Source organism: Dendrobates tinctorius, unplaced genomic scaffold, assembly GCF_039654945.1.
Source record: "Dendrobates tinctorius isolate UK_male_01 unplaced genomic scaffold, ASM3965494v1 ptg000274l, whole genome shotgun sequence".
NCBI classification, from domain to species: domain Eukaryota; kingdom Metazoa; phylum Chordata; class Amphibia; order Anura; family Dendrobatidae; genus Dendrobates; species Dendrobates tinctorius.
The window spans coordinates 1,789,500-1,861,588 of NW_027361941.1; the positions used below are offsets into that span (position 1 = coordinate 1,789,500).

Genomic DNA, 72,089 nt, shown 5'->3' on the forward strand with positions numbered 1-72,089 from the left:
CCCTCACTCCTGTCCCTTCACTATAAAGCCTGGACCTCATTATACAGCTGTACAGGGGTCTAGTGAAGGCTTTTTAGCCCTTTCCTCAGACTGTAGCTCCTGGGCACAGGCCCTCACTCCTGTCCCTTCACTATAAAGCCTGGACCTCATTATACAGCTGTACAGGGGTCTAGTGAAGGCTTTTTAGCCCTTTCCTCAGACTGTAGCTCCTGGGAACAGGCCCTCACTCCTGTCCCTTCACTATAAAGCCTGGGCCTCATTATACAGCTGTACAGGGGTCTAGTGAAGGCTTTTTAGCCCTTTCCTCAAACTGTAGCTCCTGGGCACAGGCCCTCACTCCTGTCCCTTCACTATAAAGCATGGGCCTCATTATACAGCTGTATAGGGGTCTAGTGAAGGCTTTTTAGCCCTTTCCTCAGACTGTAGCTCCTGGGAACAGGCCCTCACTCCTGTCCCTTCACTATAAAGCCTGGGCCTCATTATACAGCTGTACAGGGGTCTAGTGAAGGCTTTTTAGCCCTTTCCTCAAACTGTAGCTCCTGGGCACAGGCCCTCACTCCTGTCCCTTCACTATAAAGCCTGGGCCTCATTATACAGCTGTACAGGGGTCTAGTGAAGGCTTTTTAGCCCTTTCCTCAGACTGTAGCTCCTGGGAACAGGTCCTCACTCCTGTCCCTTCACTATAAAGCCTGGGCCTCATTATACAGCTGTACAGGGGTCTAGTGAAGGCTTTTTAGCCCTTTCCTCAGTCTGTAGCTCCTGGGAACAGGCCCTCACTCCTGTCCCTTCACTATAAAGCCTGGGCCTCATTATACAGCTGTACAGGGGTCTAGTGAAGGCTTTTTAGCCCTTTCCTCAGACTGTAGCTCCTGGGAACAGGCCCTCACTTCTGTCCCTTCACTATAAAGCCTGGGCCTCATTATACAGCTGTACAGGGGTCTAGTGAAGGCTTTTAGCTCTTTCCTCAGACTGTAGCTCCTGAGCACAGGCCCTCACTCCTGTCCCTTCACTATAAAGCCTGGTCCTCATTATACAGTTGTTCAGGGGTCTAGTGAAGGCTTTTTAGCCCTTTTCTCAGATTGTAGCTTCTGGGAGCAGGCCCTCACTCCTGTCCCTTCACTATAAAGCCTGGGCCTCATTATACAGCTGTACAGGGGTCTAGTGAAGGCTTTTTAGCCCTTTCCTCAGTCTGTAGCTCCTGGGAACAGGCCCTCACTCTTGTCCCTTCACTATAAAGCCTGGGCCTCATTATACAGCTGTACAGGGGTCTAGTGAAGGCTTTTTAGCCCTTTCCTCAGACTGTAGCTCCTGAGCACAGGCCCTCACTCCTGTCCCTTCACTATAAAGCCTGGGCCTCATTATACAGCTGTACAGGGGTCTAGTGAAGGCTTTTTAGCCCTTTTCTCAGACTGTAGCTCCTGAGCATAGGCCCTCACTCCTGTCCCTTCACTATAAAGCCTGGGCCTCATTATACAGCTGTACAGGGGTCTAGTGAAGGCTTTTAGCTCTTTCCTCAGACTGTAGCTCCTGAGCACAGGCCCTCACTCCTGTCCCTTCACTATAAAGCCTGGGCCTCATTATACAGCTGTACAGGGGTCTAGTGAAGGCTTTTTAGCCCTTTTCTCAGACTGTAGCTTCTGGGAGCAGGCCCTCACTCCTGTCCCTTCACTATAAAGCCTGGGCCTCATTATACAGCTGTACAGGGGTCTAGTGAAGGCTTTTTAGCCCTTTCCTCAGACTGTAGCTCCTGGGCACAGGCCCTCACTCCTGTCCCTTCACTATAAAGCCTGGGCCTCATTATACAGCTGTACAGGGGTCTAGTGAAGGCTTTTTAGCCCTTTCATCTGACTCTAGCTCCTGGGAACAGGCCCGCACTCCTGTCCCTTCACTATAAAGCCTGGGCCTCATTATACAGCTGTACAGGGGTCTAGTGAAGGCTTTTTAGCCCTTTCCTCAGACTGTAGCTCCTGGGATCAGGCCCTCACTCCTGTCCCTTCACTATAAAGCCTGGGCCTCATTATACAGCTGTACAGGGGTCTAGTGAAGGCTTTTTAGCCCTTTCCTCAGACTGTAGCTCCTGGGCACAGGCCCTCACTCCTGTCCCTTCACTATAAAGCCTGGGCCTCATTATACAGCTGTACAGGGGTCTAGTGAAGGCTTTTTAGCCCTTTCCTCAGACTGTAGCTCCTGGGCACAGGCCCTCACTCCTGTCCCTTCACTATAAAGCCTGGACCTCATTATACAGCTGTACAGGGGTCAAGTGAAGGCTTTTTAGCCCTTTCCTCAGACTGTAGCTCCTGGGAACAGGCCCTCACTCCTGTCCCTTCACTATAAAGCCTGGGCCTCATTATACAGCTGTACAGGGGTCTAGTGAAGGCTTTTTAGCCCTTTTCTCAGACTGTAGCTCCTGGGCACAGGCCCTCACTCCTGTCCCTTCACTATAAAGCCTGGACCTCATTATACAGCTGTACAGGGGTCTAGTGAAGGCTTTTTAGCCCTTTCCTCAGACTGTAGCTCCTGGGCACAGGCCCTCACTCCTGTCCCTTCACTATAAAGCCTGGACCTCATTATACAGCTGTACAGGGGTCTAGTGAAGGCTTTTTAGCCCTTTCCTCAGACTGTAGCTCCTGGGAACAGGCCCTCACTCCTGTCCCTTCACTATAAAGCCTGGGCCTCATTATACAGCTGTACAGGGGTCTAGTGAAGGCTTTTTAGCCCTTTCCTCAAACTGTAGCTCCTGGGCACAGGCCCTCACTCCTGTCCCTTCACTATAAAGCATGGGCCTCATTATACAGCTGTATAGGGGTCTAGTGAAGGCTTTTTAGCCCTTTCCTCAGACTGTAGCTCCTGGGAACAGGCCCTCACTCCTGTCCCTTCACTATAAAGCCTGGGCCTCATTATACAGCTGTACAGGGGTCTAGTGAAGGCTTTTTAGCCCTTTCCTCAAACTGTAGCTCCTGGGCACAGGCCCTCACTCCTGTCCCTTCACTATAAAGCCTGGGCCTCATTATACAGCTGTACAGGGGTCTAGTGAAGGCTTTTTAGCCCTTTCCTCAGACTGTAGCTCCTGGGAACAGGTCCTCACTCCTGTCCCTTCACTATAAAGCCTGGGCCTCATTATACAGCTGTACAGGGGTCTAGTGAAGGCTTTTTAGCCCTATCCTCAGTCTGTAGCTCCTGGGAACAGGCCCTCACTCCTGTCCCTTCACTATAAAGCCTGGGCCTCATTATACAGCTGTACAGGGGTCTAGTGAAGGCTTTTTAGCCCTTTCCTCAGACTGTAGCTCCTGGGAACAGGCCCTCACTTCTGTCCCTTCACTATAAAGCCTGGGCCTCATTATACAGCTGTACAGGGGTCTAGTGAAGGCTTTTAGCTCTTTCCTCAGACTGTAGCTCCTGAGCACAGGCCCTCACTCCTGTCCCTTCACTATAAAGCCTGGTCCTCATTATACAGTTGTTCAGGGGTCTAGTGAAGGCTTTTTAGCCCTTTTCTCAGATTGTAGCTTCTGGGAGCAGGCCCTCACTCCTGTCCCTTCACTATAAAGCCTGGGCCTCATTATACAGCTGTACAGGGGTCTAGTGAAGGCTTTTTAGCCCTTTCCTCAGACTGTAGCTCCTGGGCACAGGCCCTCACTCCTGTCCCTTCACTATAAAGCCTGGGCCTCATTATACAGCTGTACAGGGGTCTAGTGAAGGCTTTTTAGCCCTTTTCTCAGACTGTAGCTCCTGGGAACAGGCCCTCACTCCTGTCCCTTCACTATAAAGCCTGGGCCTCATTATACAGCTGTACAGGGGTCTAGTGAAGGCTTTTTAGCCCTTTCCTCAGACTGTAGCTCCTGGGAACAGGCCTTCACTCCTGTCCCTTCACTATAAAGCCTGGACCTCATTATACAGCTGTACAGGGGTCTAGTGAAGGCTTTTTAGGCGTTTCCTCAGACTGTAGCTCCTGGGAACAGGCCCTCTCTCCTGTCCCTTCACTATAAAGCCTGGGCCTCATTATACAGCTGTATAGGGGACTAGTGAAGGTTTTTTAGCCCTTTCCTCAGACTGTAGCTCCTGGGAACAGGCCCTCACTCCTGTCCCTTCACTATAAAGCCTGGGTCTCATTGTACAGCTGTACAGGGGTCTAGTGAAGGCTTTTTAGCCCTTTTCTCAGACTGTAGCTCCTGGGCACAGGCCCTCACTCCTGTCCCTTCACTATAAAGCCTGGGCCTCATTATACAACTGTACGGGGGTCTAGTGAAGGCTTTTTAGCCCTTTCCTCAGACTGTAGCTCCTGGGAACAGGCCCTCACTCCTGTCCCTTCACTATAACGCCTGGGCCTCATTATACAGCTGTACAGTGGTCTAGTGAAGGTTTTTAGCCCTTTCCTCAGACTGTAGCTCCTGGGAACAGGCCCTCACTCCTGTCCCTTCACTATAAAGCCTGGGCCTCATTATACAGCTGTACAGGGGTCTAGTGAAGGCTTTTTAGCTCTTTCCTCAGACTATAGCTCCTGGGTACAGGCCCTCACTCCTGTCCCTTCACTATAAAGCCTGGGCCTCATTATACAGCTGTACAGGGGTCTAGTGAAGGCTTTTTAGCCGTTTCCTCAGACTGTAGCTCCTGGGCACAGGCCCTCACTCCTGTCCCTTCACTATAAAGCCTGGTCCTCATTATACAGCTGTACAGGGGTCTAGTGAAGGCTTTTTAGCCCTTTCCTCAGTCTGTAATTCCTGGGAACAGGCCCTCACTCCTGTCCCTTCACTATAAAGCCTGTGCCTCATTATACAGCTGTACAGGGGTCTAGTGAAGGCTTTTTAGCCCTTTCCTCAGTCTGTAGCTCCTGGGAACAGGCCGTCACTCCTGACCATTCACTATAAAGCCTGGGCCTCATTATACAGCTGTACAGGGGTCTAGTGAAGACTTTTTAGCCCTTTACTCAGACTGTAGCTCCTGGGCACAGGCCCTCACTCCTGTCCCTTCACTATAAAGCCTGGGCCTCATTATACAGCTGTACAGGGGTCTAGTGAAGGCTTTTTAGCCCTTTCCTCAGACTGTAGCTCCTGGGCACAGGCCCTCACTCCTGTCCCTTCACTATAAAGCCTGGGCCTCATTATACATCTGTACAGGGGTCTAGTGAAGGCTTTTTAGAAATTTCCTCAGACTGTAGCTCCTGGGCACAGGCCCTCACTCCTGTCCCTTCACTAGAAAGCCTGGGCCTCATTATACAGCTGTGCTGTACAGGGGTCTAGTGAAGGCTTTTTAGCCCTTTCCTCAGACTGTAGCTCCTGGGCACAGGCCCTCACTCCTGTCCCTTCACTATAAAGCCTGGGCCTCATTATACAGCTGTACAGGTGTCTAGTAAAGGCTTTTTAGCTCTTTCCTCAGACTGTAGCTCCTGGGAACAGGCCCTCACTCCTGTCCCTTCACTATAAAGCCTGGGCCTCATTATACAGCTGTACAGGGGTCTAGTGAAGGCTTTTTAGTCCTTTCCTCAGTCTGTAGCTCCTGGGAACAGGCCCTCACTCCTGACCATTCACTATAAAGCCTGGGCCTCATTATACAGCTGTACAGGGGTCTAGTGAAGGCTTTTTAGCCCTTTCCTCAGACTGTAGCTCCTGGGCACAGGCCCTCACTCCTGTCCCTTCACTATAAAGCCTGGGCCTCATTATACAGCTGTACAGGGGTCTAGTGAAGGCTTTTTAGCCCTTTCCTCAGACTGTAGCTCCTGGGAACAGGCCCTCACTCCTGTCCCTTCACTATAAAGCCTGGGCCTCATTATACAGCTGTACAGGGGTCTAGTGAAGGCTTTTTAGCCCTTTCCTCAGTCTGTAGCTAATGGGAACAGGCCCTCACTCCTGTCCCTTCACTATAAAGCCTGGGCCTCATTATACAGCTGTACAGGGGTCTAGTGAAGGCTTTTTAGCCCTTTCCTCAGACTGTAGCTCCTGGGAACAGGCCCTCACTACTGTCCCTTCACTATAAAGCCTGGGCCTCATTATACAGCTGTACAGGGGTCTAGTGAAGGCTTTTTAGCCCTTTCCTCAGACTGTAGCTCCTGGGATCAGGCCCTCACTCCGGTCTGTATTGTGACTTGTCTTTTCCTCTAATATCTGACATTTGTCCATGTGGTTTGTACATTAGTCAGTGCGGTGACATCGGCCAGCGCTGGAGAAGATTCTTATCAGTAAATCCTTGGAGACGTGTTCTCGGCTCTTACATAGTAACTCTGATCTCTGCACCGCACACATGCAGATTACAGGATGGAACAAAGCAGATGAAATAGAAAAATTAGTTTTTTTCAACTTGACACAAAGATGTCTAGATGCTCCCTACGTTTCCTGCTGTTTGTGCACAGCACTACAATTCCCAGCAAGTCACACAAAATCTGGCTGCATCACTGGTTACATACTATAGTGACAGTGACGTTATAGTAATGATCATTGACAGTCTTCAGCCCCCGTTACTCATAGCGATATCGCTGTAAAGTCACCGATTTTGTGACGTAGCAGCGATATTGCTAGCGATATCGCTGCATGTGATTCTTACCTCTGACCGGCTCCCCCTCTGCTCATCACTGGTCGCGCGAGAAGGTCCTGGACCATTTCTCGTCGTGCGCTTCCTGTGGCGCCGACGAGCAACGCGTGGACGCGGGCGGGAGGACGTCAGGATCGCCACGTCTGACAGGTAAGTAGCGACCACTGACCCCTGCGATGTCGCTGGTGAGATCTGCCTGTGTGGCAGCTCACTAGCGACCACTTAGCGATGCACCAGCGATCCATATCGTTGTCGGGATCGCTGGTGCATCGCTAAGTGTAACGGTACCCTTAGGGCTTATACACATATGCGAGAAATACAGACGAGTGCAATCCGATAAAACAGAGGATTGCACTCAGGCCAATGTTATTCAATAGATGACATGTCATATGGGAGTTTTTTCTCAGCTGAAGTCGAACTGAGAAAAAAATCGCAGCATGCTGCGTATCTCGGACAAGACTCGCCAATACAAGTCAATGGGTGCAAGAAAAAAATCGAACAGCACTCGTACCATGCGTATGCCGTCCGATTATTACGCACCGGTTGTTAGGGATGCGGATCACACTAAATGTAAAATATAATAAAATGCGATTGCAACCCGTGCAGAGATGGTAAATTGCTGCTCGGTAATGGCGGACACCCGGTGTGCGCAGGAGCGAACTCTGTTACAGCACAGAGCCACAGAAAGAGATGCCAATGCCTGTTACCTCACAGACTACAGCTTAGGGAACTGCTACTGTGGCGCCAGGGATTAACCCTAGAGAAACGCTGTGCCCTGTTAGCAGTCACAGGGTGCAGCCGACAGTTGTGGTACTGCACTGCGCGCGTACAGTGCCGCCCTGGCGGATGCCACTAGCCAGCCTAAGTTTAGCGCTGGCAAGCGCAGTAACAGCGCACGACACCGCTGAGATGGACACTGCGGAGTATGCGGTACAGAGGTGTCTTGTGCAGATGACACTCTCCGGCATAACGTGTGAGAGGAGCTGGAAGCACTGCGGCGCTATGCAGTGCCACCGCTTGGCGCTGACTCCACCAACTACCTACCCTAAGCCTGGGTGCTGGACAGGCTAGCTACACAACACATGCGTACCAAGGGTAGGGGTTTCATAATAAGTCATTCACTAGTCTCATGCATCCATCATCACACATCATACCACAACTTAATACTATAAGAGTCTATACTAGCGCATGGCCATGAGGCCATGTGACTCTTTTATAGCAGCGTCCTTCCGGGACCTTCCTAGTGGTCCAATGGGATCAGCAATAGAACCTGCGCATGTGACCTCAGACCTCCAATGAGAGGACTTCTCACGGGCATGCTCAGTGGGCCGAAAGAAGGACTTGGTCCCAAGAACTGCTCGCTGATGGCTATTGCAGGTTACCATAGCTGAACCCTGATTGGCAGCAGTAACCAAGCCAACAGTAGTAGACTAAGAAAGATGCTGGGAATGATGTCTTTGCTCCTCTGCGGCCAGAGATGAATGGAAGACCGCAGAAGGCAAGTGTCATGATCTCAGTGCGTGTTTGACTCGCACACGTGGGGTTAATGTCTGGAACCAGTGCTGATGACTGGCATTTCTGGGGTTAAAGGTTGTGATCCCAGTGCAGGCTTGCCTGCACACCTGGGGCTTATGATTGTGGCCTCTCCCAGGTTCTGGGAAAGCTTCTTATAGCCTCAGGACGCTCCCATCCCCGTCAGTTATACTTTCGCCCTTGGCATAGTGTGGTGACCCCTGAGTGTGTTTGTGCTGTGTTCTTGTTTATCTGATACTCTGTGTATGACTCGGTCTGTTCTCTGGATACTGCTTGTTGGATTCTGCTTGGTACCTTCTATGTCTGTTTGGTTTTGATCTCTGCTTGGCTCCGACTCTCCATTCTGTCTCATCCCTGGTACTTTACTGTTATCTCTGTGTATGACCCGGTTTGTCTGACTTTGAGAATTCCTGTATTAGTGTTCTGCTTATCTCTGATAGCAGGACGCTAAGCCCCGCCCCCTTGTGGTCACATGCCCGTAGGTCCTTCACTGCTCACTGACTTTAGCTTCTCCAGGTCCTGTTTGCTTGAACTATCCGGCCGTGTCTGACCCCGGGCCTCTCTGCAGTGTGGGTGAGTCCTTGCTCAGCAGTGGCTGCATGCCGACCTTAACAGGACCGTGACAGCAAGGTTTCGAGATTCCTTCTGTGCAGAGGCAGTAACCTGACGCCTAACATTGCCTCCCCTCCTAGGTTCCCCTCCCCCCTGTGCCTCGCTCTGCTCAAAGGCCGCAATGAGCAAGGGAGCACAAATATTCTCCACAGGTTCCCAGGTCCTATCCTCTGGGCCATGACCCTTCCAGTCCACTAGATTAATATTTTTTTCCCTGTACCACCTTACACCCCACGATGGCGTTCACCTCGTCCGAGGACAAGCTTGATGTCCCGGTAGGTGACTCCGAAAACCGGGACATGTGAACGAGCTTAAGGAGGGACACGTGGAAGGTGTCAGTGATACCCAGGTGTGGAGGAAGGGCCCGACGGTAGACCACAGGGTTAAGTTGCTCAAGGATCTTGAAGGGACCTATAAAGCGAAGCGCTAACTTAGTGGACTCAACCCGCTGCCGGATGTTACGAGCGGAGAGCCGGGAACAAAGGTGGTAGCGGGGCGTCGGTGTGCTTCAGCGGAAGACCTCATTCTCTCCTTGGAGGCCCATATTGCATCCTGAGTGCGGTCCCAAATGTCACGTGCCTCCACCGCCCAGTCTGCCACCCTAGAGTCGGTGGGCGACACAGGCATGGGCACAGGAACGCGCGGATGCTGGCCGTAATTAAGGTGGAATGGTGTTATGATTTGGTCACCGAGGAGGAAGGAGGAAAGCAAGCCCAAGCTAAGCCACAGAAAACCAGAGAGGTTGGAAACTAAGCGGAATGAATATTCACTGCTCTCCACACCCATGTATACGGTATATTTCAGTGAGCGAGTGAGTACATGGTGGCCATAATACTGCAGGACTGCATTATATTCTAAGGGGGACTGCATTATATTCTATGGGGGTTTTTGTTATACTATATAAGGTCATAATTGTATTCTATATAGGGACTGTAGGACTGCATTATACTCTATGGGGAGTGTTATGATTGGGTCACCGAGGAGGAGAGCAAGCCCAAGCTAAGCTACAGAAAACCAAAGAGGTTGGAAACTAAGCGGATTGCAGACCCCTGATCCTATCCATACAACTAGCAGTAGCCGTGGAGCGTGCTTACGATGATCCTAGACGCCTTGGCACAGCCGGAGAGCTAACTAAGCCTAAAGCAAGAAAGGGGAAATCTAAACTGCCCCAGAGCAGACCCCAAAGGAATAGATAGCCCCCAAACATATATTGTCAGTGAGACAAGATGAAAACACAAACGCAGGTAGGAAAATAGATTGAGGGCCCACACTGACTAGACAGGACAGGAAAGGAAAGAAACTGCAATCACGCAAAAAACCCTGCAAAAAAACCCAACACGTCTGATGCAAAAAATACTGACGTTGCACGACTTCGCCCACTATATCAGCACTCTGGTATATTCTGAAAGCAGAGCAAAAAGAGGCCAATCTAATAAGGGACAAAAACCAACTGGCACAAGCAGTAACATATGGATGGTGATCCAGCACAGCCCCAGCCGGAGCCGGCTGACCCACACAAAACTGAAATAGACAAAACCGGATCAAATGTGAACAGAATAGCAAAAGAACACTTAGCTGAGCATGCAGGGACTGAGCTGGAAACTAAGACCTCAGGAGGCAGGAAAAAATCACCAGCAGGGATAGAGGGAGTCGGCTGTCTTAAATCCAGTCTGAAACTCCAGATCTCCAATCGTCATCCTCATTATCAGGTGGCAAGCCTCTGTCAATCAGATCAGCTCCTTTACTTCCAGTAACCACCAGAGGGAGCCCAGAAAGAGAACTCGCAACCCCTCTGTCAATTTGACCAACTCCACTACCTTCATTAGTAACCAGAGGTAGGCCAGAAAGCGATTTCAGAACAGAATGGGGTCTGACCAGTGGAATCGGCCACAGCGTAGTTCAAAGCATACTCCGCCCATGGCATCAAGGAAGTCCAGTCATCCTGCCTGGCTGAGACAAAATGTTGTAGATATGTGACCAGGGTCTGTTTGGCTCTCTCCACCAACTCATTTGTTTTATGTTTATAAAATGGAAAGAGGGAGGCATATCTAAAGAAGAATATAATGCTGTCTGCAGAACCTGCAGGGCATAAATCAGATTACTAAAGCTGACAATGAATTGAGGCTTGCAAGATATGTCAAAAGCAATAATAAAGGATTTTGGGGATATGTCAAAAGTAAAAGAAAAGTCAAAGATGCTATAAGATTTTTACAGGATGAAAATGATGAAATGGTAAGACAGGATGTTGAGAAGGCCGAACTTTTAAATTCCTATTTTGCGTCTGTTTTCTCTCAAAGGAAATGTAACATCAACTGTTCTTCACTGTCCTATTAAGGGAATAGAAGAATCCAGGATATCTATAAACAGAAAGATAGTGAGGAAACACTTAGCTAACCTAAATGAATTCAAGTCTCCAGGTCCAGATGAATTACACCCCAGAGTACTGAAAGAGATAGCAGAAGAAATTTTTGAACCCCTCTCCATAATCTTTGAAAATTCTTGGAGAACAGGAGAAGTCCCAGAAGACTTGAGAAGAGCAAATGTTGTTCCTATCTTCAAAAAGGGGAAGAAGGTGGACCCAGGCAACTATAGGCCAGTGAGTCTGACTTCTATACCAGGAAAGATCTTTGAGCAAATTATTAAACAACATGTATGTCAGTACCTGGATAAGAATGAAGTGATTAAACATAGTCAGCATGGGTTTGTAACTAATAAGTCATGTCAGACTAACTTAATTTCCTTCTATGACGGAATCACTGATTGGGTGGATCAAGGAAATGCTGTAGATATAGTATATCTTGACTTCAGCAAAGCATTTGACAAAGTATCTCATACAATCCTTATTGAAAAAAATGACTAAGTATGGAATGGACAAGGCAACTGTTAGGTGGATTCATAATTGGCTTAGTGATCGGACCCAAAGAGTGGTCGTAAATGGCTGCACATCCAGTTGGAAGAATGTCTCAAGTGTGGTACCACAGGGCTCTGTCCTGGGCCCTGTATTGTTCAACATCTTTATCAACGATTTAGATGAAGGAATTGAGGGTAAACTGATTAAATTTGCTGATGACACAAAGCTAGGAGGGATAGCTAATACTAGAGAAGAGAGAGAGAGGATTCAAAAAGATATAAATAAACTGGAGAAGTGGGCAGCAACTAACAAAATGGTTTTTAACAGGGAAAAATGGAAAGTACCACATCTCGGCAATAAAAATGAAAAAAGCATATACAGAATGGGAGGAATAGGGCTAAGTGACAGCACATGTGAAAAAGACTTGGGTATACTAATAGATCACAGACTGAATATGAGTCAACAGTGTGATGCAGCAGCAAAAAAGGCAAATGCAATTCTAGGATGTATTAACAGAAGCATACAGTCTAGATCACGTGAAGTCATTATATCCCTCTACTCCTCTTTGGTCAGACCTCATCTGGAATATTGTGTCCAGTTTTGGGCACCACATTTTAAAAAAGACATCAACAAACTCGACCAAGTTCAGAAAAGAGCGACCAGAATGGCGACCGGTCTGCAAACCCTGTCTTATGAGGAAAGGTTGCAGGATTTGGGAATGTTTAGTTTGCAAAAGAGAAGACTGAGAGGAGACTTAATAGCTGTCTACAAATATCTCAAGGGCTGTCACATTGTAGAAGGATCAACTTTATTCTCATTTGCACAAGGAAAGACTAGAAGCAATGGGATGAAACTGAATGGGAGGAGACACAGATTAGATATTAGAAAAAACTTTTTGACAGTTAGAGTGATCAATGAGTGGAACAAGCTGCCACGAGAAGTGGTGAGTTCTCCTTCAATGGAAGTCTGGACAGACATCTGACTGGGATGATTTAGCGAATCCTGCTTTGAGCAGGGGGTTGGACCAGATGGCCCAGGAGGTCCCTTCCAACTCTACGATTCTATGATTCTATGTCTCAGGATGATAGACCGAGGAGAGATTTAGCTCAATGCTGAGCAGGCTACAGAGCGCTCTCCAGAACCGAGACGCAAACTGGGGACCCTGGTCACTGACAATCTTGTCCGGCATACTGTGCAGGAGGAAAACGTGCTTAATGAACAATGCTGCCAGGCCCCATGCAGAAGGTAACCGGGAGAGTGGTACCAGGTACACCATCTTAGAGAAATGGTCGGTGACAACCCCAATGACCGTGCTGCCACTGGACTTGGGCAGTCCCACCATGAAGACCATACCAACCATCTCCCAGGGCCTCTCCACTACCGGCAGGGGGTAAAGTAGGCCAGCAGGCCGCTGCCGAGGAGACTTATTCTGGGTGCAAAAGACGCATGCCTGAATATAGTCCCTGACATCACAGGCCATATGCGACCACCTGTACGTCCTCACCAGAAGCTGTGGGCACCACATTTTAAAAAAGACATCAACAAACTGGAGCAAGTTCAGAAAAGAGCGACCAGAATGGTGACCGGTCTGCAAACCCTGTCTTATGAGGAAAGGTTGCAGGATTTGGGAATGTTTAGTTTGCAAAAGAGAAGACTGAGAGGAGACTTAATAGCTGTCTACAAATATCTCAAGGGCTGTCACATTGTAGAAGGATCAACTTTATTCTCATTTGCACAAGGAAAGACTAGAAGCAATGGGATGAAACTGAAAGGGAGGAGACACAGATTAGATATTAGAAAAAACTTTTTGACAGAGTGATCAATGAGTGGAACAGGCTGCCACGAGAAATGGTGAGTTCTCCTTCAATGGAAGTCTTCAAACAGAGGCTGGACAGACATCTGACTGGGATGATTTAGCGAATCCTGCTTTGAGCAGGGGGTTGGACCAGATGGCCCAGGAGGTCTCTTCCAACTCTACGATTCTATGATTCTATGATTCAGAGGTCCTTTTTGTCCCAAAATGTCCACCCACCCTGGATGACCCAAGAGATGACCTCCGGTCGCAGACGGGCAGGGACAAATGTTTTGCCCGGAGGGACTGACGAAATGGCGACTGGAGCCACGGTCCTCAGGGTCTCGGATGGGACAATCAGCCAAGGCTCCTCCTCCGATGACACCACGGAGCGAGAAAGAGCATCGGCACGGACATTCTTCTCCCTGGAGAGAAAATGTAGGGTAAAATGGAACCGGGAGAAGAACAGGGACCATCTGGCCTGGCGAGAGTTGAGCGGCTGGGCCATTTGCAAATGCACCAAGTTCTTGTGGTCGTCGAACACCTGGAAAGGGTGGCGAGCCCCCTCCAGGAGGTGTCTCCACTCCGAAAAGGCAAACTTCAACGCTAGAAACTCCCTGTCCCTGATGAAATCATTCCTTTCCGCCGGTGTGAAGGTCTTGGAGAAAAAGAAGCATAGCGGCTTCCGACCTTGCGTGTCCTGGAAAAAGACCGCTCCAGCACCGACGGAAGAAGCATCTACCTCCAGTATGAAGGGCTTATCTACATTGGGGTGATGTAGAATGGAAGCGCTAGCGAAATGGGACTTAATGGCGAAGAAGGCCTTGGAGACAGATACCGACCACAACTTGGGGTTTGCGCCCTTCTTGGTGTGGGCCACCAAGGGGACTACCAGAGTCGAGAAGTGGGGGATGAATTGGCGATAGTAGTTTATGAACCCCATAAAGCTCTGCACCGCTTTGAGAGAATGGGGCTCCTGCCAATCCATCACCGCCTGTAGCTTGGCAGGATCCATGTCCAATCCCTGGGCGGAGATGATATAGCCCAGGAAAGGCAAGGACTCCTGCTCAAACACACACTTCTCCAACTTGGCATAGAGGGATCTTGCCCGCAGGAGGTCGAAAACTTTGCGAACATCTCAGATGGGAGTCGATATCTGGAGAGTAGATGAGAATATCATCCAGATAGACTACTACCAAGGTGGTAAGGATATCCTGGAAGATATCGTTCACAAAGTCTTGGAAGACGGCCAGAGCATTACAGAGCCCAAAGGGCATTACCAGGTATTCATAGTGCCCCATCCCTGGTGTTAAATGCTGTCTTCCATTCGTCCCCCTCACGGATACGAATCAGGTTGTAAGCCCCCCGCAGATCGAGTTTGGTAAACACTCTTGCTCTCCGTAGCCTATCAAACAGCTCTGATATCAGGGGCACTTATTCTTAACGGTAATAGCGTTAAGACCCCTGTAATCGATTCAGGGACGCAGTTCTCCGTTCTTCTTCTGGATGAAGAAGAATCCCGCCCCTGCATGTGACACTGACTTCTTAATGAAACCCCTTGCCAGATTCTCCCTGATATATTGAGACATGGTCTCTGTCTCCGGGAGAGAAAGGCGATAGACTCAGCACCAGGGAAGAGCGGAAGAGTGTCCTCCGCCCTTTTGGAGAACACGTCTGCATACTGTTGATAGTGTTTGGGAAGAGAGGAAAGATCTACGGGGACTTCAGTGGAAGCAACCTGAATGAACTCCCTCTGACATCTACCCTCACATGCTTTACGCCAACTGAGAATCCACCCCGAGGATCACTCTATATGGGGAGAGTGGAACCGTAACCAGGGAACCCCTAAGAGGACCTGATCGATACCCTTGGGCATGACGATGAGGGATATCATCTCCTGATGAGACGGAGACACCAAGAGTATCAACGGGACGGTCTGGTGGGTAATTTGATAGGGTAGAGTCGCGCCATTCACCACCCTGACGGTGACTGGCTTGGCCATCATAACCAGGGGTATTGCGTGCTGTTGAGCGAAGGCTGAAGACATGAAATTGCCTTCCGCTCCAGAGTCCATACAAACATCCACCGCCAGAGTGGAAGAATCAGCCTCAAGCGTTCCTTTAAAGGTCAGCTTGGAGGAAAGGAAAACGCCGCTGATTCTAGTGAGCCCCCTCCTATAACCACTAGAGGCAAGCATTTTCCCGACCGCTGTGGGCACTGGTTGGCAAGGTGACCAGACTGCCGGAAATCAGGACAGACCACAGGTACTCGAGCGGACCGGGGCCTGGATCCCGAGCCAGAAGACCCCATGGCCCCCTGAGACTCGGACCCCCGATCGGAAGATCCCAGAGGTTTAGCAAAACTAGGTGCCAACCTAAACCTTTGCCTACACTGGGACCGCCCCAACCTTTGCTCGGTAATGCGAAGGTCAATATGGGTGAAGACGGTGGTGAGCTCCTCCAGTGTGGCGGGAACCTCCCTGGTGGCTAGGGCGTCCTTCACATGGTCAGCCAAACCTCTCCAGAATGCCGGTATGAGGACCTTATCTGGCCACTCTAACTCAGAGGCCAGTGTCCTAAACTGGATTGCGAAGTGGCTGACCAAGGACGAGCCCTGTGATAATGCCAACAGCCGGAGTGCGGTGTCATGGGTGATTTGCGGTCCCAAGAAGACCTGCTTCAGAGTGGCCAAGAACTGAGTCTCACTCTGCACCACATGATCACCAAGCTCTCACAGTGGTGTGGCCCACTCCAAAGCCCTGCCCGACAAGAGGGAAATGATGAATCCCACCTTAGCCCGCTCAGAGGGGAATTGTGCAGCCAGCAACTCTAGCTGTATAGAGCACTGGCTCACGAAACCCCTACATGATGCACTATCGCCTGCGCCTCAGAACTTCTCGGGCAGCGGGAGGTGGGACAAAGTCGGGACAGGGATGGCAGTGGACACACGGGAGACAGCCTCAGTGGCTGCCTGGAGCGCAACTGTGGTAACATCCGCAGCTGAGGCTGGATGCTCAAGAGCCGCCAACCTGCCCTCCAGCTGCTGGATGCACGCATAAAGTCACTTCTCGTCCGCCATTAGAGCCAGATTCTGGCGCTAGAATACTGTTAGGGTTGTGGATCGCACTAAAGATAAAATATAATAAAGTGCAATTGCAACCTGGAGTCCACCGTGCAGAGATGGTAAACTGCTGCTCGGTAACGGCGGACACTAACTGAACACCGGCGGGGTAACCGCCCACCCGGTGTACGCAGGAGCGAACTCTGTTACAGCACAGAGCTGCAGAAAGAGACGCCGAAGCCTGTTACCTCACAGACTACAGCTTAGGGAACCGCTTGTGAGGCTGGGTGGACTCCAGGGGTGAACCCTCAGGACCGCGATGACGAACCTCCCTTGGGCGAGCTGGCTAGGTGTACCACCCCCCTATACAGGGAGCGTATGGGGCAGGCCCAGGGGAGACTATCGCCGCGGAAGCTGATACCTGGGGACTGCCGGAGAGGGACACAGACGGTTGGCGGACTGGAAGGTGGGAAGGAAAAGTCGGCGACCCCAGGAGAGACTGCTGCAGGTCGGGGAGGAGGTTGGTGACACGGGTGAAAGCAGACACGGATCGGGATGGACGGACACTGGAAAGATACTGGTGCAGGCAGGCACAGGCAGGGGAGTATGGACTCTGGAAAGGAATACAATAGGGTCACAAGGAGAGGTACGAGAGCGCGATCGGTATGGAACATAGCGCTGGGCAAGTGGATCGCAGGAGAGCATGGACCCGAAATCAGTCGTGAGACACAAATGATAATCAGGCACCGAGCAGGGGGTGAGGCTACCTGATATAGATCGTGCTGCAGGACTTCCGGATTAGGGTCCTCCAGGATCACGGAGACCAAGGGATAGGGCGGCTCAGTCTGGAGGAGGTGTGCCGCAGTCTATGGTACGAGGCGCGCATGCGCACCCGACGGGTGACAGAGGCCTGCCGCGGGACCGGAAGTGGATGAGCTGGGTAACGCGCGCCTACTGCGGGAGCGCGCTGGGAGAGGCGAGCATGCCAGGGAGCAGAGGACGGTGCAGGCACGACAGGGGAGGCAGAGGCAGCAGCGGCTACATTGGCAACCGCCGCGGAGAGGGTAGGCGTGACACCTCTACTGCGGCGCCAGGGATTAACCCTAGAGAATTGCTGTGCCGATAGCAGTTACAAGGTGCAGCCAACAGTTGTGTTACCGCACTGCGTGCGTACAGTGCCGCCCTGGCGGATGCCACGAGACAGCCTAAGCTTAGCGCTGGAAAGCGCAGTAACTGCGCACGACACCGCTGAGATGGACACTGCGGCGTATGCGGTACAGAGGTGTCTTGTGCAGATGACACTCTCTGGCGTAATGTGTGAGAGGAGCTGGAAGCACTGCGGCGCTATGCAGTGCCACCGCTCGGCGCTGACTCCACCAACTACCTACCCTAAGCCTGGGTGCTGGACAGGCTATGCTATACAACACATGCGTACCAAGGGTAGGGATTTCATAATAAAATATTCACCAGTTTCACGCATCCATCATCACACATACCACAACTTAATACTATAAGAGTCTATACTAACCGTGCGGCCATGCGACTCTTTAATAGCAGCGTCCTTTTGGGACCTTCCTAGTGGTCCAATGGAAGCAGCAATAGGTCCTGGGCATGTGACCTCAGACCTCCAATGAGAGGACTTCCCACGGGCATGCTCAGTGGGCCGAAAGAAGGACTTAGTCCCAAGAGCTGCTCGCTGATGGCTATTGCTATTAGCTGAACCCTGATCAGCAGCAGTAACCAAGCCAACAGTAGTAGACTGAGCAAGATGCCAGGAATCAACGTCTTTGCTGAGCAGGCTCCTCTGTGGCCGGAGAGGAATGGGAGACCGCAGAAAGCAATGCTTGAGATTCCTCGTGGGCAGAGGCAGGAGCCTAACACTGGTGTCCTTTGAAAAGCTGGCAATTCATGTACAGAAACATCACACTGATGGGTTATAATAGAAAAGATGGAATAGATATATACACATAGAATACATGTCAGTGACACATACATATGTATTAATCTTACATACTGTAGATAAAAAGGATAGCATCGATGGTTTACATACAGAATAGATAGATTTATAGATGTGTGTGAGGAATAGTATAGTGTGTGTGTAAATGTCTTTAATAAAACATTATTTTTGTGAAAAAAATGGCGTGGGCTCCCGTGCAATTTTTCTAACCAGACAGGGAAAGTCAGTGACTGGGGGCCTATGTTTATAGATTGGGAAGGGGTTAATACCCATGTAGCTTCCTAGGCTATGAATATCAACCCGCAGCTGTATATTTAGCGTTTACTGGCTATTAAAATAGGGGGAAACCCCCCCCAAAAAAATAACGTGGGGGTCCCCCTATAATTAATAGCCAGAAAAGGCTATGCAGACAGCTGCGGGCTGATACTCTTAGCCTAGGAAGGGGCCATGGATATGGGCCCCTGCAGCTACAAGCACCAGCTCTCAGCCGCCCCAGAAATGGCGCATCTCCAAAAATGCGCCAATTTCGGCACTTAGCCTCTCTCTTCCCACTGCCCTGTAGTGGTGGCATATGGGGTAATAGTTTGGGGGTTGATGTCACCTTTGTATTATAAGGTGATATCAAGCCCAGCTTAGTAATGGAGAGGTGACAATAAGACACCTATCCATTACTAATCCTATACTTGTTAAGGAGTTAAATAAACACAGCCAGAATAAAGTCTTTTAATGAAACACAACACAGATTGCCATCTTTATTGTACAGCTAATCCATGCGACACCCTCGTTCTCCTGTAATTAAAAGTAAATTAACAAACCAACAATATACCATACCTGTCCACCATTGTGTCCCACACCGTAATCCATATCTGGGGAAAATACAGTTTGCAAACGGGACGGTGCTAAGATGGACCGTCCTGACTGTAAACCACTGCCGGGATGAATGTCTCAACCCAGGTGTCTATAAAGGTAGGGACACCTATACCCTAGGGTTAAGACATCATGGTCCGTGAGGGTCATGTGCCTTCTCGAAGTGCTGTTTGGTGACTGGAGGTAACCTGTACTGGGTGCCGTCCAGTGAATCAGGGTGGGTTGTAATACCTTTTAAAACCCTTTGAGCGTTCACATATCTATTCAGTTCACTTCTACAAAATAAATATGGTCACAAATATATAATCATTATGAGATAAAAAAAATTCTTTGAGTTGTTGACCGAAGAAGTGACATTATAGAAGCTTAATATAGGAATGGTAAAATTCACCTTCAATAATGGTGTTAAGGCTGCTTGAAATGCACTGTATAGTAGAAAGCGCCGCCCCTGAAAATTTAGATGGTGTGCTTTGTAATGAAGATCCGGATTGTACATGTTGCCACATCCAAGATGGCGCCGAGATGTCCGCAATGCGAGAGTGCGCATGCGCGGACTGAATGTGCCACACATTGCATAGGATTGGGCGGCAGCTTATGACAGGGTAATGATGCGCTGGTACATGTGCAATAGGTATCAGAGAACGCTGAAAACGGCATTCATGGCATCCTCCATGTGGAAGTGAATGATCCTGAAGGGGTGAGACACATTAATAACCTATACACAGCTGCACTGAGTGCCACATTAGGATTCATTATCAGAGGTTAGTACATTTTACAGAGAAGTCTTTGGCACTTTAGCACTACAGCACTTTCTTTGAAGATATGAGATATTATGTGATATGGATATGAATGGTATTATATGTTTTATGGAAAATTATTTTATCGCACTTTGTTATAAAATTATGAAAAATTGATGATTGTTAAATATACCTATAAAAGCACCCTTGTATGTTATACCCACTGCTGGAGAAAGGCTCAGTGTGAGCCAAAACATCGCCCTGACATGTGGCTCTGAATAAAGTCCATCTTTTTTCCACAGTGCAAAATATGGAGTGCTGCCTTCATTTCTAATTTTTGTCAGTAATTGTATTATATAGAATTTTTTATGATGTTACATCGGCTCATCTTCTCACTCAGGTCTCTACAATATCGGATCCTCTCAGTGAAGATCTTCTACAGAAGAGAATTTTCCTGATTTACCCATCAAGGATGGATATGGACAGAGACAAGATGGCGGAGAGGATGTTACACCTCACCCTAGAGATCCTCTTCCATCTCACTGGAGAGGTGAGAGATTCTGATGACGTCACATTACATCATTCTTATCTATGGGAATAACAGATGGACAGAACTGGAGAGGTGAGGACTCTGGAAATGTCTGGAGTGAGATTTATTAATGTGTCCCTCCATAACCAGGATTACACAGTGGTGAAGAAGACCTCTAGTGATCGCTGTCAGGACCCTGTGTCTGAGGGATGGGGAAGACCCCTGAGCCCAATCACGGGGCCTCCACCTCACCCCCTGATCCATGAGGACATCAATGACCAGAAGATCCTAGAACTCATCTACAAGATGATTGAGCTGCTGACTGGAGAGGTGACACTGCTGGGAATGCTGGGACATTATACAGTAACACTATGAAGGGATCGGGGGGATGACGGTATCATTGTATGTGTCAGGTTCCTATAAGGTGCCAGGATATCGCCGTCTATTTCTCCATGGAGGAGTGGGAGTATTTAGAAGGACACAAAGATCTGTACAAGAACGTCATAATGGAGGTTCCCCAGCCCCTCACATCTCCAGGTAATAGACAGGACTAAATACACACGGCCTATAATTATCTGTATGTAGAGAATGAATTCAGTCCCTGTATGTGTTTCCTCCAGATCTATCCAGTAAGAGGACAACACCAGAGAGATGGCCCCGTCCTCTTCTTCCACAGGACTGGAAACAAGAAGATCCCAGTGTTCCTCAGGATCATCAGGTAGATGGAGAGAAGGTGTCAGGAGATCTCCCCTATGATGTGTAGACGGCTGTGAAGGTCTTGTGCTCAGTCTTGTTTTATCCACCAGTATTATATGTTTTATACTTGTGTAATGAGAACGGTGGAGATGGCAGGATTAGAGCTGATCATAGATGGGACTTCTCCATCTGTCAGTGACTTTTACAATATTTGTTTCAGGGTGAAGATCTGACCCATATTAACACTACAGAGACATATGTGAGGGGTGATGAGTGGTGTAAAGAGGAGATTCCCACATATGACTACCCAGGTGAGTAGTAACCACTGAATGCAGAGAAGTCACAGATTCCCCTCAGTCACCGGCTGTGGCTGCTTTATCGGTGGTGTAGTCCGGCCGTATTACCATGATCACCATTTTAGGCCTGTTTCACACATCAGTTTTTTCCCATCAGTCAAGATCCGCCAATTTTTGTAAAAAACGGATCCGCCAAAAATGGGGCGGATCCGTTTTTTACACTCATAGACTTACATTATTGGCGGATCCTGACTGACGGTTATCCGTCACACCCGTTATTGTACGCCAAGATTTTAGCGACTCCTGTGCGGATGAGACGGACCCTGCAACTTTTTTTGCAGTGACGGTCTGCTATTTTCACTCCGGGAGGCAATTTAACCCTTGACTTCCATCCCGGGAGCCGCTAAAATCTCTCTCTCTCTCCTATGCTGCGAGACCATGCGAGATCGCGCCGATATCTTCTCGCGGCCATCTCTGTAATGCTGCGAGATCACGCCAATATCTTCTCGCGGCTCTGTGCAATTCGGGAGCGGGTTCCTTTAAATTCTAACCTTTCCCGGATCTGTCCATCCACCACTCCGGTGACACCCGTTGCTGTCAGTAAGCCTGCAGATCCGTTTTCCGCTATTTTGGCGGATTTAGACTGACCTTAAAAACTGATGTGCGAAACAGGCCTTACCTCTAAACCACAACATTCTCCTCCACCCAAAACTGTTCAAATGACTTTGGGCATTGAAAGCCCTTTTCTATAGAACTTACGACCTGGAGGATCCACCTACCCCCTGGGATTAGAAGACGCTGACCGTTACCTGCCCAGATCTGTAAACTATAAAGCCAAATAACAGCGTACGTAGAATGTGCTGACAAGATAGAAAATCACTTGAAGAAAAATATTATGATGGCCTGTAAGAGAAAGCGGAGGGTGATGATGCTGTTGGCTTCCTACATCCCTGAGATCTTATCGGATGAATCTTCTCTCCCTTCTGAGCTGCTGAATGTCTCACGGTCCCTACAAGACCAGGTCCAGTCTTTCTGGCCAAACTTCCCTTTTATGATGGACAACAGTAAATGTGCAGTGAGGCCAAGTGTGAATTTCTGTACAATAACAGAGTTTCCCTTTATCCTGACTTTTCAGTTTGTATTAAAACCAACTAACTTCAAACAGGATCGCGTTAAACTACATAAAAAATATTCCACCTGTGCCAAGATATATCTCAAAGCTGTATGTGGTTGATGGCTGTATTCATTTATTCGTGCCTGCCGGAGATACTGTATTTTTCTGATTAAGAGACCCACTTTTTTCTCCCAAATTTGGGATGAAAATGGGGGTGTGTCTTATAATTCAATTTTATCTTACCGGCTGCGGTGGAGCAGGGTCACTGCTGAAGGCGGCAAGAGTGGCGTGTTGCTTCAAGCCGCAAGCTGGGATGAGGGGTGCAACACTGCTGGTTTTCGGTGGTGCGGGGACTCAGCCGACTTTGTGAAAGCCCGGGACCCCCTCACTTCTATGGTTTACATTGTGGTGGATTCCGGGAAAATGGCAGCCGGGGGCAGCACGGGCACAGATGGAGATTGTGATGAAGGAGCGGCCGCCATCTTAGATGTGGGGCCACATATCTGAGCTTGGCATCCATTTTGGTCTAAATTCAGAAATTACAGGCAGCTAAAGGCTTCTATACCCCCAGGCGCTGTGTACTTAGTGAATACAAGCAGGATTTAGTGTTCCAATGCTAAATAGCCAGGGCATTGGTGTGATAATGAGGATAGGCCCAAAACAGAGCTTCAAAGCCCAGGTACGGAGCCATGCCAGCAGGGGGCCAGATAAAGCCTGAGGGCTTCAATTAGAATGTGCGTGCTAGCAGACACAGGAATATGCATCCTTTGTGTGTCACAGACACTGTGGCTCCATCCTATGAACACAAATTATGAACTCATCTTTCGAGTTATGGACACATGAAAATATCCGAGTGACCCTGAGGGAATCGTGCATCTGGCAGTGTGACTCCCGAGTCGATGAGAGCACTGATTCCTGAGATATAGAGATTGGCCCTTTACAGTGACCCAATAGGGCCATGTTTGCACTCCACACGACCGGCAAAGCAAACCGCATTCACTGGTACCTCTCATGTTCTGATTCGATCATGCTGTAGAAAGTTATCCCCTTTCTTAGATATTGGAAATAAGTTCTGCAAAGAGCTAAAGGGTGGAGATTATTAGCCCACCCTCTGACACAGGGGGAGGAACCCAGCGTGTTTAAGGGCTGGCAGCCCCTGGCATTCAGTCTTTCACAAAGAAGATCCAGACGATGATCTAAGAAGGACCTGGGGACAGACCTGCCGAGGGGAGCAGCGGCCCATGCTTTGGGGGTCTGTCCAGCAACTAAGATTCTTGTACCTGTGGACTGCAGAGCTCCCCGGCAACCGCATGCACCCTACAATACAATCTGGTAAATTGACCTCCAGCTTAATATCTCTAAGCCTTGTACCCTATTGTTATATCTTTTCTCTGACTGCAAATTTACTGTATATTTCTGTAATTATCTAGTGCGCCCTAAAGGCAATTAAACTATAAACTTAATCTTGGGTTGATGCTTTTACTCTGATCCCGAATCTTAGAACCCCCAGTGGGTAACAGGACCTCCTCCCCGGCGACCATTTGCTCTAAGTGCAGTTCCCTTACTGACCTGAGAGACAAAGGGGGGCGCCAGAGAGCTGTGCCTGTGTAGTTACGTCACGGTGGTGACGTGGGAGGAACGGGTCCGTGTGTGTGTTCCTCCACAATTGGTGGCAGCGGTGGGATCAGAGTAATAGTGTGCGTTGGACCCCTACTCTCAGACACTAGAGACTACCAGCGGTAACTTTCACTGCTGGGGTCTTAAGGTCAGCCCAGCACTAAACGGTCAGAGTGCCAATATAATAAGTTGTGTGCGAGGCCAGGGTTGCAGCTGTGTCAGTAACCAGTGGTGCCCAAGATGGCGTAAGGCACCAGGAGTAAGGCAAAGGGGGAGGCCAATGCTATGGTCTATGAGGAGGTGGTGGTGGACAATACCAATGAAGGCGAGGGGGAGCTCAGCCAGGGCTCCCCAAGGAGCCAGACCCCCGTGCTCAGTCCCACAGTGGACTGCCCACCACCTGCCCGCCCCAGCCTGTCCAGATCAGAGGCCCTGTTCCAAGCGGCTATGGCACAGCTCGAGGCTGGTAACGCCGCCGCCCATGACAGACTCGTGGTGGCGGCGGAGAAAGCAGCAGAGCGTGAGCATGCCGAACGTGTGCTGCAGGCGGCAGAACGCCGTGAAGCTGCGGAGCGCCGGCACCAACTGGAGATGGCTCAGCACGGGCTCCCGCTGGACGCACCAGCCCCACCGGGGACCAAGGCTTCCAAGGTCCGGGCGGAGGACTTCCCCCTGCTTGAAAAGGATGGAGACCTGGATTCCTTTCTGCTGGCCTTTGAGAGAACCTGCCTCCAACACCATCTGGCCCTGGATCAGTGGGCAAGGTACCTGACCCCCCGTTTGAGGGGTAAGTCCCTGGAAGTTTTGGGGGACTTACCTGCCGGGGAGGAGCAGGACTACAACAGCATCAAGCGGGCCCTGATCCAGCACTACAACCTCACCCCGGAGTCGTACCGCAGGAAGTTCCGGAGCCTGCAGCGGGGCTCCAAGGACACCTGGACCGACCACATGCGGGCCCTGCTGAGAGCTGCGGAGCACTGGACCTCGGGTCTAGAGCTCACCACCCGCCAGGAGGTCCAGGAACTGTTTGTCACGGAGCAGTTCTTGTGGAACTGCCCAGAGGACCTCCAGCAGTTCCTCCGTGACCGGAAACCAAAGGGGGCTTCTGCTACAGCTGCCCTGGCAGACGAGTATGCCAACAACAGGGCCCTTGAGCCGAAGAAGCCTGCCAGCAGCACCTGGAGAGGGGGTAAGCCCAGTCCTGCCCCTGTCCCCCCAGCCCCCAGAGTGCAAGGGATGTACCCCCCTGCTGCCCTCTCCAGGCCAGGAGCAGAACCCAGACGTTGTCATCATTGCAACCAGCCGGGACACTTTAAGGCTGCGTGTCCCCAGCGCCATAAGGCCCCATCCCTGTCTCAGAAACCGTCCACTGTTTTGTGTGTGGGAGGGGGTGGTGGGAGGTCCCTGGACAATTACCAACCCGTCACCATCGGCCGCTCAGCGGTCATGGGACTGCGGGACACAGGCGCTGAATGAACCCTGGTACGTCCTGAGGTGGTGTCCCCTCAAGACTTGGTGCCTGGGAAAACCCTTTCCATCTCCGGAATTGGAGGTGTTGAACCGGCGCTGCCCGTCGCCAAGGTGTTTTTGAACTGGGGCGCCGGGAGGGGAATGCGAGAGGTGGGAGTAACGCCAAATATTCCTGCCAATGTGTTGCTTGGGACCGATTTGGGGTAGCTAGTGTCTCAGTATGTGGCCACTGAACCCCCAAGTCCGGCTCCCCAAGAATGTCATGTCTCTACTGTGAATGCTAATGTTAATGAGTTGAATGTGCCTCCAACAGTGGAGGAGGGGGTGAAACCTGATGGTAAGCCATGCACTGACACTACACACACAGGGCTCACAGTGAGGACAGGTGAGAAGACTGCAGGGTGGAGCTCAGAGGTGGAGGGAGGGGCTGCTATGGGCAGTATAGGGCCCCTAAGTGAATCCAGCCTGCTGAGTCTAGGTCCTCTGCAGAAGGAGGAACAGGCCATGGGGGGAGGGGGCGTCCCGGGAGAGGAGCCACCAGGTAAGACCCCAGGGCAGGAGTTCCCCACATCCGGGATGTCAGGAGGCCAGGGAAGTCTGCCTGACCCGGCGACTTGGTCGGGGGTCGAGGGGAAGCAGGAGCTACCTGTGGTCTCAGCGGTCGTGGCCGCTGTTACCAGGAGTAGGAGCGCCGGAGCCCAAGGAGCCTCGAGGAGGTCCGATGGTTCCCCTCTCTCTGACCAAGTGGCTGCCGAGTCAGACAGCGGCCAAGAGACAGATCCCGGGGAGCTGACAGAGGAGGTGGCAGTTTCGTCAATTCTTGCCACATCGAGTCAGGGATTTCAGGCAGCGTTGGAAGCTGACGCTAGCCTGAAAGCTCTCAAGGAGCAGGTGGCACAGCCTCCCCTGGAGTCCGACCGCGAGCAAGTGGTCTGGGACCAGGGACGGCTGTACCGGGTAACGGTCCAGCAGGGTTCACCAGAGACGTGGCCCAGGGACCGACAGTTAGTGGTACCCTATCCGTTTAGGGCAGAATTGTTGCGGATCGCACACGAGATTCCCATGGCCGGACACCTAGGGATCGCTAAAACCAGGGCCAGGCTAGCTCAGCATTTCTACTGGCCAGGAATGAGGACCGAGGTGATTGCCTACTGCCGTTCGTGTGACACCTGTCAGAGGGTGGGGAAGGCGGGGCGGTGCCCCAAAGCCCCACTGGTAACTCTGCCCATCATCGAAGAGCCTTTCTGGAGGGTGGCTGTGGTAACTCTGCCCATCATCGAAGAGCCTTTCTCGAGGGTGGCTGTGGATCTCATTGGACCTCTGTCCACTCCCAGCCGCTACGGGAAATGCTTCATACTAATGGTAGTGGACTATGCCACCTGGTACCCGGAGGCGGTAGCTTTGTCATCCATTCGGGCCGACAAAGTGGCCACTGCCTTACTGGAGATTTTCTCCAGAGTGGGGTTTCCCCAGGAAATGCTCACCGACCGAGGGACCCAGTTCATGTCGCAGCTGATGGAATCTCTCTGTAAGCAGGTACAAGTGCAACATCTGGTAGCCAGCCCGTACCACCCACAGACCAATGGCCTGTGTGAGCGGTTCAATGGCACCTTAAAGCAGATGCTGAAGATGTTGGTCGACTCCCACGGGAGAGACTGGGAGCGGTATCTCCCACACCTGCTGTTTGCCTACCGAGAGGTCCCACAGGCCTCAACAGGGTTCTCCCCCTTTGAGCTCCTGTACGGGTGACGTGTACGGGGGCCCCTTGCTCTGGTGAAGGAAGCATGGGAAGGGGATTTGGCTACCCCTGGAGTGTCGGTCATTGGGTATGTCGTGCGCTTCCGGGACAGAATGATGGCCTTGACACGACTGGTGCATGACAATATGGCCCAAGCCCAGGCTGACCAGAAGCGGTGGTACGACCAGAATGCTTGTGAGCGGACCTACGAGGTGGGTCAAAAGGTGTGGGTACTGGTCCCCGTACCCCAAAACAAGCTTCAGGCGGCCTGGGAGGGTCCATACCTCGTGCACCAGCGGCTCAACGCTGTCACCTATCTGGTCACCCTGGACCACGCCCGTGGAAGGAGGAAGGCCTTCCACGTGAACATGATGAAGGCCCATCATGAGCGGGAGGCTTGTGCCCACCCAGTGTGCAACCTTCCCGATGAAGGAGAGGTAGAAACCCTCCTGGATCTGTTCACCCAAGCCAAGGCGGGTGGATCCATAGAGGATGTGGGCGTTGGCCACCAGCTCTCGGAGGACCAACGTTCCCAGCTGAGGGTCACCCTACACCCCTTTCGGGAGCTGTTCAGCAGCCTGCCCGGAAGGACTGAGACAGCCGTCCATGACGTGGACACCGGCAACCACCCCCCGATCCGGCGTTCAGCATAACGGGTCTCTCTTGAGGTGCAGCAGCACATGCGCCAAGAGATAGACGAGATGCTGAGGCTGGGGGTGATCCAAGTGTCCAACAGTGCGTGGGCTTCGCCTGTAGTCCTCGTCCCTAAAAAGGACCGAACTACGCGGTTCTGCGTGGACTACCGGGGGCTCAACACTGTGACGGTCACCGATGCGTACCCAATGCCACGCATCGATGACCTGCTCGATCGGCTGGCCGGGGCCAAGTACCTGACCATCATGGATCTGAGCAGGGAATATTGGCAGATTCCCCTGACCCCGGGGGCACGGGAACACTCTGCCTTTATCACCCCATTCGGACTGTACGAGTCCACGGTGATGCCATTCGGCATGAATGCCCCCTGCCACTTTTCAGATGGTCAACACACTGCTCGAGGGACTGGAAGGATATGCGACCGCGTACCTAGACGACATCTCTATCTTCAGTCCCACCTGGGAAGATCACCTAGAGCACCTGGCGCAGGTGCTCGGGCGGATCCAGCGAGCAGGCTTGACCGTTAAGCCCGAAAAGTGCCAGCTAGGTATGAGTGAGGTCCACTACCTGGGGCACCGGGTAGGTGGGGGAGCTCTGAAGCCAGAGCCCGGGAAGGTGGATGCCATCGCATCCTGGCCCACCCCCAGGACCAAGAAGCAGGTGATGTCCTTCTTGGGGACTGCCGGGTACTATAGGAGGTTTGTTCCACACTATAGTGCCCTGGCCAAGCCCCTGACGGACCTCACCAAGAAGAGGCTGCCCATCGCAATCGACTGGACAGTCGCCTGCGAGACCGCTTTACAGGCGCTCAAGACCGCCCTTTCTAGTTCTCCTGTACTACAGGCAGCCGACTTCACGCGGCCGTTCGTAGTGCAGACCGACGCCAGTGAAATCGGCCTCGGTGCTGTGCTCAGCCAGGTCGACACTACGGGCCATGAACACCCCGTTCTGTACCTGAGCCGGAAGCTCCTGCTGAGGGAAGTGGCCTATTCCACGATGGAGAAGGAATGTCTGGCAATTGTGTGGGCCCTGCAGCGTCTGCAGCCATACTTGTACGGACGCCAATTCACCGTGGAAACAGACCACAACCCCCTCAGCTGGTTACACACGGTCTCTGGGATGAATGGGAGTTGTGATTAAGGAGCGGCCGCCATCTTAGATGTGGGGCCACATATCTGGGCTTGGCATCCATTTTGGTCTAAGTTCAGAAATTACAGGCAGCTAAAGGCTTCTATACCCCCAGGCGCTGTGTACTTAGTGAATACAAGCAGGATTTAGTGTTCCAATGCTAAATAGCCAGGGCATTGGTGTGATAATGAGGATAGGCCCAAAACAGAGCTTCAAAGCCCAGGTACGGAGCCATGCCAGCAGGGGGCCAGATAAAGCCTGAGGGCTTCAATTAGAATGTGCCTGCTAGCAGACACAAGAATATGCATCCTTTGTGTGTCCCAAACACTGTGGCTCCATCCTATGAACACAAATTATGAACTCATCTTTCGAGTTATGGACACATGAAAATATCCGAGTGACCCTGAGGGAATCGTGCATCTGGCAGTGTGACTCCCGAGTCGATGAGAGCACTGATTCCTGAGATATAGAGATTGGCCCTATACAGTGACCCAATAGGGCCATGTTTGCACTCCACACGACCGGCAAAGCAAACCGCATTCACTGGTACCTCTCATGTTCTGATTCAATCATGCTGTAGAAAGTTATCCCCTTTCTTAGATATTGGAAATAAGTTCTGCAAAGAGCTAAAGGGTGGAGATTATTAGCCCACCCTCTGACACAGGGGGAGGAACCCAGCGTGTTTAAGGGCTGGCAGCCCCTGGCATTCAGTCTTTCACAAAGAAGATCCAGACGATGATGATCTAAGAAGGACCTGGGGACAGACCTGCCGAGGGGAGCAGCGGCCCATGCTTTGGGGGTCTGTCCAGCAACTAAGATTCTTGTACCTGTGGACTGCAGAGCTCCCCGGCAACCGCATGCACCCTACAATACAATCTGGTAAATTGACCTCCAGCTTAATATCTCTAAGCCTTGTACCCTATTGTTATATCTTTTCTCTGACTGCAAATTTACTGTATATTTCTGTAATTATCTAGTGCGCCCTAAAGGCAATTAAACTATAAACTTAATCTTGTGCTGATGCTTTTACTCTGATCCCGAATCTTAGAACCCCCAGCGGGTAACAGGACCTCCTCCCCAGCGACCATTTGCTCTAGGTGCAGTTCCCTTACTGACCTGAGAGACAAAGGGGGGCGCCGGAGAGCTGTGCCTGTGTAGTTACGTCATGGTGGTGACGTGGGAGGAACGGGTCCGTGTGTGTGTTCCTCCACAGAGATCTTGGCACCAAGATCTCAGGAAATGAGATCTCAGCGTCAAGATGTCCATCTGCGCATGCGCTGCCCCCTGGCAGCCATTTTCCCAGAGTCTACAGCAAAATGCAAAATAAACCATGGAAGTGCGGGGGCTCCGGGCTTTCACAAAATATTGATGGAGCCCCCCGCACCACCAAACACCCGCAGCATCGCACATCCGAACACCCCTTTCTCCCAGTCTGTGATCTGCAGCATTGCCCCACTCCTGCCTCTGCCAGCAGCGACCCTGAGACCCCGTTTCACCGCAGCCACCACCCCCAGTAAGCAGTAAGACTCATGGCTTGTAAGAAGCACCACCATTTTATTACAAAAAGGGTTTTTTTTCTTTTTTTACTATTTTTCTCCTCAAAATTTGGGGTGCTTCTTATAATACGGTGCGTCTTATAAACCTCAAAATACGGTATGTTGGCTTTGCTCGAGCCCTGGCTTCATGAATCTCTCCACGTCATAAATGACATTGTTTTCAATTCTAAGTACTTTAGATTACTGCACAATCTCTCCTGCAATGGGGAACACTAATATTTTCTCTACTCTTCTGGTCAGGACTCATAGTAGCTCCAATGGTCCACTATAAATGTGTGGAAGTCCTTTTGAATTTTGAATTCTTCCTTCATACATACTTTGTTGTCAGGGATGTAACTTTTTTTTATTTTGTCTGAGGGGCAGTTCAGGGGCCCAGGTTCCTCATCTCCTGTTTTCCCATTGCTCCTGTGACATTATAGTCGTCCCAAAACTTTACCCTCCATGGATCCCATTGTTTCCTTGACTAGACAGTTGGAGGCTCTGTCCATCCAGGTTACAGAGCTAAAAGGGGGCGGTTCAGCAACAGGCCTTGTCAGCTTCTGCGGTGCAATCAAAGGCATCAAACAGGTCATCTGAACCAAAATTGGCCCTTCCAGAGCAGTTTGCAGGAGATCGCAGTAAGTTTGTTTCTTTCCGTGAATCATGCAAACTGTATTTCCGTCAGTATCCTCTCTCTTCAGGGGTGAGGCTCAGCGTGTGAGTATAGTGGTCTCATTTGCATGGGCTTTTTCTCTACCCTTCGATTCCCCTGATTTTGAATCGGTGGACTTTTTTTTTTTCTGCACTCGGCCTTATCTATGATGATCCAGATAAACTGGCTTTGGCCGAGTTCAAGATTCATTCTCTTGTTCAGGGGAATCCGCCGGCCGAAGATTACTGTGCTGAAATTCGCCGCTGGTCCATGGATACTCAGTGGAATGACCCTGCTCTTATGATTCAGTTTTTGCATGGAGTGTCTGAGAGGATCAAGCAGGCTTTGGTGATGTATGAGACTCCCACCTCTCTGGAGGTAGCCATGGCACTTGTAGTCCGTATTGACCGCCATTTTAATCAAAGGTCTCAGGAGACAAAATCGGTATGGGAGGGGGTAGCAACATCAATAGCAACCCCGGAGACCTCTGTAGAGCCAATGCAGATCGCTGGGGCGTCGCATGAGGATAAAACACCCTTTATCTCTAAAAAAGGAGGGGTCTGTTTTTTCTTCAGCAAAAAGGGACATTATATTATCGCTTATCCCATGGCACCGAAAAAAGGTGCGCCGGTGGAAAAGTGGTAGGCTCAGGGGGTTTGGAGGATTCCAGACTGAGTCTCCCCGCAAGGGTAATAATCGGGGGGTCAGGAGGTTTTTATTGAGGTTTTCTTGGATAGCGGTTCTGAGGCGAATATTATTGACTAACATTTTGCCCGCACATCCGGGTTAAGAGATAACAAGCTTTCTAGTCCTATACAGATTGTTGCCATTGATGCGTCTCCACTCTCTCAAGTGGTTTTTAAGGAGTGTGTATTGGATTTGGAATTCCGCATCGGGGTCCCCCATTCGCAGCCTTTAACATGCCTTGTGCTAAAAAAACTACCTGCACAGGTAGTTTTGGTGTTTCCTTGGTTGTCGGTTCACAATCCAGTAATTGACAGGAAGACATAGGACATAGTCCAGTGGAGCGCATTCTGCAGAGAACTGTCTAGACACGTGTATTTCAGCTATGATTCCTAGTATCCCTGAACCTTTACTGGAGTATTCTGATGTGTTCTCTGAAAAGGGGTGTCAGGAGCTGCTGCCGCCGCATCGGTCCTATGACTGCACTATAAGGTTGAAACCAGTGGCTAAACTTCCTAAGTGCAGAATGTATAATCTGTCCGGTCCGGAGACACAAGCCATTAAGGAGTTTATTACTGAAAGTTTGATCAAGGGTCACATTAGGCCATCGTCGTCTTCAGCCGGTTTCTTCTTTGTCAAGAAGAAAGATGCTGGATTACATCCGTGTCTGGACTTTAGGGAGGTTAACCAGATTACGGTCCATGATCCGTATCCTATGCCGCTGATTCCGGATCTGTTTAATGAGGTGTCGGGTGCCTAATGGTTTACTAAACTTGACCTCGGGGTGGGGGTGCACAACCTCAAAAGAGTTTGTCAGGGGGATGAGTGGAAAACAGTTTTTAATACTCCTGAGGGTCACTTCGAAAATTTCATAATGCCTTTTGGTTTAACCAAAGCGCCGGCAGTTTACCAGCATTTTATAAATGATGTATTCGCTCACCTCTTAGGTAAATTTGTGATTATTTATTTGGATGACATACTCGTTTATTTGCTTGACCGTGATTCACACATGGAGCAAGTTAAACAAGTGTTGCAGTTGCTCAGGAAGAACAAGCTATACGCCAAGCTTGAAAAGTGTGTTTTCACCGTACAAGAATTACCATTTCTAGGATACGTCATTTCCGCCTCAGGGTTTATGATGGATCCCTCTAAGTTGCAGGCTGTGTAAAATTGGGACCGTCCCGATAACTTCAAAGCATTACAGCAGTTTTGGGTTTTTCGAATTATTACAGGAAGTTTATCAAAAACTTTTCCATGGTTGCTAAACCTTTAACCATCATGACTAAAAAGGTACAGACTTTTTATTAACTGGTATGAGAATGCTGTGCACGCTTTTGATTGTTGGAAAATAAGGTTCACTTCGGAGCCCATCCTTGTTCAGCTGGATGTGTCCCTTCCCTTTACTGTGGAAGTGGCCGGTAATTATTGGATTTCACGATTTATAAAAACATCATTAAAATCTAGGACCAATTCTAAAGTAAACTTTGTATCGTGGGACCTAAATCTGGTCCTGACAGCCATAACGGACGCTCCTTTTGAACCCATGGAATCGGCATCCATGAAGGTTCTTTTGCTTAAAACAGGTCTGCTGGTAGCATTAACATCAGCCAGAATTGTCAGTGATATTCAGGCTCTTTCTATAGCCCCACCATTCACCCAAATCCTAGATGATAGGGTTATCTTTAAGCCCGATCCAGCCTAAATTTACAAAGTAGTGTCGCGATTCCATGCTACAAGAAGTTGACCTCCCTTCTTTTATTCTAATCCAAAGAACTAGAAGGATAAAAAAATGCATACTTTGGATGATAGGAGATGTGTAACTGGATTCCTGTCCACTTTGAAACACTGGAGAAAGGATAGGTCTTGGTTCGTATCCCTCCAGAGTTTTAGGAAAGGGTGTAGAGCCTCAAAACCCACAATTGCTAGGTGGGTCACAGAGGCCATTTCTCTAGCCTACTTAGCAAGTGGTAAGATGGCCCCGTAACGTCTCAAGGATCATTCTGCTCGCATTCTACTCGAGCCGTGGCATCCTCCTGAGTAGAGTTGAGTGAAACGGGTCGGTCAAATTCATAAGTCACCGACTTTCGCTGAAGTCGAGTTTCATGAAACGAAACCCGACCATAGCGTGAGGTCGGCCACGAGGTCGGTGACCAAAGCGCCAAAGTCGCATTTCAAAAGATGCTTCCAGCGCCCTTTTTCAGCCAATGATGGAGGACGCACACTGTGGGCAATGCGATGACATGGGCATCGGTCACCACCATCTTTGAGAAGGGCATGCAAGTGATTGGCTGGCTTTGTGTGGCATCACAGGGGCTATAAAAGGGCGTGAACGCTGACCGCCATCTTACTTATGCTGATCTTAGCATAGGGAGAGCTGCTGCTGATGATGATTCTGTAGGGAGAGCATTAGGCAGGGAAGAAGAACCAAAAAACTGCTTCTGCTGTTAGCGATTTCCACTTACAACACAACACTTTGTGTGCAGTGACAGGGGAGGCTCTATTTTTGTGCATCAGCTCTGTTGGTTATTAGGCTGCCTTATAAGGCTCCCTGATAGCTGCATTGCTGTTTGCACACTGCTGTGCAAACTGCTTTTTTAAAAGCAAAAATACTTTTCTTCCTCTTTTCTGCACAGTTACCAAGCGTTCATTTTTCCACCCTTTTGTGTGTGCACTGTGCAGCAGTCCTGCTTATTAGGCTGCCTGCGTCCATGCTTGGACTGAGAGCATCATTGTCAGCGTCCTCAAATCTCTAGTGAGATCCAAAATCTCACTAATCCTATAGACACCCTCCACCTTGTCATACACCATCCAATTTCAGCCTGTTACATTGAGGTGTAATCTCTCCTGGGCCAGAGACAATAGTTCTGCATCCTCAAATCTATAGTGAGATTCAAATTCTCACCAATCCTATAGACACCCTCCACCTTGTCATACACCATCCAATTTCAGCCTGTTACATTGAGGTGTAATCTCTACTGGGCCAGAGACAATAGTTCTGCGTCCTCAAATCTATAGTGAGATTCAAATTCTCACCAATCCTATAGACACCCTACACCTTGTCATACACCATCCAATTTCAGTCTGTTACTTTGAGGTGTAATCAATCTCTCCTGGGCCAGAGACAATAGTTCTGCGTCCTCAAATCTATAGTGAGATTCAAATTCTCACCAATCCTATAGACACCCTCCACCTTGTCATACACCATCCAATTTAAGCTTGTTATATTGAGGTGTAATCTCTATTGGGCCTGAGACAATAGTTCAGCATCCTCAAATCTCTAGTGAGATTCAAAGTCTCACTAATAGTAGATACAACTTCTACCTTGTTTTACCGTACCATATAGCTGGTCGTATTTTGGGTACATTTTCACAAAAATGAGCAAGTATGGTGTAAGACGTCATGGAAGTGGGCGGGGGTTGCCAGCTGGTCCCGATGGTGGTGGTGGTGTTGCATCTGTTGGTAGTGGCAAAAGCACAATAGCACCTAAGGCAGGAGGTGTTGAGCCTGCATCATCATCTGGCTCCACAAGGCCTCGAAGGCTCTCTTTTCTGGGAGTAGGTAAACCACTTTTAAAGTCGGAGCTTCAGGAACAAGTTTTGGCTTACATTGCTGACACAGCCTCCAGCTCTCTCGCCTCCTCTTCTGAAGTTTCAAAAAATAAAAGCACTGAGTCCTCATTGGAGGCTCCTGGTCAGGAACAACACCTTTCCTTGTGTCCTTCACCCCTACCAAAAGTGAAGGATGCGGCAGGCCACACTACCGATTACTCCATGGAGCTCTTTTCACATAGTACCATGCCTGTGGTAGCAAGTCAAATCGTGAATTCCCCAGTCCAAGATGAATCTGACATGGAGTGCACTGATGCACAGCCACTGCTAGATTTTTCTGCTGGTACATTCACTCAGAGCACTACATTGTCCTCGTAGTGTACTGAGGCAGAATCAGACCCTGATGAAACTCAGGTGCCCCTTCCCACATACTGTACCACCTTACACGTTGACACAGAGGAAGTTGCACATGAAATTGAAGAGGAGGTGATGGATGACCCAGTTGTTGACCCAGATTGGCATCCAATGGGGGAAGAGGGTGCCACTGCCAATAGCTCAGAAGAGGAGGAGGAGGATCCGCAGCAGGCAACGACATCGCAACAGCTGTTATCTGGCAGGACCGTAGCAGTCCAAAAACGTGTTACAAAAACCAAAAGAGTTGCAGGACAGCTTGGCCACACGGTCAAATTAGCACAGCGTGCAAGGTCTCAAAATGTCTTCCATAGTAGGAAGAGTGCAGTGTGGCACTTTTTTGAACAAAATCCTAATGATCAGGCAAAGGTTATCTGTAAGAAGTGCACAAAGACCTTTAGCCGAGGGAAAAATCTGAGAAATTTGAATACCAGTTGCATGCTTAGACACTTAACCACCATGCACTTGCAAGCGTGGACGGACTACCAAACCTCACGTACCACATGTGCAACTGCTCCGAATGAAGGTAGTCAGCAACGCTACATCGCTTCCCCCATTGTAAGCCCACCGGTTAGCACACCACCAGCAGCAAATGTTGAGGTGTCGTGTCAAGGGCAAAGCAGTCATGGAATCACAATGTTATTGCTACGAAAGACTGAATCTAGGCCATCAGCAACACCACCATCACCAACCCTCTCTGTCCGCCATGTCCACCTCTAGTTCCACCATATGCAGCTCTCAAGTCCAGCTCACCCTACCAGAGACTCTGAGTAGGACAAGAAAGTACTCATCCTCTCATCCGCGTACACTGGCTTTGAACGCCCACATTGCCAAACTAATCTCGTTAGGGATGATGCCCTACCGGTTGGTTGAGAGCAAAGCTTTCCGCGAGCTCATGGCCTATGCAGTACCACACTATGACCTACCCAGTCGGCACTTCTTTTTGCGAAAAGCCATCCCAGCCCTCCACGTGTATGTGAAAGACCGGATTGTCCATGCACTCAAGCAATCAGTGAGTGGAAAGGTGCACCTCACAACAGATACATGGTCCAGTAGGCATGGCCAGGGCCGTTACATATCCATCACTGCGCACTGGGTTAATGTGGTGGATGCAGGCTCCACAGGGGACAGCGGTGGTGGGACGGTGCTGCCTGGCCCACGGTATAGGAAACAGTTGGCTGTAGGCGTTCGATCCTCCTCCTCCTCCTCCAGAAGCGAAAGCTCGTCCACAGAGCACAGTCGCACAAGCACTCCATCCGCAGCTGCCAGTGTTGCACATGAGGTGGCCCACTATCGAACAGCTAGTGGTAAGCGTCAGCAGGCTGTGTTGAAGATGATGTGTTTGGGCGACAACAGACACACTGCAGAGGTACTGGCCGACTACTTGCAGCGACAAACTGAGTCATGGCTGGGCAGTCTACATCTTGAGGCAGGCAAGGTAGTTAGTGATAACGGCCGGAATGTTGTGGCAGCCATAGCCCCTTCAAAACTCAGACACATACCTTGCCTGGCTCACACCTTGAACCTGGTGGTGCAGTGCTTCCTCAATAATTATCCGGAGTTAACACCCCTGCTCCATAAGGTGCGAAGACTGTGCTCGCACATCCGCCGGTCACCCGTACACTCCAGTCGTATGCAGAAGCTGCAGCGATTGCTCCACCTTCCCAAGCACCGCCTAATTATCGATGTTGCAACAAGGTGGAACTCCACCCTGCACATGGTTCAGAGGCTGTGCGAACAGAGGCAGGCTGTAATTCATTTGTGGGAGCATACACGGGCAGGCAGTTTGCAGGCAGACATGGAGTTGTCTGGTGTGCAGTGGTCAAAGCTGAAAGACCTCTGTAAAGTCCTTCAGTGTTTTGAGGAATGCACACAGCTGGTAAGCGGAAACGACGCCATCATAAGCATGAGCATCCCACTTATGTGTCTGCTCATGCAAACTTTGACGCACATTAAGGTGCAGGCGTCTGCAGCCGAGGAGGAAGAGGAGGAGCGAAGCCTTGATGACAGTCAGACATTTTCTGGTCAGGGAAGTCTCGTGGACGAGGTGGAGGAAGAGGAGGATGATGGGGATGATTATTTTGGGGAGGATGCTTCTCAGGGGGCAAGAAAAACTGTTGGCGTGGCAAGGTCAGGTACAGGGTTTGTGCGTGACTGGAGGGATGTGGATTTGCCAGAAAGTGCTCCTCCACCCATCACTTGCAGTGCATCATTGACACCTGGAACATTGGCCCACATGTCTGATTATGCCTTGCAGATCCTAAAAAGGGACCCCCGCATTGCCAAAATGATGAACGATGATGACTACTGATTGGCCAGCATCCTGGATCCACGCTATAAAGGCAAATTCCAAAACCTCATGCCACAGGAGAACCTAGAGCTAATATTGGCTAGCAAACAAGCAACTCTGGTAAACCGTTTGTTTGAGGCATTCCCAGCACACAGCGGCAGTGATGTTTTTCCAACAAGCCGTAGGGGGCAACATGGAAGAGGTGTTCGTGGTGCATACATCCGAAGTGGCATTGGACACAGGAGTTTCATGACTATGTTGTGGACTGATTTTTCAAGTACCGCTCACACGATTGGTAATACTGCATCGAGTGAAAGTGACAGGAGACAGCAGTTGTCATCTATGGTTACAAACTACTTCTCCTCCCATATCGATGTTCTCCCTCACCGGTCTTACCCCTTTGACTATTGGGCCAGTAAACTGGACACCTGGCCTGAATTGGCACAATATGCCTTACAGGAGCTCGCTTGCCCTGCTGCTAGTGTGTTATCTGAATGAGTCTTCAGTGCTGCTGGATCAATCCTGACAGAAAAAAGGACCCTTCTGTCAACCCAAAATGTTGATGATCTAACCTTCATTAAAATGAACCATGCATGGGTTTCAAAGGATTTTGTCCCACCCTCCCCTGCTGACACGTAGGTTGACAGAAAAATGGCTTGCTTTTGTCCTCCACTTCCGCAGACTTCTACAATTACTCCATTTGCAGCTGCTGAATGTCCAACATCAACATATGCCAATTTTTCCACCTCCCTAACTGGGCTGCCTCCCCCCACAGGGCCGGGGTCACCACATGGCGCACGCACCCGTGCGAGTGCCATTGCCCTGGACAGGTGGGTGGGCACACTCTTTGGCACTGACACAAGGTCCCACATAGTAGAATCAAGTGTCTCTGACGGTGGGGGGGTGTCATCGCCAATGAGTGGGCCCCCCCTACTTGCTCAGGATCACAGCACTTGCAAAGTTGAAATACCTCTCCCTGCTCCACCGCCGTGACGTCTTCCACGTTTCCTGACAGTGAAATTCTGGTCAGAGAGCGCGATGACATCACGTCTGTACGCCTTCTGCCTAAACAGTCCAAGTGCAGTGAGATGGAAGATGGGGACGACGAGGAGTCCAGACTAGTACAGGGATTCCCTTGCGAGGAGACTTATTTAATTGTTTTCAATGTTGGGACAGCTATTTTTGGGGAGCACTATACTCTGGAGCATGATATATGAGGCCCACCATACACTGGATCATTCCAAAGGTGGACATCAGACACTGGAGCAGCATTTACAGGGCCCATTATACACTAGAGCATTAGAAATGGGGCCCATTATATATGGAGCATTATTTGGGCCCATAACACAGTGGAGCTTCATCCATGGGGACCAACATATACTGTAGCATTATGTGGAGCTCATCATATACTGTTTCAAACATTATATGGGACCAATGATTCTGTATGGAGAAATATGTGGGCCTCATTACTCTGTATGGCGCACTATGCGGTGGCCATAATACTGTATGGAGTAATATACTGTCCGTTTTTGGAGCTATTGGAGAATTTAAAATGGATATCAGTCATGAGATGTAAAAAGTGAAGTATTTTTCATTGTACTATACCGCTATATCTCTGCCGTATCAGAGGATCATGAATTGTGGCATGTGTTAAGGGGGTTTCACACATAGCGAGATCGCTAGCGATATCGCTCGAGCGTCACCGATATTGTGACGCAACAGCGATATCGCTAGCGATCTCGTTAAGTGTGAAAGGTAGCGGCGACCGGACCCCCCGCTGCCTATCGCTGATCGAGCTAGAATGAGCAGGTCCATTTTTCCATCGTTGGCGTCCCGCTGGCCAGCACTCATCACTGTGTTTGAAGCTTAAAAACGACGAGCGACGTCGTTAGCGACGCAGAGCTCAGCGATACAGGTCTGAATCGGTTACAATTAAGTTGTGTGAAAGGTACTCAACGACCAACGTGGTCGTTATGCAGATCGCTGATCTGTCTTGCATCGTTGATGAGATTGGACTGTTTGAAAGCTATCTAGCGATCATGTAACGATGCACCAGCGATCTTTGCCAGGTCGGATCGCTATCGTTATCGCTGGTGCGTCGCTATGTGTGAATGGGCCTTTAAAGGAGCCCATTGACACTCTTTGGCCCTGGGCCCACGAAAATCTGGAGCCAGCACTACCCCCCCACAACTTTAGCCAAATAACCCCCAGTTTTCAATGCCTAACTATTATTATAAAGTAAATTAAGGTTGACAAGCTTAAGGAATAAGAATTGATGTTTTTGGCATTAAAATGGGCACTGTAGGTGTGTTTCCTGTCCTCCACTCACTGCCGACTTTTCTTCCCCATTGACTTGCATTGGGTTTCGTGTTTCAGTCGGCCTTCGACTTTTCACGATAATCGGCCGATTTCGTTTGACCCGACTTTTGAGAAAGTCAGGTTTCATGAAACCCGACTCGACCCGATAAAAGGCAAAGTCGCTCATCTATACTCCTGAGCAGAGAGGTCATACGACTCGTTAGACGACATCTGTAGGGCAGCAACCTGGTCCTATCCTTCTACCTTCTATATGCACTTTAGATAGGATATGGGTGATTCCTCCAACCTCACCATTGGGCAGGGGTGCTCCAGGTGGCAGTCCCACCTTAGATTATTATATTTCTCTGTGAATCTTTCATTGTGCTGTCATGGGTGATTGATAAAGTCTTAGTTACTTACCAGTAACGTGATTTTTCGGAACCCATGAAAGCACCCTTATATTCGCTCCCATTACATGTGGGTGAGCACTGCTTTCGCTAGCGTTGTGTTTCCACACCTTTAGTTTATTAGTTGGTAACATAGTTATTAAGGTTGAAGGAATACTTTAAGTCCATCTAGTTCAACCCATATCGTAACCTAATATGCCCTAACATGTTGATCCAGAGGAAGGCAAAGAAAAACCCATGTGGCAAACAGTAAGCTTCATTTTGGGGAAGAAAATTCCTTTTCGACTCCACATATGGCAATCAGACTAGTTCCCTGGACCAGCGCAATATCAAGGAAACTAATGTATATAAACTGTAACATTATACTTTTCGAGAAAGGCATCCAGTCCCCTCTTAAATTTTAGTAGGGAATCACTCATTACAACACCATACGGCAGAGAGTTCCATAGTCTCACTCCTCTTACAGTAAAGAATCCGCGTCTGTGATTATGCTTAAACCTTCTTTCCCTCAGATGTAGAGGATGCCCCTTTCTCCCCGTCTCAGGTCTATGAGTAAAAAGGTCATTAGAAAGGTCTTTGTACTGCCCCCTCATATATTTATACATTAAAATAAGGTCACCCCTTAGCCTTCGTTTTTCCAAACTATATAACCCCAAGTGTAATAACCTGTCTTGGTTTTGTAGACCCCCCAGTGCTCTAATAACCTTGGTCGCTCTTCTCTGCACCCGCTCCAGTTCAGCTATGTCTTTCTTATACACCGGAGACCAGAACTGTACACAGTATTCCAAGTGTGGCCGCACTAGCAACTTATATAGAGGTAAAATTATGTTCTCCTCATTAGCATCTATGCCTCTTTTACTTGATCCCATGGTGTTAGTTGTTTTATGATGTTTTTATTAATAACCATTGGAGGTCTTCTCATGCTGTGTAATCCAACTTATGCGAGGGAGAGGTGCCACCTCTTTAGCCTGTAGGTTTCATATGCTTGGTGGGCAGATCCCCTCTCTCATGGTGCTGTCATGGGTTTAGAAAAATCCTGTTACCCGTAAGTAACTAATTCTTTTGAGTCCCCACTCATGGAACAAGGACCTGAGTGGGGACTTATTTTTTTTTTGCGAGATGAGTACCAGATTTTATTGGTGTTATTTTCACCTACATAAGATTGTTTAGTGGCTGTTTATTCCAATATTTGGGAGGCAGAATGAGCAAACATTTGAACACCAGGCTCCATTGGTTCATCCTATGAGGTTTTCTATTAGACTGTGAACTGTCATTGTCCTGTTGAATAACTGAATCGTTTTACATAACTTGCCATTTTTACTGACCGTTTAAGTAGAAATGTTGGTAAAATGTGAAATTGAAGAATTTTTTATTCCTAAATAATTGGTTTTATTCTTGGCAGATGACTGTAACAGGAGATCAGAGGGACAGCTGACATCTTCAATTTTAAAATCAGACTATCTTGAGATCCCACAGGATACAATTGAAATTAATGCCATTACTCCAGATATACCATCATCTCTTCGCAGCAACGATCTGTCATCTGATCCTTTGAAACAGGTCCTGTCTTCTGCTTCATTACTGACTACTAAGGAACATCAATGTCACAAGCTTAGCATTAAAAAACTAATTGCTCCAAAAGCAAAGAAGCCATTTTCACGTTCGGAATATGGAAATAGTTTTCCCCTCAAAAAGTCTTCTCTTAAACATCAAAAAACTCACACAAAGGAGAATAGATTTTCTTGTTCCAAGTGTGGGAAATGTTTTAATCAGAAAGCGCATCTTGATAGCCACCAGAGAACTCATACAGGGGAGAAGCCTTTTTCATGTTTAGAATGTGGGAAATGTTTTTACCGGAAATCAGATTTGGTTAGGCACTGGGGAACTCACACAGGGGAGAAGCCTTTTTCATGTTCAGAATGTGGGAAATGTTTTAACCTGAAAACGCATCTTGATAGGCACCAGAGAATCCACACAGGGGAGAAGCCTTTTTCATGTTCAGAATGTGGAAAATGTTTTAATCAGAAAGAGCTTCTTGGTAGACACCAGAGAACTCACACACGGGAGAAGTCTTTTTCGTGTTCAGAATGTGGGAAATGTTTTAACCGGAAAATGCAACTTGTTAGCCACCAGAGAACCCACACAGGGGAGAAGCCTTTTTCATATTAAGAATGTGGGAAATGTTTTTATCAGAAAGCGCATCTTGATAACCACCAGAGTACTCATACAGGGGAGAAGCTTTATTCATGTTCAGAATGTGGGAAATGTTTTTATCAGAAAGCGCATCTTGATAACCACCAGAAAATTCACACGGGGGAGAAGCCATTTCCATGTTCAGAATGTGGGAAATGTTTTAACCAGAAAGCAGAACTTGTTGCACATGAGAGAATTCACACAGCAATGAAGCCATATTCATGTTCAGAATGTGGGAAACATTTTATCCAGAAATATGATGTTGTTGTACACCAGAGAACTCACACAGGGGAGAAGTCTTTTTCCTGTTCAGAATATGGGAAATGTTTTACTCAGAATTCACATCTTGTTGCACATGAGAATTTACACAGCAATGAAGCCATATTCATGTTCAGAATGTGGGAAATGTTTTAGAGATAAATCATATTTTGTTACTTACCAGAGAATTCACACAGGGGAGAAGCCATATTCATGTTCAGAATGTGGGAAATGTTTTTATTAGAACGCGCATCTTGATAACCACCAGAAAATTCACACGGGGGGAGAAGCCATTTCCATGTTCAGAATGTGGGAAATGTTTTAACCAGAAAGCAGAACTTGTTAGGCACCAAAGAATCCACACAGGGGAGAAGCCTTTTTCCTCTTCAGAATGTGGAAAATGCTTTTTGAAGAAATCCTTTCTTCTTAGTCACCAGAGCAGTCACACAGGGTAGCAGCCTTTTTTTATTGAATGGCTCATCTTCCCGCCCCAGAGCCATTACTGCCTCACCTCAACATAGAAAAAGAAGCAGTCTTATCCCTCATGACGCCTGACAGCTCAAGCCTGTAAGTCCTGCACCATCTTCTCCTCTCTTACTGTCGGCCTTAAAAGAAAAAAGCTCATCTAATCTCCCTGTACTCTCACCGAAAACCACACACTGAGCAGTGCTTGCTTCACAGTGAAATGTACCGCCCCCCGCCCTAGCCACAGTAGATTCTGATATTGAGAAGGCCATAATTGACTTGCAACATCATATTGTGTATTTCCCTACTACTCAAGACATTGAACAATATATACAGAGGCTGGAGACCACATACAAAATGAAAATACGTTTCCTCACTTCTAGAATAGTCACAGCTTACTGACAAGATACAGAGATTACAGGATGATGTCATACAAGTTTTGAGCCATCAAAATGCTCATAAACAATCACTGGATCTTCACAAAATAAACAGTCTGTTTAATATGGTTGACTACCAAGAACCAGGGCTGTAGAGTCTGAGTCGGTGCTCATTTTGGTGGAGTCGGAGTAGGTATAGAATGGACCGACTCCGACTCCTAAAATATATAATAAATTGGGTACAGTAGTTCAATGCAGAATGTGCTGAATATTTTTTCATAGGAATTTGGAAAAGTTATGAAATGTCCTATAAATGGCTGTTCTATTCCTGATCTAAGGCTACATTCACACACAGCGTTTTGGCTGCGTTTTTTGAGGATTCGTTTGTCAGCTGCAAAAGCAGATCAGCTTTTTAAAAAACCGCATCACCTGAAAGGTTTTTGAGCTCATAGATAATGTTTTCAATAGAGCAGATTTCTAATCTGCTTTTGCTATCTATCCATCCATTTATCCATATCTGTCTATCCATATCTCATCTGTACCAAAATGAATGAAGGCTGGGTAGCACACAGACTAACACTCCTTTTTTTAGCACTAGTCAGGTACACCTCATAGCTGCCCAAAAGGATGCCCAGGACAGGCATTGCTCGCTCGTCTTCAGTAACACATCAACATCAATTGATAGTTGGAATAAATAGACAGCATTCACCACATCTGCAAGCTTTATTTTCAAGTGTAGGGGTGTGCACTATGAGGTTCTGCAGCAGCTGAGGTGTGCAGTATGAGGTTCTGCGGAACAGTATGAGGTTCTGCCCCCCCTAGGTTTGATCCTGGCTACGCCCATGGTGTGAATGTAGCCTGAGGATCTAGCTTTGTCTTAGCTGAGATACGTCAGTGCTGCACTCCAGCACCAATGAAGCTCCTCCTCTACAGACAAGGGTGCAAAGTAAACACTCAGAAAGAAGGAAGGCCTGCACTCATCTCAGAAGAATTGCTAGAGTACAGAGGATAACAAGATTAAGGTAATTACTTCTTAAAGCATATTTCACCCTAGCATGCGTATTGGGGGTGTGATAAAACACTCCGGGATCGCCTTTGCTGGGGTCAAAGGCCACGTGGGTTTAGCATGAAACTCAGGTGCACAGCCGGGATCCAGACATAACTGACACTGGGTCAGGTTTATTTAAGGTGAAAGCCAAAACATACAGGGAATAAAACATAAAACAAATCCTTGCATGTCCGGCACTAACTATACAGGGTCCGAAATAACTACCAACTGGAGGGCTTCTCCCGTCCAGCCCAACCACAGTTACCGTGAGCACTGCTTTCACTCACAAGTGTCTCTCACAGACATGCTCTCTGTGTTCCCCAAGCTGAGCGACTAACACACCACCTGGCGTCCTTTTATATCCGCCTCCCATTACTCATTAGTCATTGGGTGAGATACTGACCACACTAGGCCACATAGGAAAGGTATCTGGGCGAGATATACCTGCCCTCATCCATGATTCCCCCATGATTCTCACATATCCCCCCTCTGCTCAGACCACTCCGGTCGAGCAATGACACCTGCCACACAGTCAGTGCACTCAGGAAAGGGCATCTGCATTCCCCATCTGTACCCCTGGGCGGTGCTCCACCGTAAAATTGTAGGCCTGCAGGGCAAGGAACCACCGGGTCACTCGGCTATTCCATTTCTTGTGCAAGTGCATCCACTTGAGAGGGGCATGGTCAGTGATCAGCCTGAGCTTTCTGCCCACCAGATAATATTTGAGGGACTCTATAGGCCACTTAATGGCTAGGCACTCTTTTTCCACTACCGCTTACTTTTGCTCATGTTTATTCAGCTTCCTGCTGAGATAGAGGACCGGTTGTTCCACTCCGTCCCTCCCTTGTGACAGTACGGCCCGAATACCGGTCTCAGAGGCATCAGTTTGTACCACAAACTCGCTGCGGAAATCCGGAGTCACCAGTACGGGTTGAGCGCAGAGTGCCCGTTTTAGGCTATGGAAGGCTTCTTCAGCCGCTAATTTCCATTTAACCATGATGGAATCTTTCCCTTTCGTAAGATCCGTCAGGGTAGTAGCGATGGCTGCAAAATTGGGGATGAACCGGCGATAATAGCCGGCGATCCCCAGAAAGGCTTGCACCTGCTTTTTGTTAACTGGTTGCGGCCAATCCTGAACCGCTTCAATTTTATCGACCTGGGGTTTAACAATACCCCTACCAATTACGTAACCCAAATACCGGGCTTCTTCTAGCCTGATGTGACATTTCTTGGAGTTCGCGGTTAGACTTGCCTCCCACAGGTCCTCAATCACAGCTTGCACTTTCCGGAGGTAAGTCTCCCAGTCAAGCTGTAAATGACAATGTCATCCAAATAGGCAGAAGCGTACCGCCTATGTGGCCTCAGGACTCGATCCATCAGTCTCTGGAATGTTGCCGGCGCTCCGTGCAGTCCAAACGGCATATACACATACTGAAATAAACCTTCCGGTGTAGCAAATGCCGTCTTCTCTCTGGCAGCTTCCGCCAGAGGGATCTGCCAATATCCCTTTGTTAGATCTAGGGTCGTAATATACCGGGCTTTCACTAACCGATCTATTAACTCGTCAACCCGGGGCATAGGGTAGGCATCAAATTTTGAGACCGCATTCAGTTTCCTGAAGTCATTGCAGAACCGGATGGTGCTGTCCGGTTTAGGAATTAACACAATCGGGCTGGACCAAGCACTGTGCGACTCCTCAATGACCCCTAACTCTAACATTACCTTGACTTCTCGGGAGACGGCTTCACGGCACGCTTCCAGGATTCTGTAGGGTTTCACATGGACGGTGACCCCAGGTTCCGTTATGATGTCATGTTTCAATAGTGTAGTCTGCCCGGGTTTTTCAGAGAAAAACCTTTGGTTGTGAAGTAGAAACTGCCTGACCTCAGTCTTTTGCCACTCCAAGAGAGTCTCTGCAATCAGTACCTCCGGTACGGTATGCGAGCAGACGGGCCGTGCCAGATCCGTTGATAAGGCAGCCCGATCTTTCCAGGGTTTTATCAGATTCACATGATAGATCTGTTCAGGTTTCCTTTTACCTGCCTGATGCACTTTGTAGTTTACCTCACCAACTCTTTCCTTAATCTCAAAGGGGCCCTGCCACTTTGCCAGGAATTTACTGTCGGCCGTAGGGACCAGGATCAACACCCTATCTCCGGGTGCAAACGTACGGATCTTGGCGCCCCTATCATAGATTCTTTTCTGGGCTCCCTGAGCCTGCATCATGTGCTCTTTGACGATGGGCATAACAGCCGCAATACGGTCCTGCATTTGTGTTACATGATCTATCATTGTTTTAAATGGAGTGACCTGACCCTCCCTGGTTTCTTTTGCGACGTCTAACAGTTCACGGGGATGTCAGGCGTACAATAACTCGAAAGGTGAGAATCCGGTGGAAGACTGGGGCACTTCCCTGATGGCAAAAAGCAAATACAGAAGTACATAGTCCCAGTTTTTCCCATCTTTGTCTATCGCCTTTCTCAGCATCTGCTTCAGAGTTTTATTGAACCGTTCGACCAGCCCGTCTGTTTGAGGGTGATACACGGATGTGCGTAACGGTTCGATTTGTAGCAACATGCAGAGCTCCCTCATTACCCTTGACATAAAGGGAGTCCCCTGGTCGGTGAGTATCTGTTTTGGAATATCGACCCGACTAAACACATGCACCAGCTTCTTGGCAATCGTCTTGGTGGCCGTGTTATGCAAAGGGATGGCCTCTGGGTAACGAGAGGCATTATCCAAGATGACCAGGATATGTTGATGTCCACGTGCAGACCGTGGAAGGGGCCCAACTAAATCCATCCCAATCCTCTCAAGCAGGACTTCAATAATAGGTAGGGATACCAAAGGGATACAGAACCGGGGTTTAGGCGCAGAGGCTTGGCAGTCAGGACAAGACTCACAATATACACGAACATCATGATGAATACCTGGCCAAATAAAATAGTGTAATATCCTTTCGGTGGTTTTCTGGACTCCCAGGTGACCTCCCATCACATGTCCGTGGGCCAGGTCCAGCACTTTCCGCCGGTAGGGTTTTGGCACGACTAATCGTTGCACCGTGTCTTCCCCTTTTTTCTCTATCTGACATAATAAATCATTCTCCAGGACCATGTAAGGATATGCCAGCTTAGTGCCAGGTTCTACGGGTACCCCATTTATCACTTTTACATTTGTCCTAGCCTGAGAAAGGGTAGGATCCTTTATTTGCTCACTTTGGAAGTCATCTTTCTGGACTTCCACATCCGGCAAACGGGGAGGTGGATGGCTGCCTGCGCCCTCCTCTTCCCTGGTCTCTGTATCCCCCGCCATGACTGAAAACGGGAACTGAAGGTCATTTCCAGTAGACTTGTCACTAGAGTCTTCCTGGCGAACCTCCTCCAGGGGTTCAGGACCCACACGCGCCATGGGAGAGGAATCCCGTACACTGTTACCCTGGGGCATCAATTGATTGTCCCACAATTGCCAGAAGTGGGGGAAATCCTGGCCCAAGATAACATCATGCAACAATGTGGGGACTAGTCCCACTTTATGCTGCACAGACCCATAGGAAGTAGAAATGCATATGACAGCGGTGAGGTACGAACAGGTGTCTCCATGCACACACGTTACAGAAAATTTGTCTGATGGTCCAGTCGATGCTGACACCAGACTGGCCTTCACCAGGGTCACCACACTTCCCGAGTCTACCAATGCCACCACCCTTTTTCCATCCACCGTTACATCACACAGGTGTTTTTCCACCTTACTTTGACCGGCATTCACACTCACTATCCGGGCAACCATAGACAAGCATTTTTTAGAGTCTGTGACGTCGCACTGCATGGGTTCAGTAGTGACTGGACAGTTCGCAGCGATGTGGCCCATCTCTTGGCAGCGAAAACACCTAACGGGCCCCTTGCCTAGACCAAAGTTCGTTACTCTTGGCCTCACCGTGCGGGCAGTCCCATTTTCCTCCCCCACTGTCTTAGGGATTTTTCCTTCTCCCCTACTCCCGGGAACAGTCTTACTGGTTCCACATGGAGATGATAAAGACTGAGGTGGGGTAGCGTCGTCTCGGAGTCCTTCCGCCACGGAGTAACGCTCAACCATATTCACCAGTTGATCTGCCGTCGTAGGATTTCCATGGCTTACCCACTTCCTCAGGGCTGGCGGTAGAGCTCTCAGGTACTTGTCCAGGACGACTCTGGATCATCTCTGGCGCCGTCAGAACCATGGGTTGTAGCCACTTCTTCGTCAGGTGGATCAGGTCGAACACCTGTGACCGCAGTGGTTTATCCGGCTGATAAGTTCATTGATGCACTCTTTGTGCACGGACAGCGGTAGTCACTCCCAGCCGGGCCAAGATCTCGGCTTTCAGTTTGTCAAAGTCCTGCGCGGCTTCAGGTTCTAAGTCATAATAAGCCTTTTGGGCCTCACCGTAAATAAACGGGGCAATCAGGTGGGCCTTCGGCCATTTTTCTCGCACCGCCGTCCGTTCAAACGTGGTCAGGTATGCCTCGACGTCATCTTCGGTTGTCATCTGCCAGTACCGACTCACGTGAATCACTCTCGAATCGGCGTCCGGGTTAACCTCAGGTAAGGTCGCCAGGCGCTGCGCCACCTGCTGGAGAAGCGAACGATCTGTAACTGCCATGTCCACCAACTCCTTCAGCTGGGCCATCATCACCCGATTAGCTTCTTGCTGGACGGCGGTGGACTGTACCAGCGCTTTCAGCACGTCCTCCATGTTCACGCTTTCAACGTGGTGCCCGCATTCTCCACTATACTGTGATAAAACACTCCGGGATCGCCTTTGCTGGGGTCAAAGGCCACGTGGGTTTAGCATGAAACTCAGGTGCACAGCTGGGATCCGGACATAACTGACACTGGGTCAGGTTTATTTAAGGTGAAAGCCAAAACATACAGGGAGTAAAACATAAAACAAATCCTTGCCTGTCCGGCACTAACTAAACAGGGTCCGAACTATCTACCAACTGGAGGGTTTCTCCCGTGCAGGCCAACCACAGTTACCATGAGCACTGCTTTCACTCACAAGTGTCTCTCACACAGACATGCTCACTGTGTTCCCCAAAACTGAGCGACTAACACCACCTGGCGTCCTTTTATATCCGCCTCCCATTACTCATTAGTCATCAGGTGAGATACAGACCAGACTAGCCCACATAGGAAAGGTATCTGGGCGAGATATACCTGCCCTCATCCAAGATTCCCCCATGATTCTCACAGGGGCCTTTTAGGTCCCCATGCTTACTTTTTTGCTATTATCTGCAAAATTACTTAAGTTAGAATTTTGAAACTCCAGGTTATCCTCAAGTATGTCATTGTTGGTAATATCCAGTTGTTCATATAATTTAATTCATAGGCATTTTGGTGTAACAATGCTTTTTTGATAAAAACCACATCTGTACGGATTGGGGGCCTTTTAGGCCCCCATGTATTTTGTTATCATGTTCTCAGTAGTGTTTGTGTCTCAAGTTACTTTATTTGTACTCAGTAATGCTGGTGGAGGGGCCAGGGTGTGGATAATGCCATATGAGGATGTCATGTGATTTTTGGAGGGAGAGATAAGGCCATGACATCATCTCAGGTCCTTCTGAACACAGTAATGAGCTGTGTAGAGAGTAATGAGGACAGTATACACTGTGAGCTAATTGTGAAGGACTTAAGATAAGATGTTGAGAGGAAGTCTGATTCAGTTTCAGTTTCTCTGATTCTAAGAAGCCTGCAAAGGGTAACGCTATTGAGCTACAGACGTCCAGAGAATTGTACAACACCTATAAGAAAGTATAAAAGGTAAGAGAGGGTGAGAGGAGGGAGGGGGCACTTAACACTTACAGTGTGTCACATACAAGCAAAGAGTGGACAACCCTGATTGTGTTCATTGTTTTTTCTTTTAGTTTGCTAACATCTAGTCAGCAATGGCACAGTCTTCCTCCAAGCATCTGAGTGACCAAGAGATTGAAGCAATTGTGTTTCAAAGTGAAGATGAAAGTGAACTATCTTTGTCTGATGACGAGTACCAGCCACCAGAGAATCAAACATCCTCAAGTGATTCTTCTTCTGATGATGAAGTGAATACAGTGGATCCTCAAGAAGTGATGAATAGAACATCCAAAACGAATGTTTTTTGGGACAGTAATCCTACATTAGTCGGACGTACTGCAATCCATAATATTGTGAGACAGGCTCAAGGAGCTGTGGGAAGTCCCAGTTACTTTTCCCCTAAAGACGTATTCTGTACTTTTTTTCTGACAATATTGCAGAAGAGGTCCTTTTATGTTCAAACCTAGACGGAAGACGTATCGCTTCTGCAAAAAATAAGTCCTGGAAAAATATCTCAAAAGAGGAACTTTATGCATACATTGGACTTTTACTACTGGCAGGGAGTCAAAAATCGTATGTTCCAATACAAGAATTATTTCTGGACCCACTTTCTGATCCACACTATAAGGCGACTATGTCAGTGGACAGATATGAGGAAATTAGAAGACACATTCGATTTGATGATAAGCGAACACGTGCATTGAGGTTTGAAACAGACAAATTAGCCCCTATCAGTTATATCTGGAACATATTTATCAAAAATTGCACCAAACTTTACAATCCTAGTGCTAATGTTACAGTAGAGGAGCAACTTGTACCGTTCAGAGGACGCTGCAAGTTCATACAATACATGCCCAGCAAGCCAGCCAAATATGGAATCAAAATCTTCTGGATGTGTGATTCTGCAAATTATTATGGCATAGATGGCGTAATCTACTGTGGCAAAGAGGTTGGTGCACCAGTACAGAAGGATCTGGGGTCTGAAATTGTCAAAACTCTTGCTGTTCCAATATTCAATTCAGGTAGAAACATTACCATGGACAATTATTTCACCAATGTTGGACTAGACAATTTTCTGCTTCAAAAAGCTATTACACTTGTTGGTACTATCAAGCCAAACCGACGAGAAATTCCAGAAGCACTGAAACACAATCGTCAGCGAGCACTTTATGAGAGTGTCTTTGGATTCAATAACAAAGTGACTTTGGTATCTTACAAAGCGAAGGAGAAATCAGTGATTTTACTCAGTACCATGCATCACAATTGCAGTATTGACAGCAATGACAGAAAATTCAAACCAGAAATCATCCTGCATTACAATAAAACAAAAGGAGGTGTAGACAAAGTGGATGAGATGATGGGAGAATATTCATGCAAGAGGCAAACAAAACGAAGGCCTGTAGTACTTTTTTCAAATATGCTTGATGTAGCAGCCCTAAATTCATTCATCATTTATACAGAAACTCATCCAGAATTCCATGCAGGGAGGAAGGACAGGAGACGCCTATTTTTGAAGGACCTTTGTCATGAACTTGTAATGCCTCACATGATACAGTGAAGCGACGTGAAAGGCTTGCTAAAGCAAACTAAAGAAGCAATGAAACAGTGCTGCGTACAGTTTCAGATGATTCCAGGGCCAGGAGAAAGAAAAAGAAAGCGCTGTTTCATGTGTCCAAGAAACTTAGAAAGGAAAATTGAGAGATTTTGTTCAATTTGTAAGGAAAATGTCTGCAAAGAACATTCTTCTGAAAAAATAACTTGTCAAAATTGTTTGGAAGACTAATATATTAGAAAAGAAACATAATAGAAATGTAGCTGCAGCTAGTTTGGTATAGATTTCTATGCGTTTTTGTGCGTTTTTCATATGTTTGTGTGAAATTTTGAAAAAAAAAATTTTGGGGGGTATTTTCGGTGAAAAATTATAATTAAAATTTTGTTTACTAGTCATATTTTATTTAGCAGCTTTAAAATAAACTTGTAAAAGTTATATAAGTGTGTTTTTCCATATGATTTGCATGGGGGCATAAAAGGTCCCCAATACGTTAATATGAAGATTTCTGATGTCACGCATACTAGGGTTAACAAATACTGACATAGTTACAAACAGAGACAGGAACCCTTGTTGTAGATAGACAACAAATGGAAAAACATTGCACTTCCTAATGAAACAAAACAATTGTTAACAGCACTTAAACAAACAGACAAACAAGAGATAACACATAACATATACCTTCTTTTACCTGAGGTTTTTTTCCCGTTAGAAATCCCCACAGACTGACTCTAGAAAGCCTCCCTTCCCGGAGAGAAAACTGTGTGAGTAACAAATCTACTCACCCGGGATCTGGTTTTCTGTTCAGGGTAGAGGCGGTCAATTGTTCAGCCTGAGATGGAAGTCGAAGTGGTATATTATATCCCGCTGAAGGCCTCCAAGTTGTCAGAGAAGGGATTTCTATGTCTCCTCAGGTATTTTCTATATTATGGGTACCCATGCAATCAAGCATAATCAGAGAGACAGACTGCTCGTTGTATTTCCAAATACCGAATATACGCGTGTATAAGCCGACCCCCCTAATTTTGCCACAAAAAAACTGGGAAAACTTATTGACTCATGTATAAGCCGAGGGTGGTGCTGCACAAGGGTTAATGGTGGTCCAAAAAGATGCTCCATAGATAAATACCCCCCATAAAATGCTGCACAAGGGTTAATGGTGGTCCAAGAAGATGCCCCATAGATAAATACCCCCCATAAAATGCTGCACAAGGGTTAATGGTGGTCCAAGAAGATGCTCCATAGATAAAAAAAAAACATATATTGCTGCACAAGGGTTAATGGTGGCCCAAGAAGATGCTCCATAGATTAAAAAAAAACATATATTGGTGCACAAGGGTGGCCCAACAAGATGCTCCATAGATAAAAAAAACATATGCTACTACACAAGGATTAATGCTGGCCCAAGAAGATGCTCCATAAATACCCCCCATATGCTGCTGCACAAGGGTTAATGCTGGCTCAAGAAGATGCTCCATAAATACTCCCCATATGCTGCTGCACAAGGGTTGATGCTGGCCCAAGAAGATGCTCTTTAAATACCCCCATATGCTGCTGCACAAGGGTTAATGCTGGCCCAAGAAGATGCTCCATAAATACCCCCATATGCTGCTGTACAAGGGTTAATGCTGGCCCAAGAAGATGCTCCATAAATACCCCCCCATATGCTGCTGCTGCCGCTGTTGCAATTAAAAAAAAATAATAATGACATACTCACCTCTCGTTGCTGGGGGCCAGGTGCCAGTGTCGCCGCTGGCTCAGGCCCCCGGCACTGGCGATATTTACCAGTCCCCGTTCCATCGCTGCGCGTGGCTCTGTCTCCCGGGTCTCTGCAGTGACGTTCAGCAGAGGGTGCGCAATGACGTCACAGCCAGAGGACCCGGAGACAGGTGAATATTGCTCTGCCCCCCGTCATACTCACCCCGTCCTGGCGCACGGTCTTCTCTGCAGCCCCTGCTTCTCCCTCGATCGTCTTCTTTCTGTGTTCACTTCTGTCTCTGTAAAAACAATCCCCTTTAACCCCTTTCCGACATCAGGTGTAAATGTATGCTGATGTCGGACTCTCTCCCCTTTGATGTGGGCTCCGGTGCTGAGACATCTTTTCCGGCACATGTCAGCTGTTTTGAACAGCTGACATGTGCCCCTAACAGCATCTGACATCGGCATTTATCTCACACTTCTGGACAGCACCAGAAATCCCACCCATCAGTGACCCTGTCACATGTTCGCGGGTCATCGATGGGTAGGTATAACAACTAAAGGTCTCTAACAGACCTCTATGGATGTCATTGCCAGCTTGCTATCAGTGCTGCGTGCTAGCTGAAACCTTGTGACCCAGGGATCATCCTGCCGAACTCCCACTCGCCTTTTAACATGGGCAAATCACTACTCAGACAACACAGGGTGAGGATAAATCAGTGGGGCAATGCTTTATTGAAACACAAAACAGGCAGGTAGCACATAAAACAGTCCCAGCAAAACATGGATTTTTGTGAGTACTCACCGTAAAATCCTTTTCTCTGAGACGCTCATTGGGGGACACAGAGACTCTGGGTGTGGCTACTGCCGTCTGGAGGCCGACACTAAGTATACAAAAAACAAGTTAGCTCCTCCTCCACCGCATTCACCCTCGCCCCGATAGCGGGCGGAAACCAGTTTAGTGCAAAAGCAGTAGGAGAACATAAAAACAGCCTTAACGCAGAAAATCATATGTCTGAAAAAGGACCACCCTACCTTAAATAAGGAATTATACTAATCAAATAAACAAGAGCCAACTGGCTATCAGGGTGGGTGCTGTGTCCCCCAATGAGCATCTCGGAGAAAAGGATTTTACGGTGAGTACTCACAAAAATCCATGTTTCTCCTTCGTCTCATTGGGGGACACAGAGACTGTGGGACGTCCTAAAGCAGTCCCTGGGTGGGAGCAACTCACCAATCCACAACGCATGCCTACCTGTTTAAAGGTGTGCCACCGCTGCCTTGAGAGTTTTCCTACCCAGGCTCGCATCCGACGAAGCCTGATTATGCACATTGTAATGCTTAGAGAACGTGTGCAGGCTTGACCACGTTGCCGCCTTGCATACCTGCTCTGCCGAAGCTTGATGCCGAAGCGCCCAAGAGGCGCCCACTGCCTGAGTCGAGTGCGCTCTTATTCCAGCTGGAACCGGCGCGCCTCTAATACGGTAAGCCTCTTGAATAGTAAGGCGAATCCATCTGGCTATGGTCGACCGTGAGGCTGCGAGCCCCTTCCTGCACCCTTCGGGGATCACAAACAACGAATCTGTCTGGCGAAAAGGTGCTGTCCTCGACACATACCTTCTGAGGGCCCTTACTAGGTCCAGCGTGTGGAGCGCCTTCTCCACTCTGTGTACCGGAGCTGGACAAAATGAAGGCAAAACAATGTCCTCATTAATAAGGAACGAGGACACAACCTTTGGCAGAAACGGCGGCGGTGGTCTCAGGACTACCTTATCCTTAAAAAAGGTCAGAAGCGGCGCTCTACAGGATAGGGCTGCCAATTCCGAGACCCGCCTAATAGAGGTTATGGCTACCAAAAACACGACCTTTCTGGTAAGGTAAGGCAATTCGACTTCCTGCAACGGCTCAAAAGGAGCTTCCTGTAGGACACCCAGAACCAGATTAAGGTCCCAGGCGTCTAAGGGAGCCCTAAAGGGGGGCACCAAATGCGAGACCCCCTGAATGAATGTCTTGACCTGCATATTGGTAGCGATCTTTAGCTGGAAAAGGACAGACAAGGCCGATATCTGTCTCCTCAGAGAACTCGGGGCCAAACCTGCATCTAGGCCTGACTGCAGAAAAGCCAGAATGTTAGGAACCGAGAAGGACAAAGGCGCAACCCCGTGCTCTCGACACCAGAGAAAGAAAACCTTCCAAGTGTTATGATAGACCCTCACCGAGGCCGGTTTCCGGGCACTAACCATTGTAGCCACCACTTCACGCCCAAACCCTGCCTGGGTCAGAACCCAGGATTCAATGGCCATGCCGTCAAACACAGGGCCCCTAAGTTTGGGTGGTACATCGGCCCCTGGGACAGTAAGTCTGGCCGTTCCGGTAGACGCCATGGCACGTCTGCGAGGAGCTGTACTAGCTCCGCGTACCAAGCTCGACGGGGCCAGTCTGGAGCCAGCAGAATTGCCGGGACCCTCTCTATCTTGATCTTTCTGATTACCCTTGGGAGAAGAGGCAGAGGGGGGAACAGGTATGGGAGCCGAAACTGGCTCCATGGAAGAACCAAAGCATCCACTGCGATTGCTCGCGGGTCCTGGGACAGGGCAACAAACCTGCCCACCTTGGTGTTCTCCCTGGAGGCCATCAGATCCACGTCCGGAGTTCCCCACCGTTGGCAAATCTGCTGGAAGACCTCGGGGTGTAGGGACCATTCTCCGGCCACGACCCCCTGCCGACTCAGGAAATCTGCTGCCCAATTTTCCATCCCTGGTATATGAACCGCTGAGATTACTGAGTGGTGCTTCTCGGCCCAACGAAGTACACGTTCTATCTCGCGCATGGCTGCCTTGCTGCGCGTGCCTCCCTGGTGATTTATGTACGCCACTGCCGTGGCGTTGTCTGACTGGACCCAGACTGGGCGACCCGCTAGCCAGTGCTGAAAATGCTGCAACGCCAACCGCACCGCTCGAATCTCCAACAAGTTGATTGGAAGATGAGCCTCCTGGGGGGACCACTCCCCCTGTGCCGTGTAATGACGAAATACTGCCCCCCAACCGAGAAGACTCGCGTCGGTTGTGACCACCTACCATTGATCTGGAGGAAAGGGTTTCCCCTGAAGGAGAGAGGAGTCGCGCGTCCACCATTGAAGTGCCCACCGGACCTGAAAGGACAACCTGCACTGATGATCTAGGGAGAACAGACTCCTGTCCCATGCTGCTAAAAGAGCGTGCTGCAGGGGACGCAGATGAAATTGAGCAAACGGAATTGCTTCTATTGCCGCTACCATCCTCCCTAGAACCCTCATCCCAAATCGAATCGTGTGAGGGCCTGGCTGCTGAAGACTCCGAACTCCCTGCCGGAGCGCATGAGCCTTGTCTTAAGGGAGAATTACCAACCCTCGGGAGGTGTCGAAAATCATCCCTAGGAATGGAATCCTCTGAGCCGGGGTAAGAGATGACTTCTTCCCATTGACCAACCATCCCAGGCGAGATAGGGTATCCAGCGTGATGCTGACATTCTCCTCGCATGCTTGAAAGGACGGCCCTTTTACCAAAAGGTCGTCTAAGTACGGCGACACTACTATGCCCCGAGAATGAAGAATGGCCATAACGACCGCCATTACCTTTGTGAATACCCTGGGCGCCGTGGCCAACCCGAACGGCAGAGCCACAAACTGGAAATGCCGGCCATTGATCGCAAAACGAAGGAACTTTTGATGCGGGGGAAAAATAGGGATGTGCAGGTAGGCATCCTGAACATCGATTGAGGCCAAATATTCTCCCTGCTCCATGGCCGATATCACTGACCGGAGGGATTCCATCCGAAAGTGCCTGACTCTGATGAACCTGTTTAGGAGCTTTAGGTCCAGAACCGGTCTTACTGTTCCGTCCTTCTTGGGGACCGCGAACAGATTGGAATAAAATCCTTGAGCCTCTTCGCCCTCTGGTACCGGAACAATGACCCCGTTGCACTGAAGAATCCTGATGGCTCCTAGCAACGCCTCTGCCCGGGATTCCGATTTGGGAAGCCGGGAATGAAAAAATCGCTTTGGAGGGTGTCGGATAAACTCTATCTTGCACCCGACTGACACTAATTCCGCCACCCATGCGTCGTGTGCCACCTTGACCCAGACGTGGCGGAACCTGAGCAGACGACCGCCTACTCTGCTGTCCTCGGGTACCTGATGCCTCGAGTCATTTTGCTGGGGGCTTCTGGGGCCTGGCTCCCCTTGACCTGGGTGGACGGCTCCGCCCGCTCCCCAGCGGGTTGGCTCTATACGTGACCTGGCGCTCTCTGTCTTGGTTAGAGCGAGCTGGGGAGGTAGAACTGGCCGCTGTTGCCCATCCTGGGGCGCGAAATGCTCGAAAGCGCGCCTGCGGCTGACGAAAGGGCGGTCTACTCTTCTGCTGTGGGAGAAAGCTGCTCTGAAATAAGTTTGTCTAACCTCTCTCCAAAAAGCCGGTTACCCTGATATGGCAGGGATGTTAACGATTTTTTAGAAATTGAATCAGCCCGCCATAGCCTTAGCCACAAGGCTCTCCTAATGGCGATAGCGTTTGCCGCCGCTAGCGCCACGCAATTCGCCGCATCCAAGGATGCATTAATTAGATAGTCACCCGCCATAGCGATCTGCTTTGCTATCTCAGACACCTCTATCGGCAAGTCTCTATCTTGCAGGACTCCATTCAAAGACTCTGACCATGCCATCATGGCCTTGGCCACCCATGTTGCCGCAAATGACGGCAAAAGCGCTGACCCTGATGCCTCATACACCGAGCGGGCTAAACCTTCTATGAGCCGATCCGTGGGGTCCTTAATGGATGACCCACTAGGTACTGACAACAATGATCTTGAGGCCAGGCGTGACACTGGGGGATCCACAATTGGAGATTCCGCCCATCTCTTACAGAGCTCTCGTTTCTAGCATTTTTTTGTCCCGAAAAACGCTTTTCTGGATGCTCCCTTTGCCGTTGCACCATGTCCTCGAATTCTGGATGAGTGCTAAACACCCTATTTGGTCGCCTGGCCTTTTTAAAAGATATTTTATGCCCTGCGGTTAGAGAGACATCTTCTTCAATACCTAGAGTCTGATTGACAGCCTCAATGAGACTGTCTACCGTCTCCCGACACCCGGGGGTATCCAGGTCCAAGGATTCCTGCATATCCTCATCCGAACTCTGCTCGCTCCCAGACAATGGTGACGGTGAGCGAGACGCCGCACTCATGGAGACGCCATATGGGATCTTTCCCTGTACGTCTGCCTGGAGAGAGTGCGGCCCCTGCAGGCCGGCGGCTCCTGTGAGGTGGATGAACCTTCCCCAACCGGTGAGCCGTTGTCTCTACCCCTATCTGGGGCCTGAAGGGTCTCTATCGCCTTCGTAAGTGAAGCCATAGACCGAGAAAGTGATAACGCCCATTCCGGGGGATCCGACCCTCTGGGCTCCGTTGGAGGGGAGGGCTCCTGGGCGCGTTCGGAACTGCAGGCTTCACATAACTTAATAGTCTGCGCTCGCGTGAACACAGCCCCACAGGAAATGCATACGGTATAAAGGAACGTGTGCTTTTTCCCTTTTCCAGACATACTGCAGAAACAGCCAATTTTCTCTCCCTCTCTTTTTTTTTTTAAAGCATACAGGGGTATGAGGAGGAGGACAACTGCCCTAGTGTGGCCGAGACGGGGTTGCACTTACCCAGCTCCTGCTGTCTCCCCGTGCTCGTGCTCCTGCTCTCTCTGGGTAGGCTGCGATGCTTTCCTGACTGCGGCCTACCCCGTTCTGAAGCCGGGGCCTCAATTTTATCCAGCGCCCACCCTGGACATGGGGGCGGGGCCGGATCTGACGTCACGCCGGGGGCGGGCCTTCTCCCCGTGGCCTAGGCCGAAGCCGCGGGCTAAATTTCCGCCGCAGCCGGGCGCGCTACCCTGGCGCTTCTCCCTACCCCCCTGAGGTGCGCTCCTTCCCGGTCTGGGTGGCCACAGGTATGGGCGCGCTGCCCGGAAGGAGGGAGGAAGAGAAAACTGAAGCTGCTGCTGATACCGCAGGCAGGAGAGGGGAAGCCGGGTCCAGCACCTGGAGCGTTCCCCTAGCCTGGATCCTCACGCCGCCTAGGGGCTCTCCCAGCCCAACCATACCTCCTTCTACTCTGCTGTCTTCTGCCCAGAGGCCATGAGGTAATCAGTCTTCGGACAGTGCAGGCACCCTAGCTCCAGCCGCCTCTTCTGGGCAAGGAGAGGGACCGTCCGCCGCCATGCAGCACCGCCGTCATACGTTGGTGGAGCAGTGGGGGCGCACAGACTAGTCTTGTGCCTCTGTGCAAGCCCATGGTTTCACTACCTAGGGGTGGACAGGGCTAAGTCTGGCATAATGTCCCACTTCGCGGGAGAGGAAACGTGGAGGGACACTCGCACGTGGTCGCCCGTTGATGGTTTGGGGAAATCAGATCCTTTCAATAGGATGCGTTGCCCCTGTCATATCTTCTCAAAATAAAAAAGAAAAAATAGATGTGTGGGGAAAAGTCCCAGAGATGTCCCTCGGCGCGGGAAAGGATACGCGGAGGCGATACTCGCGCGTGATCGCCCTTTGATGTTTGGGGAGATCAGACCCTTTCAATAGGGTCCATCGCCCCTATCTCCTCTTCATAGCGAGAAATAAAAAATAGTCTGGGGAGACCCAGACTGTGTGTGCCTCCATCAGACACTAAGCAAAAACTGGTTTCTGCCCGCTATCGGGGCGAGGGTGTATACGGCGGAGGAGGAGCTAACTTGTTTTTTGTATACTTAGTGTCGGCCTCCAGACGGCAGTAGCACACACCCACAGTCTCTGTGTCCCCCAATGAGACGAAGGAGAAATACCCAAGATGGTGCACATTACAGTCTCACCCTTCCGCTGGCTCGCCGGGCTAATAGCAGCTGTGACTTCAGATCTTCCAGGGTCGCTACCCCACCTGTGGCACACAGACAGAGAGAAAGTAACGACAAGCATAGGAAGATGACAGTCCATTGAGTCCATACATGGTACAAGGCCAGTTGATCCAAGGATCACAACCTGGCTTCATCTTCCAGGGTTGACTACATCACCTGTGACACGCACACAGAGAGGAGGTGATAGCAAATGTAGGAAGACTACAGTTCATTGAGCCCATATAAGGTACAAGGCCAGTTGATCTGAGGATTACAACCTGGCATCTCCAAACGTATCCATGGTTCAGCAATAGTCAATGGAACAGATCTGTATTTTTCCAACTGAGGCTGAAAACCTCTAGGTTGTTTCCTGTAGAATGATAGATCCGTGTCCCTCGTGATGGAGCCATGATGGAAAATGGCTGCTGTCCTGTCTCTGGTCCTTTTGGGACGTATGGATGAATCTCTCTGGCTGTTTCTCCCTCAGTCTCATTATAGAGGCAGTATTTCAGCTGATGTTATTTGTGGATTTTTCTTTGCATCCCAATTTTCCTGGCATTTATTACAAATCACAGGTGAGGATCTTACCTTTAGTAGCCATTCAAACCCAGTTGTGTCAACTTCTGTGCATGTTATCAGGCCAAAATCACCAGGGTATGTAAACTTTTGATCAGGGTCATTTGAAAGTTTTTGGTTGTCTTTATGATTTAAAAAGAGAAAACACAGTAGTTTGACAATAAATGACTTCACCCAACCACTAACCATGAGTAGAGAAAAAGTTTTGGTGTTATCATTCATATTCTCTGAAAAAAAACAAGAAACCAAAAATTCTGCCAGGGTATGTAAACTTTTGAGCTTAACTGTTTATTCAAGCTAGACTAGACAAAGAAAACCCTAAAATCATGTATCATGTTATCCGAAACAGTCAGAAAACTAGCCACATATTGTCAGATCCCAGACCTCAGACTATTTACTGTGTAAGTTTATAAGCCCCTCCAGTGTCAGGAATAGATAGTATGTGAAAATACAGTATATACCGCTCAGGGAACACTTACCTTTCAGAGATAATTTCCATATTCATACTAAATAATGGCACAGATCTCCCAGACATTATGACTGCACATATCCCTAGTCTTTATAACGATATTGCACTCATTCCCTGACAGACCGCAGCATGGCCATTAGTTAGAAGCTGCTAATGATCTTTGGAGCAGGTAAGTTTTCCCTGAGTGGTACATATTGGGCCGTCTGAAGACTGAGTTTAGTCTAGGACAATTTGTCTGCACTACTAATTAACAGCTGTTACATTACCAAACTAGGGCAGTCCCTATAGGAGAAAATCACAAGAATTATACTGTATTGTCACATACTATCTATTCCTGACACATCAGTGGCTTATAAACTTACGAAGTATATAGTTTGAGGTCTGGGGTCTTCCAATATGCGGCTAGTTTCCTGACTGTTTTGGATAACATGATACAGGATTTTTGTTTTTTTTTGTCTAGTCTCGCTTGAATATAGATCAATATTAAATAAAGTCTCCTTCTGAGTCGCCTTTGGTGAGGACGATGAAACCCATAGAAATATGAGGCTTGGAGAGTGAGTGTGTATACATCACCTCACCCTATATACTGAGATGTGGGGTACATGTTTTTTCTATTAGTCACCTATTGACTAACCTTCAGGGTGTGAATTATGGGTACAGTTTTACATTTGGAAGTAATAAAGTTTAATTTTATCTTTTTGTCAGCAAACAAGAGGAATGACAAGAGACAACCCCTTTAAGAAGATGCAATTTTGGTTAAAATGATTCCAACATTCTGAACAAAAAAAGGGTTCTTCCCTATGTGACGTCTCTAATGTTTATTAACAGTTGATTTCCGAGTAAAATATTTCCCACATTAAAATGAAAAAGGTTTCTCCTCTGTGTGACTGCTCTGATGTCTTACAAAATGCTCTTTCCAGTTAAAATATTTCCCACATTCTGAACAAGAAAAAGGCTTCTCCACTGTGTGTGTTCTCTGGTGGCCATCAAGATGCGCTTTCCGGATAAAACATTCCCCACATTCTGAACATGAAAAAGGCTTCTCCCCTGTGTTTGCTCTCTGGTGACCATCAAGATGCGTTTTCCGGATAAAACATTTCCCACATTCTGAACATGAAAAAGGCTTCTCCCCTGTGTGGGTTCTCTGGTGCTTAACTAAATCTTTTTTCTGGATAAAAAATTTCAAACATTCTGAACAGGAAAAAGGCTTCTCCCCTGTGTGAGTCATCTGGTGCTTAACTAAATCTGATTTCTGGATAAAACATTTCAAACATTCTGAACAGAAAAAAGGCTTCTCCCCTGTGTGGGTTCTCTGGTGATTAACTAAATCTGATTTCTGGATAAAACATTTCCCACATTCTGAACAGGAAAAGGCTTCTCCCCTGTGTGAGTCCTCTGGTGCTTAACCAATTTTGAGTTATGATTAAAACATTTCTCACATTCTGAACATGAAAAAGGCTTCTCCCCTGTGTGAATTCTCTGGTGAGCATCAAGGTCTGATTTCTGAATAAAATATTTCTCACATTCTGAACAAGAAAAAGGCTTCTCCCCTGTGTGAGTCCTCTGGTGCATAGCCAATTTTGAGTTAAGATTAAAACATTTCCCACATTCTGAACATGAAAAAGGCTTCTCTCCTGTGTGAGTTCTCTGGTGAACAACAAGGTCTGATTTCTGATTAAAACATTTCTCACATTCTGAGCAGAAAAAAGGCTTCTCCCCTGTGTGAATTCTCTGGTGAGTAACAAGCTCTGATTTCTGTTTAAAACATTTCCTACATTCTGAACATGAAAAAGGCTTCTCTCCTGTGTGAATTCTCTGGTGAACAACAAGGTCTGATTTCTGATTAAAACATTTCTCACATTCTGAACAAGAAAAAGGCTTCTCCCCTGTGTGAGCTCTCTGGTGCCTAACCAATTTTGAGTTAAGATTAAAACATTTCCCACATTCTGAACATGAAAAAGGTTTCTCCCCTGTGTGAGTTATTTGGTGTCTAACAAGATTCCATTTCTGGTTAAAACATTTCCCACATTCTGAACAGGAAAAAGGCTTCTCCCCTGTGTGAGTTCTCTGGTGAGTAACAAAACATGATTTCCGTTTAAAATATTTCCCACATTCTGAACATGAAAATGACTTCTTTGCTTTAGAAGCAGTTTGTTTTTTAATGCCTGTTTTGTGACTTTGATTTTCCTTTATAATCGGTAATGAGTCAGAAGATGGGACCTGTTTCATAGGATCAGATGACAGATCTTTGCTGTGAATGGATGATGATATATCTGGAGTAATAGCAATCACTTCAGTTGTATCTTGTAGGATCTCAAGATCATCAGATTTAAAAATTGAAGATGTCAGCTGTCCCTCTGATCTCCTGGTACACTCATCTGCTAAGATAAAAAAATATTACTTTTTAATAAAATATCCTTGAGTTTTATATTTTTGAACATTTCTGCTTAGCTTGCCATTTTTGTGGACAGTTTATGTAAAAAAACTTTAATTATTTACCAAGACAATGACAGTTCACAGTCTAATAGAAAACCTTGTTGGATGAACCAGTAGTGTGTGGTGTTCAACTGTTTGTTCATTCTGCCTCCCAAATATCAAATAAAAAGAAACCAATCAATGTTATAAAGGCGAAAACAATACCACTTCTCATCTCACAAAAAACAAGTCCCCACTCAGGTCCATCATCTGTCAATGGAAAAACAGAGGTTCCCACACTATTAGTGGCTCAAAGGCTGCTGAAAAGCAACAAGGTTTCTATAAACCAATCCGGCAAAATCCGCTCTCACTTCGGAGTCTTGCAGTGTGTGCAAACAACATTTAGGATCCCTGTATTTAGCAATATTATAGTGAGGAGAACCCACTTAATTTGCGGTGTCTCCTGGAGCACAATCTGGGCACTATGTGCTGGGTAAGAAAATGGCAAATGTGTAATTTTCACTCTCCAACATCCACTGCGTTTTAATTTCCAGAAAGTGGCTGTGGAGTCACAATCTTCACTCCTCCTAAGGATTATAACCCTCAGTGAATTAATTAATAACATGGAATCACTTTATGGGGATTTCTACTATTCTGGTTTTCTGTCATTTAGTTATATTAAGGCTTCTGCATATAGTGTGTCCAATCTCATCTGGGATCTGTTCCTGCTGTCCAGCTGGAGTAATCTGCTCCACACTTCAGCCAATTGGAAAGTACCACACCCTGCTAAAGCGCAAAGCACATGGCCGGAATCTGCCAGATACAGCGCTGTTCTCCTCTGGTTCAGTCCACTGTGCTCAGCTTGCGGCTTGTTTATGTTTCCTGCTGTGACCGTGGCCCGTTTACTGACTACTCTTTTGTCTTCTGATTCTGTATTCTGTCCTTCTGGTTCTGACCCAGCTACCTGACTATTCTTCTTGCCATCTAACACCACAGAATTGCAGGTAACACCATGGTCCAAGCCTAGGGGTCCCAGTGTAAGTCCAGATTCCATGTGAGGATGTTAAAGGGTGATAAGCAAGGCAATCCTTGGGATATGGAAAGCAGAAAAGATAGAGCCAAGAATGTTCATGGCGGACATCTTTTGAGCTGCCAGGTGACCACGAACAGTGCTCCCAATACATTGTGTCTGCAAACTATTCCGGCTCGATCTGCATTCAAATAGCTAAATGGCGCTCCTTCCCTTCTGAACACTGCCATGTGCCCAGACAGTAGAGTACAACCGTATATAGAGTATAGTGCGAAGCTGGAAAATAATTTGTAAGATCCATTTGTTTCCTATTTGGCAACCAGCCTCGCTAAAGCTGAAAACTGGCAGTTGGTATTCTCAGACTTGTAAGGGGCCATAGATATTGACACCCCCAGGCTAAAAATAGCAGCCTGCAGCTTCCCAGAAAAGGCACATCTATTAGATGTGCCAATTCTGGTGCTTTGCCCGGCTCTTCCCACTTGCCCTATAGTGATGGCAAGTGGGGTTCATATTTGTGGGGTTGATATCACCCTTGTATTGACAGGTGACATCAAGCCCACGGCTTAGTAATGGAGAGGTGTCTAGAAGACACCTCTCCATTACTAATCCTATAGTTATATGGTAAATAAAGACACAGTCAGAATAAAGTCTTTTATTATAAATAAAACAAAACACAGTTTTTGTTTTTTACTAAAAAATAACAAACAGAGAATTCTCACGGTGATCTGCTGTGAAGTGACTTAGCTTGAACTGTGCTGACCTCATCACTAACTTTTTCCCACGGTCCTGAGGTCACTGCAGTTCAGCCTGGCTGGAAACCTCGATGATGTCACTGCTGGTCAATGATGCTGCGCTTGCAGCAGCTCATTCACCAGTGGTTCTCTGCCTGCACGGTCGCATCTTGGCACCGTCCAGGTTGAAAACTAATTATCCCCCAGACATGGATTACGGCGTGGGACAGAGCGACAGACAGGTATGGTATATTGTTGTATTTTATTTTTATTACAGGAGAACGAGCTCTTCGGTGGAAATAGGCGTTAGGTGAGTGTAACTGTGTTTGTTATTTTTAAATAAAAAAGGAAAACTGTTTAGTTTTATTTCTAATAAAAGACTTTATTCTGGCTGTGTCTTTATTTTCCATGTAACCAGGGCCGGACTGGGAGTGAAATTCAGCCCTGGCATTTTTAAGACCACAGGCCCACGTCTTGTACCCTCTGTAATCTTGCTCTCTAGATAGTCTAATACAGGTCCGCGGCCTACAATCACAACGTTTAGTGTTGTGATCTGCAGAGCTGACAGCCACTGAATTATGGCCACTTTAGATGAGCCAATAATCATGAAATGTGGGATTGTAAGAGCGCGGCTTCCTGATTATCGGCTCATTTCAATAGGTCAGTAATCACCTGATGGAAGGAAAAATGATTATTAGTCACGGCTTAAAAATCCAGGTTCTTGGTGGCACATTGCTCGGGGTAAACAGGACATGCGCTCCTGAGAACAGGACAGTCTACGTGCACAGAACATATTACCAGTCGCTGTGTGCACAGAGAAGTGCGTCCTCCTGTGTGAACAGGCTGTAGAGGACACTGACTGACGTGTCTATGGCTGGTCGGTGGTCGTGGACATGCTGGAGCACAGGAATGACAGGAAAGTCTCAGTCAGACGGCCGTTTCTCACGTCCATGTTCTCTCTGTGGTTTTCATTAGTTCTCTTCTATTATAGTCTATGGTGCTGCTCACAGGCTCATGTTTTTGCAGACTGTGTCTCCGCAAATAAAAATCAGAGACATTTTCGTTTTTTATCGTTGTCACAGACACAATCCCCTCCACAAGTCTCTGAACCTGCGCCGATCACAGACCCCACATAGATCGCCCCAGTGCACATTCTGCGCGGATTAACACTGTAATGTATAGGAGAAGATTTTCATTCATTTAGTTTTTTCAAACGTGGAAATCACTAAAGTTCCCGTCTGGGGGCCGCACCCATCACCGGCCCATGTGTAGTGACTCATTAACCAGTTTATCGCTGCCTTGCCTTCCTTATAGAAGCAGCAGAGACTGGACAGATGGCTTTCATGCTGGGATGCCTGTATTTTGTGGCTGCAGAACCAAGGTAAGGGGATGTGCACACATCTTTGTCAGGCGGATTGAAGAAGCGCCACAAACCTGCCGCTAAACATGAACTTAGTGCACAGCGATGGAAAACCACATTGCTGTACCCGCTCCGTCTGATACGTCTTTTATCTGCTTCAGTGCTTGGAAACTGAGGCCATTAATACAAGTAGCACATTCTGTCACCTGCAACTATAATAGAAACTATCGAGAAAAGACGCCGGTGGCACAAAAGACATGGCGCCTTCAGGTAAAAGACCGGAGACACTTTCCTGAAGCAGCTCTGCCCCTGAAATAAAACTGTGTGCACATACCCTAGTTCTCCACAAGGAGAAATGATACTTCTTGGATATCGGTCAGACGCCTCTCACACAGACAAACCAGATCTCACACTTTGCACTGACGAGGGGCAGTACCCCGAAACACAGTGTCTGCAAATTGAGATTCTGGCTTGGCTTTTATCCTAAGTCATGTAACAAGGCTCGTTAAAGAGTCAACATTGACTTCTAGGATTGCTACCTCCAATAGGTGGCACTAGAGTTCTAGTCATCTTCCTCTCTGAAGAGACAATTTGCATAATTAGCATACCCTAGTTACAAACACTAGGCTACAGCACCCGGCAAACGCTGAGTACAAGAATCATTCTAAGGCCGGGGTCACACTAGGGTGTGTGATGCGAGAAACAACACCCGGCACTGCCACCGGCACTCGGAGCGGAGCGTGCGGCTACATGGATTTCTAAGGACCAATGCAGACGGCCATATATATCCTCTGATCTGAGACAATCGGCCAATTATACTGCACAGCTGACACTTGGATCAGGATCTGACCCGAGTGTCAGCACAGTGTGGTCCGATTGTCTAGGATGAGAAAATCAGAGAACACTGAGGAAAAGATGGAGAGCAAATGCTTCTCCATTGTGTCATCGGAGTGCAGTCCAGTGTTTTCCATGCACTCATTGTATTGCATTACTGAGCGTGATCGGAATATCATACGTTAACAATATATAATATATAACGTATGTACCAACCCCATGTATAGAGACAAACACCTCGGTCGCCTCAGAAAGTCCTTTTTGAGTCAGGGCTACCATCCAAGAACAATTGAAAACCAAATTACAAGAGCCACCAGAATATCAAGGAATCACCTGCTACACTACAAAGCTGAAGAAGAGAATAACCGGGAGCCTCTAGTGGTCACCTACAACCCAAATCTGGAGGAGCTAAGGGGAGCGGCACGGAAATTACAACCTTTACTTTAACTTCATTTTTCCAGACCCCCCACTGCTGTGTTTTAGGCAGCCCCCAAATTTAAGAAGCGTCATTGTCAGAAGCTCCATGTCCTCTCCAACAGCTAACAGGAACCTTTCCTTGCAACCAGAAAAAAATGTAAAACCTGTCCATTTATAATGACCACGGACAAGATAAAGATCCCCACCTCACATCAGGACTACAAGATCCCAGGTACTCTCAGCTGCATCACATCTAATGGGGTGTACTTAATTATTTGTACTAAATGTCCAACTGGGGGTCTGTATGTGGGAGAGACCAGGCAAACACTGAGAACAAGGATGAATTCTCATCGCCACACAATAAGAGAAAAAAGAAGGGATCTACCTGTGGCAAAACATTTTTGTATCCCCGGTCATAGCATGATGGACATTAAATTACTTGTATTAAATGGTAACTTCAACTCTCAGAGAGACAGGAGGGTCTGGGAGTATAAATTTATGACAACTTTTGACACACTCAGTGCAGGAATGAATGTGTCACATGGATTTATGTCTTTTTACATCAATTAAGGAATTTGCTCTTCAGAACTTCTGGGGTCATCACACAACACAGAACTAGACCCCAATCAGAGGGCAATAAAACCTTCACACTCCTAATCTATAAACTGTTCCAATATTTATGTTTATCCCTCTCCCATAATGACAATTCTGCTAAATGTCACTTGTCTTATCTATTGTTATTTTTGTGCTGTTTTGTGTATAAATATGTGATTTTTCAGATGTTGTATTAGTCTAGCCTGATGAGGAGACCTGAGGAGTCTCGAAAGCTTGCAATGTGCTACCACCTTTTCAGTTAGCCATTAAAAGGTATCAACCACTGAGGACTCTCAATTCTAAATATTCTTTTATATACTGGCTAACAAGGTACAAAGATATATATCTTTCCTGTATCAAAGTCATTTGAACAGTTTTGGGTGGAGGAGAATGTTGTGGTCTAGAGGCAATATGGTGATCATGATTATACGGCCGGACTACACCACCGATAAAGCAGCCACAGCCGGTGACTGAGAGGAATCTGTGACTTCTCTGCATTCAGATCTCAGCTCTGAGTCACACACAGAAGTTTGAGGCTTTTCTGGAAGAACAGGACAGGAGAGATCTGAGGCCGATGTCTCCATGTGCAGGGTTTCCTCTCGGGATAAGAGGCTTTTCTATCCCTTTCCCCCAATTAGAGGGGACACCTGAGGATATCGGGGTCTTTACCGGCTGCAGTCCTGGGGGGATTTACTCGGCAACGTGGACGTTGGACAAACATCACCATCAATTCCCATCAGAGTGAAGAAACATCGCTCCTCTATTCAGCTCTATGGATCCAGGATGAAATCCACTGCGGCCCCTGCAAGAAAAGAGCGAAGTCTGGTGAGACCCCCGAGGCCGGAGATTTCTACAGCTGCTCTGTGCGCACAGGACCTGTGATGAGGTCACAGGGGGGGAGGAGTCAGGGGTCACATGATCAGGGGCCTCAGTGTGTGCAGGACTCTGCTGTGCTGGTTGTCATGGTGCTGGATGAGGGGAAGTTTCTGTGTGGGGTCAGGAGGGGTTTACAGGGTGGATGTAGCAGAGCAGCGTGTGTACAAGGTGTACGGAGCGGAGCCGTGTGTGTACGAGGTGTACGGAGCGGAGCCGCGTGTGTACGAGGTGTACGGAGCGGAGCCGCGTGTGTACGAGGTGTACGGAGCGGAGCCGCGTGTGTACGAGGTGTACGGAGCGGAGCCGCGTGTGTACGAGGTGTACGGAGCGGAGCCGCGTGTGTACGAGGTGTACGGAGCGGAGCCCTGTGTGTACGAGGTGTACGGAGCGGAGCCGCGTGTGTACGAAGTGTACGGAGCGGAGCCGTGTGTGTAAAACATGACAGGTCGTGTGAAGGGGCCGTACAGTCACATAATAGAAAACATTAGCAGAATTGCCGTCTTTTTGTACATCCTACCTCACAAACAGCAGAATAAAAAGTGGTTAATAACAAGTCCTACATGTCCCCCAAACTACTCTGCTAAATCCCCTCTGGCTCCGTGGCCGATGGTTCAGGCTCCCTGATGGTTATTATTCACTTTGCATCTATAATATAAGGTGAAGCCACAAGACCCCTGCAGCCTAGTGCTAAGACTGTCAGAGACCCCCAGAGCCACAAGACCCCAGCAGCCCAGTGCTGAGATTGGCAGAGACCCCCAGAGCCACAAGACCACTGCAGCCCAGTGCTGAGACTGGCAGAGACCCCCCGGAGCCACAAGACCACTGCAGCCCAGTGCAGAGACTGACGGAGACCCCCGGAGCCACAAGACCACTGCAGCTCAGTATAGATACTGACGGAGACCCCCGGAGCCACAAGACCCCTGCAGCCTAGTATAGATACTGACAGAGACCCCCGGAGCCACAAGACCCCTGCAGCCTAGTGCTAAGACTGGCAGAGACCACCAGAGCCACAAGACCCCTGCAGTCCAGTGCTGAGACTGGCAGAGACCCCCCCCGAAGCCACAAGACCACTGCAGCCCAGTACAGAGACTGACGGAGACCCCCGGAGCCACAAGACCCCTGCAGCCTAGTGCTAAGACTGCCTGAGACCCCCAGAGCCACAAGACCCCTGCAGCCCTGTACTGAGACTGGCAGAGACCCCCAGAGCCACAAGACCACTGCAGCCCAGTGCTGAGACTGACGGAGACCCCCGGAGCCACAAGACCACTGCAGCCCAGTGTAGAGATTGAAGGAGACCCCTGGAGCCACAAGACCCCTGCAGCCTAGTCCTAAGACTGGCAGAGACCCCAGAGCCACAAGACCCCTGCAGCCCAGTGCTGAGACTGGCAGAGACCCCCAGAGCCACAAGACCACTGCAGCCCAGTGCTGAGACTGGCAGAGACCCCCCGGAGTCACTAGACCCCTGCAGCCTAGTGCTTAGACTGACGGA

At 48.6% G+C, this 72,089-nt stretch overlaps 1 pseudogene; it reads left to right on the forward strand.

Moving 5' to 3' along the window:
- The first annotated feature begins 32,426 nt into the window (after positions 1–32,426).
- On the forward strand, positions 32,427–44,541 carry LOC141072538 (uncharacterized; annotated as a pseudogene).
- The last annotated feature ends 27,548 nt before the right edge of the window (positions 44,542–72,089 follow it).